The sequence below is a fragment of the Sus scrofa genome, chromosome 5 (genome assembly GCF_000003025.6).
Source record: "Sus scrofa isolate TJ Tabasco breed Duroc chromosome 5, Sscrofa11.1, whole genome shotgun sequence".
NCBI classification, from domain to species: Eukaryota; Metazoa; Chordata; class Mammalia; order Artiodactyla; family Suidae; genus Sus; species Sus scrofa.
The window spans coordinates 32,550,706-32,622,794 of NC_010447.5; the positions used below are offsets into that span (position 1 = coordinate 32,550,706).

At 41.3% G+C, this 72,089-nt stretch overlaps 2 protein-coding genes and 1 non-coding gene across 4 annotated transcripts; 1 reads left to right on the top strand and 2 right to left on the bottom strand.

Annotated features, from left to right (window-relative positions):
• TRNAK-UUU lies at positions 10,178-10,250 on the top strand. The gene has a single exon. It is a non-coding gene; the product is annotated as a tRNA-Lys (tRNA).
• IL26 (interleukin 26) lies at positions 17,484-32,573 on the bottom strand. The gene is made up of 5 exons (XM_005663966.3): positions 32,337-32,573; positions 32,195-32,251; positions 31,888-32,022; positions 17,802-17,867; positions 17,484-17,711 (listed from the first exon to the last, which is right to left on the bottom strand). Exons 1-5 carry the CDS (start codon positions 32,505-32,507, stop codon positions 17,625-17,627), a joined length of 516 nt encoding a protein of 171 aa, XP_005664023.1. The 5' UTR covers positions 32,508-32,573; the 3' UTR covers positions 17,484-17,624.
• Positions 48,817-53,802, bottom strand: IL22 (interleukin 22). Of its 2 annotated transcripts, XM_021091968.1 has the most exons (6): positions 53,762-53,802; positions 53,419-53,650; positions 52,429-52,494; positions 52,174-52,320; positions 51,208-51,273; positions 48,817-49,385 (listed from the first exon to the last, which is right to left on the bottom strand). In XM_021091968.1, the coding sequence occupies exons 2-6, from the start codon at positions 53,602-53,604 to the stop codon at positions 49,278-49,280; spliced, it is 573 nt and encodes a 190-aa protein (XP_020947627.1). In that variant the 5' UTR covers positions 53,605-53,650; positions 53,762-53,802; the 3' UTR covers positions 48,817-49,277. The 2 variants fall into 2 exon arrangements, with proteins under 2 accessions (XP_020947627.1, XP_020947626.1); XM_021091967.1 differs by lacking the exon at positions 48,817-49,385 and having other exon boundaries at positions 50,716-51,273.

Here is a 72,089-nt window from a genome sequence, read left to right on the forward strand (position 1 = left end):
GCCTAAAATGATTAACTATACCACCTGACAAAAACATAGGGCAAGTTTAGGGGCATAGCTTAATTTAAAAATGAGATTCACTTCGTTGTAATTCTCTAAATGTGGGCTTTCTTATGCTGGTTTCATTCTTAGACTAAATTTCTTCCTGGTAATGAGATGCCCATAACAGTAACTGGTGTTACAATCTTTCTCATTTGCATCAGGAAGAGACCGTACTTTATTTATTTATTTTCTCTTTAGGGCCGTACATGTGGCATATGGAATTTCCCAGGCTAGGGGTTGAATCGGAGCTGCAGCTGCTGGCCTACACCACAGCCACGGCAACACCAGACCTGAGCCATCTCTGCAACCTACACTGTAGCTTGCAGCAACACTGATCCTTAACCCACTGAGTGAAGCCAGGGATTGAACCTGAATCCTCATGGACACTATGTTGGGTTCTTAATTTACCGAGCCACAGTGGGAACTCCCTACTTTTTTAAATTGTTGATCAAATTTTATAAATCTCAAAATGATTGGGCTCTGTCTGAATAAACCCCCATGGTCAGGTCCATTCCACCGATCCTCTGTTGACTAAATCATTCATTGTAGCAAAAGCACTGACCAACGTCTATCCTCACCTTTCCCCACTCTATCCTGTTCTCCTTGTTTTCTTTTTACTTCATAGTTCTGATCCTTCGACTTGTTATATACTTGTGTTTGTTTATGTGTTGCCTATTTCCCATTAAAAGAATGTTAAGTCCCATGGGGGTTGAGATCGTGTTTGGTTCCCCATGCCTGGAACTGCACCTGACATAGATAACTATTTGTTAGATATATGGATAATGGGTGGATGGATGGATGAATGGATGGATGACTTGTGGTGTGAGTGGTGAATGGTTATTGAGGAAGCAGAGGACAGGCCTAGACATCTGTTGCAGGGAACTTAGCTATAATTGGAAGGAGAACAATAAGGTTGTAGCTAGACACTGAAGGTGAGCTTGAGGCAATTTTTCTTTTTGTAAGAAAAGTGATTTCTATATATCTATATATCTGAGGAAAGAGAGGCAGAGAGAAGAGAGCTTGAAATATGAATTGCACATTCCTAATGTCATGTTACCCGAGGAACAAATTGGCTTCCGTCTCTTACTGTGAGAAGCAAGGCAAAGCAGTTTTAATCCTTATCTTACTTTCTTTGAGTGACACCTAGAGTTAGATCAGAAGTACTAAATCTTTTCTAGCTCTGCTTCATCTAAAGATTATCATTTGTGTTGCTCAGTGTTTCCAAAACTATTTTCTGTGAAAAAAGATATAAGATGTTACTAAGTGAAAAAGCTAACATGTTCTTGGATCAAACAACTTCTGGAAATGGATTAAACCAAGTTAAGGAATTATTTTAATGCAGAACTTCTCCATACCTTTAATAGTCCAATGTGTAGCATAGTTCCCCACATAGAAAATACAGATTGCACTATTTTCCCAAACTTTTTAAATAAGAAAATGCTTTTGTAAGTTAAAAAAAAAACTACTAATATGTGGAGGAAATACTAATATTTTGTGGAATAGAGTGAGAAATGCTGGTTTTAGTCACATATTTGCTTTTTTCTCAGGAACAAGGTACAACCTGGATGGATGGATGGATGACTTGTAGTAGTGTGAGTGGTGAATGGCTATTTGTGTTTAATGCTTGTGGTCAGGTCCAAAGGATCTGCATTATTATGGTGGCCGCATATTGTTGAATTGATGTCAACTTCAATTACTTGATCCATTGTCCTTCTAAGCACTTCAGAAACTTCAGGATTTGTTTTCCAATTTTTGAGTCACAAAGTACATCCACTATATATATATGTATGTACATAGGTATTTAAAGAGCTTGATCAGTCAAAAGAACATAGTTTTCTATAGTTAAGAAATTGTGTTTGCTATTTATAAAGTCATCAGATAACTGAGATAAGAGAAAGTAAGGCAACTCAGAGAAGCGTGATGTTTTGTAGATTAAGGTTCAGTATGTTTCATAATAACTGTGTGATACTATTGAAAACACTTAACCTCCCCAAGCCCCAGTTTCTGTAGCCACAAAAACACAAAATCAATGATGCCTTTGCTACCAATCAGTCATTGTGAGGGTCTGTGCAAAAATGCTACCTGATCAGGGAGCCTTTTCCTGCCACACCCTTTAAAGGGTGACCCATCTCCTGCCCTGCACCCCCATCCCTGACCCTACTCCCAGCTTGATTGTTCTTTTTAATACTTGTCATCATCTGATAGACTTTATATTTATTTTTTGTGATGAGAGTCTTTAACATGAGATCTACCCTCAGCAAATTTTCAGTGCACAGTAGAGTGTTGTTAACTCTAGGCACATGGTTGTACAATAGCTCTCTAGAATTCACTCATCTTGTGTAACTGAAACTTTATACCCATGGAATAGCAACTCCCTATACCTCTCCCCACTCAGACCCTGGAGAAACCATTCCACTTTCTAAGAGTCTGACTATTTTAGACATCTCAGATAAGTGGAATCATGCAGTATTTGCCCTTCTGTGACTGGCTTGTTTCATTAGCCTAAGAGCCTCCAGATCATCTTTGTCAATGCAAATGGCAGGATTTCCTTCTTTCTGTGGATGAATAATGTTCCGTTGCATGTATATACCACATTTCCTTTATCCATTTATCTATTGATGGACACATTATTTCCATATCTTGGCTATCTATGATGAATAATGCTGCAATGAAGAGAGAAGTGCTGCCTCTTGAAGATCCTGATTTAAGTTCTTTTGGATATATACCCAGAAATGGGATTATTGCATTTTTTAAGGAACTTCCATACTGTTTTCCACAGTGGCTATACCATCTTACACTCCCACTGGCAGGGTATAAACTTTCCAGTCTCTCCATATCCTCACCAGCACTTGTTATCTCCTGGGTTTTTGTTTGTTTTGGATACTGGCCCACCTAACAGGAATGAGGTGGTAGCTCATTGTGAATTTAATTTGCATTTCCTGATGATTGGTAATGTCAGACATCTTTTCATGCACCTATTGCCCATTTGTATATCTTCTCTGGAGAAACATCTGTTCAAGCTCTTTGTCCATTTTTTAATCGAATTATATATATTTTTGTTACTGAGTATGTGAGTTCTTTTTTATTTTGGAAACCAACCTCTTATCGGATACGTGCCTTGCAAAGATTTTCTCCCATTCCATAAGTTGCCATTATATTTACTTCTTTGTTTACTTTTGTATCCCCCTAACTAGAATGATATTTTCACCTCTTTAACCTTTAAAACAGAGCCTGGAACATAACAAATCAATATCTATTGGCTAAATAAAAATTTTTATGTGATCTAATTTATGGAAACACTTGGAAAGTGATATTAGACTAAATTAGCAGAATTGGAAATACAGTTGACTGTTGAACAACATTTCAAACTCTTGTTTTGAGTTGTATGAGTCTACTTACATGCAGATTTTTTTCTTCAATAGTAAATTAACTGCAGTACTACATTGATCAATGGCTGGTTGAATCTGCAGATGTGAAACTGTTTATATGAGGAACTGTGGTTACGGAAAAACTGCAAATATGGAGGGCCCACTATAATGTAATGGCAGATTTTCCACTGTGTGGGAGGCTCAATGCCCCAGCCTGGCATTGTTCAATGATCAACAGCAAATATCAATGAAATCAGGTACCTATAAAAATTCAATATATATGTATAACAAATCACTGATAATACTGGGAAATAAACTGAAAGGCAACAGTCACTGTGGGCCACTGTAGCCACCGAAGAATCTGTAGACCCAAGGGGATGATGAAGAAAATAGAGAACTGAGCAGGAAATGGAAGAATGAAGAAGACATCACAGTTGGACAAAATAGCATATACAAGGTCATGAAAACAGAACAAGCTTGTCTTGTGGGGGCACTTTTTTAAAAAATGGACCAGCCTCAAAGGAAAATACATGTCAAAGGACTAGCGATGGATCTGTAAACTCATTCAATCACTATTCAATAGATGTTGTTGAATAAGCTACTGCAGGCTGGACTTTGAGACATGACTGGGGATGGTAGAGGGTCTGATGATGGGCTCTTTGAACATCCGGCTCACAATATGGAAGATGCTTGCACTATCCCATGGGGCTATTGCTATTTTCAGGACTAACAAAACAGTGTGTGCAGAGTGCTCTGTAAGCCATTATAGTCTATGAGGATATACATCTCTCTCATTACCCAGCTGAAGATTGACTGGTGAAAACCTCGTGTTAGACCATGCATTTAACCAGGTGACCATAGACGGTATATTTCTGAAGGTCACGAGGTATGTCAGAATTTAGGAAGAGTGGTTGTGGGAAAAGTAGAAAAGCCATAAAACAGATTAAGCGCCATCAAGAAAGAGATCTGTTTCAGGCTTTAAGAATAGAAACTGCTAGAACTAAGTAAGAAACTCAATTTTTCCCAGATTGGACCCAGGCTCTTAAAAAAAAAAAAATCATTCTGAACTAATAAATCATTCTGTTACCTCATTTAAAAGTTGCTGGGTGGAAAATTACAAGTGACTCAAGGAAACCAATTAGCTCCAACATTTATCAGAAAAATATAGAAAAAGCAAACCTACATCATGGGCCTTGATGCATTCGTCTGCCACAAATTAACCAGTTTAATAGCAAGAATCATTTTTTTCTCAAAACATCTCTTGTTACTTTTATCCTCAAAGGCCTGATCATGTCTCTTTTCATTCTGACAGACTTGTCAAAACTTTTACTACATGTAATGGAAAATGCCTCATTAATTCCTTTGCTATGATTTTTGAGCCCCTACTATGTTCTGGGTGCTCATTAAACGTCGGCAGCACAAAGATCAATGAGGCATAACCCCTTCTGTTAATGAATCTTGATTTGGAGAGAGATTTAGACAAGGGAGTCAAAGGTTGCAGTATGCTGTGAAAAGTAACATATCCTAAGTATTTTGCAGGTATTGTGGCAGCAAGAAGAATCTAAGGAAGGAATCTAATTAGATTCGAGGATGGGAGTAAGAATACGAGATAGATAAGTAGGGTCCTAAACTATTTAAACAAGACCTCTGTTCTCCTGAAAGTGATCAGCATGTCATCTGGAAGGAAAGGACACTTGAGATGAGACCTGAATGACAGGAGAGCATTCCAGGGACAGGAAGTAGGTAGGAAGCACAAAGGCTTCAGACAGTGAACTTGAATGTTTCAGAAAAAGTCAGCCAAAAGATGAGATCAGTCAGTTCTCAGAGGATCTTCTAGGCCAGACAATAAAGTTTATTCTTGGTGCAAGGGAAGCCACTAAAAAGATCCAACAGGAAGGGGTATGCTTTGGCTTACACTTTTTAAATTCTCTGTGGAAGCCGTGTTGAGACTGGATTCAGGGGCAGGAGGAGAGTGGAGACGATGAGACCTTAAGATGTGAGGCTTTTTCAGAGATGCCAGTGTATACTAAAGTGGGAAGGAGAAGCAGAAGGATTTGGGACATAAGGGGACAGAACTGAAAAGACATGCTGGTGAATTTGGTTTGGACAGCGGGGAAGAGAAGAAATCAAAGATAGACCTAGATTGTTGGCTTTAGCAGTTGAATATGTGGTAATTTATCATGCTATAATAATAATTCATTATTTATTGGGTTTTTTAATTTTTGTTTTTTTCTTTTGTTTTTGCTTTTTAGGGCCACACCTGTGGCATATGGAAGTTTCCAGGCTAGGGGCTGAATTGGAGCTGTAGCTGCCAACCTGCACCAGAGTTCACAGCAATGCCAGATCCTTCACCCACTAAGCGAGCCAGGGATCGAACCCACATCCTCATGGATACTAGCTGGGTTTGTAATCTGCGGAGCCACAATAGGAACTCCCATGCTTTCTTGTTTTTCTTAAGTGCCAGTCACAGCTCTAACAGCTTTACATATATTACCTCATTTAATCCTCACAAACAACATTACAAAATAGGTACCATTACCATCCTCCTTATTGTACAGATAAAGGAAGGGAGGAATAGAGAAATTAAACTCACCCAGCTTTCAAATCACAGCCCAAATTTGAACCAGGCTCTGCTCACTCTGGAGTTTGTGTGCTTAACAATGACTTTATTGTAGCTTGTGTTTCCAAGTTGCTGAAGACTAAGGATTAACTGATTTGAGAAGGAGAAATAAAATTTCTGCTTTTGACATAATATGTTTGAGTTGCCTTACATGGAAATGTCAAGTACACAATTGGACAAGTGAGTACAGATGTCAGGAGACAGGTCAGCCTGGAAACATCAATGGAGTCACTGCATTGTACTGATAGTACTTAAAGCCATGGGGTTGAATTGGATGTGTCTAATAGAAACCTCTAATAGAGCTTAGAAGATGCCCCATACCAAGCCTGGGGTCCTTTAGTTTGCGTTTTTCAGAAAGAAACTCATTTGAGAGAACGAGAAGCAGAATTCAAGTGAGGTAGAAAGAATTCCAGAGGAACTACGCATTTAAAGTATAGGCTTAATCCAACCACTTGTGATAGAACATGACAGAAGATAATATGAGAAAAAGAATGTGTGTATATATATATGCATGTATAACTGGGTCGCTCTGCTGTACAGAAGAAACTGACAGAACATTCTAAATCAACTATAACAACAACAAAAAATTTTTTAAGTATTGGCTTATTCTCAGCCAAGTTTTGTCCTCATGGTGGCAACGCGGATGCAGGGGCTCAGCCTATATCCTTTCAAGTTTAAGGTTCATAGAAAAGACTCTTTCCAGGGAGCAAATCCTGGATTCTCTCTGACTGGACCTTCTTAAATCATGGACCCATTTCTGAATTCTGCACCCATCACTGCAACTAGGGAGCTCTAAGGTAGGTATATGTTATATGTATGAAAAGCTAGAACTCCATCATCTACTGCAGTGTGTATGAAACTATCACCAGAATTTTGAAACTTACCATGGATGAAAAGTTTTAGAGGGACCTGATATCTCTAGAATTTTGAAACTTACCATGGGTGAAAAGTATTAGAGGGACCTGATATTTATGAAACTATCACCAGAATTTTGAAACTTACCATGGATGGAAAGTATTAGAGGGACATGATATCACCAGAATTTTGAAACTTACCATGGATGAAAAGTATTAGAGGACCTGATATCTATGAAGAGAATTCTCTCTCAGCAATTCCAAAGAATCTCGAAAAATTGTGTTACCCTGTGAAAGCTGTCTGACACTCTATGGCTGCCCACATCTAACCCCCAAATGTGACTTCTCAGTCTAAGCCACTCTAAGCTTGATCTCAAATGGGCAGGACTCAACCATGAATAATATGGGTAAATGGAAAATAGCAAATCACCAGAGCTTCATTTTGTATCACCTGCTGTACAAATAGTTCTATTTAAAGGAAACCTAACCACAAGATTGGGAAGCCATTTCACCCACTCTCTTGCAAGAGTTTCTATCATAGAAGGGTTTCTGTCATAGAAAGTGAGGTTAGGAACCAGCCATGGTTAGGATTTTCAACATCTGTGGTAGCAAGGGTTTTCTGGTTCCATTGAACCTGCCATGCACTCAGTCACTTATTCATGCAATAGCAGCTTACTGAGCACCCACTTGGATAAGGCAACACTGGAGAGACAATAGTAAATGAATTGTAAAGAAATCCTCCTGGTCATGAAACTTAAATGCTATTAGAAGGAGATAGGTGACACTAAGTAAAAATAATATGTAAGTAATTTACATAGTCATATACTATGGAGGGGGGGGAAGGGGTGCGGAGGGCCATGGTAGGAGGTGTGGAATTTTAAAGAGACTGGCCACTTCTCTTGGACTTTTTCCTCTGCCAACTACATTTATTTACCGGAATTTTTTTCCTAATTAGTTAAAAACATAAAAGCAGGGATACATGAAGACATTTCATGGAGGAGGCGCCCCAGGACCCCAGAGGACACCAGGTTAGCAACCCTGGTTTTCAAAAGGCTTCTGGGAGTGCAGCGATCAGGGTTCATTCTTAGGAAAGTGAAGTATGCATAACTCGTCCCAAGTTAGCTGGGGTGGAGTTCCTGTCATGGAGCAGTGGAAACAAATCCGACTAGGAACCATGAGGTTGAGGGTTCGATCCCTGGCCTCGCTCAGTGGGTTAAGGATCCAGCTTTACTGTGAGTTGTGGTGCAGGTTGCAGACGCACCTCGGATCTGGCTGTTGCTGTGGCTGTCATGTAGGCCAGCAGCTGTAGCTCTGATTCGACCCCTAGCCTGGGAATCTCCATATGCCTGCTGTGGGTCCAGCCCTAAAAAACAAAAACAAACAAACAAACAAAAATTACCTGGGATGATGGGCTGTCTTGTTTGGAGGGAGAATAGGGAGCAGCAGCAGGAGTCTGAAGATGTTTTGGACAGGAGCTGAAAGACAAGTTGGGGAGTCCCTTACCCCTGGAGGATTCTGAGCCCCCAGCTCTACCTCTCACAGCAGATGCAAACACCTACACTAATGGCTGGGCTTCTTGTGCTCAGGTGAACACCCAGAGCTGCAGAGTGATGGGTGGTGCACTCCCCAGGCTCAGCTGGGGACACAGGGAGAAGCCATCCACATTGCAGTCTCCTGCTGAGCAATGCAGACTTTGTAAGGGTAGAGAGGAAACACAGTATATAATGGAGGAAATGCTTCTCTCCATTAAATTATTTGAAATGTTAAAAGCAAGTCAAATGTATTGTTTTTTGGTTGGGTTTGCGTAAGATTTCAAACTTATAATTAATAAATGACCTGACATTTGGGAGTATATAGCTCAGAAAAGAAAAGGTAAATAGGAGTTTCTGCTGTGGCTCAATGGTTTAAGAATCCGACTAGTATCCATGGGGATGTGGGTTTGATCCCTGGCCTCACTCAGTGGGTTAGGGATCTGGTGTTGCTGTGAGCTATAGTGTAGGTCACAGACACAGCTCGGATCCTGCATTGCTGTGTCTGTGGTGTAGGCTGGCAGCTGCAGCTCCAATTCTACCCCTAGCCTGGGAACTTCCATATGTTTCGGGGCCTCGGGTGTGGCCCTAAAAAGAAAAAAAGAAAGAAAGGAAATGTATCAGAGAGTATATATAGGAAAAGATGATTAATGTAACAACTTGTCAGGGACATGCAGACTAAAATAATGAGAAGCAATTTTCAACCATAAGGCTGGCAAGAATGGAAAAATATTGATGATATCCATTGCTAGCAAGAATGTGGGGGAAAGTAACAATGTAAGAGTTGTAGGGGAAAAAATTTGGAAGTATTTAGCATATCCTCTGACCCAGCAATCTTGCTTCTAGAAAGTATTCCTATAAAAATAAAAGCACAGGCCAGGTTACACATACAAGGATGCTTATTACAGCTAATTTTGTACGAACTAAAAAATGAAACAACAAATTGGAATGGTTGAATCGATGATGCTGTATTCTATTCCATAGAGTATTTTGCAGATATTAAAATGAATTTTATATAGGAGTTCCCTGGTGACCTAGTGAATTAAGGACCCAGTGTTGTCACTGCTGTGGCTTGGGTCTATCCCTGGCCTGGGAAGTCTGCATGCCATGGATATAGCCAAAAAACATGAACTGTATATATATACACAACTGGAAAGATGTCCCTGATGCATTAAGTGGAAAGAGCTAGCAGGAAAGTAGAATAAATGGTGTGATACCATTTTATTTCTAAACAGGAGAAAGATATGTATTTATATTGTAGTTGTAGTTGATGAAAATAGAAAAATTATGGAAGGAGCCTTAGCAAAACACTACCATTGGCTCACTTGGGAAGATGGAGGTAGAGAGACAGAGAGATATGATTGTTTCTTCTTTGTATGCTTTGAAATTATTTAAATTTTACAAGACCTTTTTTTCTTTTTTTGTCTTTTCTAGGGCCGCACCCACGGGCATATGGAGATTTCCAGGCTAGGAGTCAAATCCTAACTGTAGCATTGGCCTACATCACAGCCACAGCAATGCCAGATCCAAGTAGTGTCTGTGACCTACATGGCAGTGCTGGATCCTTAACCCACTGAGTGAGGACAGGGATTGAACCTGCGTCCTCATGGCCACTAGTCAGATTCGTTTCCGCTGAGCCACGACAGGAATTCCAATTTTTATAATTTTTTAAACCTTAGTAAAGTATACAAGAGATAAGCAAGAGAATGACCATGGGAAAACATGGCCCCAGGAAGCTAACGCCGAGTCATTAAGAGCAGTTGGGCCTGGATAGCTCAGTCGGTAGAGCATGAGACTTTTAATCTGAGGGTCCAGGGTTCAAGTCCCTGTTTGGGAGTCTCTACCTGGAGTTTCTGTCGTGGCTCAGTGGTTAATGAATCCAACTAGGAACCATGAGGTTGCGGGTTCAATCCCTGGCTTCGCTCAGTGGGTTAAAGATCTGGTGTTGCCGTGAGCTGTGCTGTAGGCTGCAGACGCAGCTCGGATCCTGCGTTGCTGTGGCTCTGGCGTAGGCTGGCGGCTACAGCTCTGATTAGACCCCTAGCCTGGGAACCTCCATATGCTGCAGGTGCGGCCCTGGAAAAACACACACACACACAAAAAGCAGTTGGGAATTCCTTTGGAAGAGAATAAGCTTTAGCTACTGAAAGCAAGCAAAGCTGTGCCATTTGAGAACAGGTGGGAAAGCTGGAAGCTGCTTAGCCTGGAGAAGAGATTTGGTGGGAGGAGATGAAGCTGAGATGGAAAGAAGAGGAAATAAGTGCTGTCAGCAAATATTTAATGTTTGGCTGCATCACTCAATAGCCATTCTCCCATCCTTACTGTGCGAAATCCTAAATTTTTAGCTGGATGCATATATATAACTTCCGGCCTGAAGCTTTCAAAGGAAGGGAGAGATCCTCCTTCCCTTCAGCTTACCTCCTCATTAATCCACCTGTCCTGTGGAAGATGGGTTACAATTACTCTAAACCCCAAGTTTTGGAACTAGAAAAAATATGTGATAAGTTTCAAAGGAAGAGATTTCAGATAAGTAGAAATAATTGCCTAACAGGCAAGATTATTTAAAGACATTTCAGATAAGTAGAAATAATTGCCTAACAGGCAAGATTATTTAAAGACAGAGAGGGCTCTTCCAAGAGGTGGTCAGTCTTTCTTTCTTTCTTTCTTTCTTTCTTTCTTTCTTTCTTTTTCTTTCTTTCTTTCTTTCTTTCTTTCTTTCTTTCTTTCTTTCTTTCTTTCTTTCTTTCTTTCTTTCTTTCTTTCTTTCTTTCTTTTTGTCTTTTCTAGGGCTGCACCCGTGGGACATGGAGGTTCCCAGGCTAAGGGTCTAATCAGAGCTATAGCTGCCGGCCTACACCTCAGCCTCAGCAATGCTGGATCCGAGCCGCATCTGCGACCTAGCATTGCCACGGCTCATGGCAATGCTAGATCCTTAACCCACTGAGTGAAGCCAGGGATCGAAACCACAACCTCATGTTTCCTAGTCGGATTCGTTAACCACTGAGCCATGACGAGAACTCCAAGAGGTGGTCTTTCTTAATTGTTAGTGTCAAGCACATGCTGGATGGGACCAGTGTTATAAAGAAGGGTCTGATATGAGATGCAAAGTTGGATAATGTTCCGTCATCGTTTCTTTCAAATTATGAGATTCTATGTTCCAATGAAGTCCAAATTTCAAAGCATTTCATTGCTGGCCAAAAGGAGATGCTAGGATCTCACTATAATTCACTTCCTGAGTCCTTGTTTACTACAAATCAGTAGATAATATAAAACCCTAGGGTCATCCTAGGCTGCTTCCTCAGCACTGATCCCCCCTCCACCAGAGTTCTATCAATTTTACCTCCTAAGTAGCCCCCATATCCATTTCCTCTTCTTCAGCCTCACTGCCATGGTTTTAGGCATCATTCCACTCCAAAAGCCTTTCCTGGATGCCTGCTATTTGCCAGCACCATGCTAAGCACCAAGGACATGACACTGACCAAGGACAGTCTGTGTCTTCAAGAAAGAGATAAGCGAGCAAACAGAAGATCACAATGCTATATGGTAAATGCCATGTGGTGCAAGAGACATTGAACCCAGACTGGGACTCGGGACTGGAAGGAGAGATCAAGGAAGGCATCCTGGAAGAGATGACACCTGCACTGAGTCTTAAAGGTAAATTACCTCAAACTTCACCTCCCCACTGCCATGTGTCCTGACCTCCACCCTACTGCACCTTCTGCATATCTCCGTGTGTGTTTCACCATGTGATGGTTTATCTTCCTACCTACTTTCCTGGGTCCTAAATTGCTGAAAAGAAATGATGAGTTTATTGATGATTATGACCTCAGCCATGACCACGTGACTAGCAGAGCGTAAGGCTTCAAAAAATGTTTGCGGAACTGGTTGGTTTTCATTTTCGTTCCTCTCAGCCCGAGTGAAGGATTTGACTCTCCTAACTTCTTAGGATGTGTGGTCATTCACAGAACGGTTCTGCATCCGCTTTTGAGATGTTCTCCTGCTCCATCTGCACAGCCCGGCTGAGCTTTCACTTTTTGTTCCTTTCACTGTGTGTATACCTGACCTCTCCTAAAGCCTCCCTAATAGTGACTCCCATAGCCCCCCTCCCTGGATGCGGCATGGACCACGGCTACCTGGCACAGAGACCGCTCTCCCCGACTGCTGACTGACGGGGGTAGGACCAGGGCCGTCCTGCCATCCCAGCATCCTCTAGGGGGAGCCGCAGTCATCGGCCCTATGGAATGACTGACGAGGTGCGAGTGTGCTTTCGCACCTCCGTCTCTGGAAACAATGACGGGAGCTCTGAAACCAGTTTGAAACCTGAACATCGCGGCTTGACTTTTTCTAAACTGGTCTCTGTGGGTAGGTTAAAATGACCGAATTCGAATTTCCAACTATTTCTCGAAGCTGAACCAAAATGAGGCAGTGGAAATTCGTTATAAGGCTGTTCCCCAAGGTCTGAGACACCCTCCACCTGGGGTTTGCAAGACAGTTTTACATGGGACACAAGGGAACGTGTTTCCATTAAGAACGTATTGAAGTTGATTGCCTCATTTTATTACCCTATTTGAAAAGTCATACATTTCTTTACAGTTACATCTTATTGGGGTCAAGAAAAGAAGTATGCTGAATTAAATTCATTGTAATGTAAATACTCATAAGGGCTCTGAGAGGATATTAGTCTTCAAAATTCACGCTAATCGGTGAAGATTATGGCAACAGATATGTCAGAGCTGAAAGAAACCTTGGAGCTTCCCCAATCCAATTCCCTACTTTATCTACTCACTCATTCAATAAATAGTTATTGAGCACTTACTATGTATAAGGATCTGGGTGGAACTACAGTGAATCAGAGAGGAAGTGTCTAGTGGGAGAAACATTTGTTAAATATACAGACGAATTATGACAGGTCGTGTGAAGAAGTAAAGAGTGTATGAAACTATTAACAGAAAGAATAAAATCTTAAAGGATCAGGAGAAATGATCCAGGTAGAGCAGGGCTTAAGGGTGGTGTTGGGGACCGGTGGTGGGAGGGCAGAGAGTGGGAGAGGTCCTTTGGGAGTATGTGGTTGGAATAAGGGAAGACCTTAGCCCATCACTGTCCAGATATCTGTACAGATGACCCCTGGGAGCTAATTTCAATCAGGATCAATTCAGAGACAGAGGCCCAAGAAGTCAAGTGATCACCATCTTTCAAGAGTTCACCCACTCCCCATGTGCTAATATAGTGTCATGTGCTAACCGGGCCCTGTGTTCCAGCCCTGTTTTGGGTGCTGGGAACCCTACAGGGAACAGAACAGTCAAAAGTTCTGCTCTGCAGAGCCTATGTTCTGACATGGTGGAGACAATCAATAAACAAACGAGTCCATAGGAGTTCCTGTTGTGGCTCAGTGGTAACGAACCCAACTAGTATCCATGAAGATGCCAGTATGATCCCTAGCCTGGCTCAGTGGGCTAAGGACCTGCTGTGGCCATGAGCTGTGGTGTAGGTCACAGATGCAGCTTGGATCTGGTGTGGCCATGAGCTGTGATGTAGGCCAGCAGCTGCAGCTCCGATTAGACCTCTAGCCTGGGAACCTCCATATGCCCTCGGGTGCAGCACTAAAAAATTACAAACAAATAAAGTCAATGGAAGCAGACCCATGAAGGAGTTCCCACTGTGGCTCAGTAGTAACGAATCTATTATCCATGAGGATGAGGGTTAGATTCCTGGCCCTGCTCAGTGGGTTAAGGATCTGGTGTTGCCAAGAGCTGTGGTGTAGATTGCAGACAAGGCTCAGATCTAGTGTTGCTGTTGCTGTGGCTGTGGCTGTGACTGTGGCCAGCAGCTGCAGTTCTGTTTCAACCTCTAGCCTGGGAACTTCCATATGCCATGGGTGCAGCACTAAAAAAAAAAAAGAAGAAGACGAAGAAGCAGACCAGTGAGAGAGAAGTGGTTTAGAGACAAGTGACGAGGGAGAAGGTTGATGTTTTCTATGGACAACCCTCAGACTATGTAAGCAGAGACCTGAAGGGAGTTGGGACTAGTCAGTTCTCTTGACTACACTGCGAGCTCTTTTTTTTTTTTTTTGTCTTTTGCCATTTGTTGGGCCGCTCCCGCGGCATATGGAGGTAATGGAGGTTCCCAGGCTAGGGGTCCAATCGGAGCTGTTGATGCCAGCCTACGCCAAAGCCACAGCAATGCGGGATCCGAGCTGTGTCTGCAACCTACACCACAGCTCACGGCAATGCCAGATCCTTAACCCACTGAGCAAGGCCAGGGACCGAACCCGCAACCTCATGGTTCCTAGTCAGATTCGTTAACCACTGCACCATGACGGGAACTCCTACCTGCGAACTCTTTTCACCACTCTAGGCTGCTCGCTGGTCCTCAGGCTCCTTCTGCTCTACCCTGTGCTGACAGCAGATTCAATACCCCAAGCTCTAATTATATGCTGACAGACAAAACATTTCAATAGGAAATGTAGTCTCTAGGAGGGATCTGCCAGAAGGCATCTCTCTCCCCCCCCCCCGCCCCCGCCACTGCTAAATGGCTTGGGGGGGTTACAAAGCATCTTGTAGATATTTGGGGGTATGCAGCCATTTCCCAAAATGTAACCATCTCTGGTTCTGGTAAAGTCGAGAGTGGGCCCTATAACCAGAGAGAAGCTTTCACCCTGAGCCCACAGCGACCCCATCAAACATGCTTTCCTCTCTGCGTGCAAGGACATCAGCTTCTCTCTTCTTAACTGTCTTTTCAAAAGACCAGTCTTTATTCAAGCCAGGATTTTTTTCTGCATTTTGAAAAAAGTTTGGGAATGACAGACTAACAGGGACCTGCTGTATAGCACAGGGAACTCTACCCAATTAATCTGTAATAATCTATGTGGGAAAAGGATCTGAAAAAGAATGGATCTCTGTATATGCATAACAGAATCACTTTGTGGTACGGCAGAAATTACCACAACATTGTAAACCAACTATACATCAATAAAACTTTAAAAAGTGAAAAAAAAATAAATAAAATTAACTCTCAAAAAAAGGAAAATGAAAGAAAAATTGTTTGTGAATAGTCACCTGCAGGTAGATGTTGGATTTTTGCTCAGTGATGATGTTTAAATTACTGTGGTTCTTCTGACTGAGTTTAGCAGCTTTTTGGTTGTTCTGGGCAAACAAAAGAATTTGGGAAGCAATCAAACAAATAACAACATTGAGTTCGGAGTTCCCTGGTGGCACCATGGGTTAAGGATCCAGAATTGTCATTGCTGTGGCTCCGGTCACTGCTGTGGCGTGGGTTTGATCCCTGGCCCAGGAACTTCCACATGCCACAGGTGTGGCCAAAAAAAATTGTATTTGATCACCCCAAAGTATTGGAGAACACAAGTGAAATTTTATCCCTAAGGACCTCAAGTTGGCTGATGGGCAAATGAATATTTCACAGTTCCTCTGATGCCTGGGGTCCCTAAGTGATGGGACAGCCTAAGAATGGTTTGTAACCAAGACTGGAGACCCCAGGCTCTGTGCAGGGGAGCACAAACTTGACTGTAAGGGTCTCTGTTCCTGGAAAACACTGAGGGCCCTAAAAGTGGGGCAATGAAAGGCTGTGGGAGCATCACTGCCTCTTAGGTCAAGGGAGAGCCAGCAGTAGATTCCAGGACTGATGGCTCAGGGGCCTATACTGAGAAGCCCGAAATCAACAGCATGAAATGAAGAGAGTCTTCCAGTCTCCCCATCGCCAATCCCCTCCACTCCCTATGTCTTTCTCTTTCTGTGCATTCGTCTAATAACAGGGTCCCCAGGAGAGATGAGACGTGGGCCCCAGGATGTTGATGGGGAAGATTGAAGAAGGGCAGGGAACAAAGAGGCCGTTTTGGAATACGAAATAAACCAAAAGGGAGTAGTCCCAAGTGAGTAGACTAATGACCGTGAGATTGGAAAGAACTGACTGGTGGGAAAGCAAGGAAGAGAAGAGGTGCCAAGGAGAAAATTCACAAAGACCTTCGGGAACCCCCTCCCCCCATTCCTAACACAAAACACCAAGGCCTGGTGTTGTCTGTGTGAGCTGGATGCTCTGTGGAATCTAACTGGCCGGCACACAAATTGCTGCCTGAAACTGCCCACGCCTACTATGCGGAAGCAAGGTTTGTTTAATGCAAAATAATGATCAGGCCATATTCGTCATTCAGCTGAAGGGCTGGCTGAGCAGTAAGGTTTTTTTAGATAGTGTGGAAAGTTTCCTGTGGTGGAATCTGAGCTGCCTTCAGACGTTTATGAGAGGGAGGCCTCTACCAACTTTCTTAATTGCATGGCACCTAGAAGGAGCATAATCAATTTTCAGCATCATTTCAACTTGGTTACTTGGTAACTAGTCTTTGAGCTTGGGTTATCTGTCAACAGCTTTCCTAGTAAACCATTCCAAGCAGTTAGTTTAACTGTGTGTCCTGCTTGATCTGACCTGGTCGTTACCCCTTGTACTCAATGAAATTCTACTAGCATGCTGTCCAGGAAAGGATATCCAGAGGAAAGAAACACAGTTTATTTCATTAAAAGCAAAATCTGTTAGGGGCTATGATTACAATAGGCATAATTAATAATAATCAAGCCCTTAAATAGCCGATAATCATGTACATGGCATCTATGTGAGTCTCAATAACATCATACTGTATCCCAGAAGTCTGTTGTTTTCTATCTACAAACATTACATGATTTAATTCTGGTTATACACCTTTAGATTAAATTTATGCAAGGCACTTGGGAATGACAAAATATATTCAGGAAGAAAGCAAATAGAGAAAAATTTGCCTAAATCCAAAGTTTTATTATGTTAAATTTCTCCAGTCTCTTTGGACTCCTCTAACTTGCTGTTAATAACTACGAAAAAAAAATTTTTTAAAGAAATACACTACTATACTGGAGTTCCCATTGTGGCTCAATGGTTAACAAATCCGACCAGGAACGATGAGGTTGCAAGGTTCGATCCCTGACCTTGCTCAGTGGGTTAAGGATCCGGCGTTGCCGTGAGCTGTGGTGTAGGTTGCAGAAGCGGCTTGGATCCCGTGTTGCTGTGGCTACAGCCCCAATTAGACCCCTAACCTGGGAACCTCCATATGTCGCAGGTGCAGCCCTAGAAAAAGACAAAAAAAAAAAAAGAAATACACTACTATAAATTGATTTCTGGTAGTTCTCATTGTATTTCAAAATAATAATCACATCAATCCACTTGGTTTCTTGCATTACTTAAAGCTTTCCAGGAATTGCTTAATCCAGGAAAGAAGAATATCTAGTTCACTGATGGCTTTGTAGATTCCTTTGTTTCCAATCTGCAGATAGAGTAGAAATATTAAAAGCAGAAATCTTCCATACTTAAAAAAAAAAAAGAGTATTCAAAAAGAAGAATTTGGAATACTTACCCCATAAAAGATTCTTTTCATCCTGGTAATGGATTTCATCTCTCTGGGCGATGAAGCACAGGAAATCTAAGAAATCAGCAGTAAATATGGATAATACTGTTGAAGAAGTACCAATAATACTCTATCATCCCCTCCGCCAACATGCTTTGAGCAGGTGTAGCATGCTGAGTGTGATATGCCCTGGCCAATAAACAGCACCTTGTCTCTGTCCTCACAGAGCTGACAATTTCATGGGGAAGATGATAAGAAAGTAAATATAAAATTGAAATTACAATGAAAAGTACAATTAAAGCTGTGTTTATGATGCCCAAGACTCCATGATAGGGCCTCACAAGAATGACCTCCTTTAAGTTGTGTGGGCAAAGAGCGTTCTTTTGAGGAAACACATTTAAATCAGGATCTGAAAAAGGATAATATAAGTGGGAGTTCCCATTGTGGCTTATCAGTTAACAAACCTGACTTGTATCCGTGAGGATTCGGGTTCAATCCCTGGCCTTGCTCAGTGGGTTAAGCATCTGGCATTGCCATGAGCTGTGGTGTAGGTTGCAGATATGGCTGGGATCCTCCGTGGCTGTGGTGTAGGCCGGCGACTGCAGCTCCAACTGGACCCCTAGCCTGGGAACCTCTATACGCCATGGGTGCAGCCCCACAAAGACAAAAAACAAAACAAAAATTGAAAAAGGAGAAGGAGCCAGCAATATGGCGACATGAAGGGAGAAAAGAAGGGTTTGGGTAGGATGCACAGGAGGGAATAACTCAGGTAAAGCGAGAGGTATGAAGTGGTCCTGAGTTTCCAGAAAGTGAAGAAAGCATGACTGGAGCAAATGAACAAGAGAGATGTGGAAGCATGGGAGACGTGGCAACGGCAGGAAGACGCTCACGTTTTGAAAAACCGCCCTGGCTCTTACATACATTCATTGCATGGTGCAATATTCAGAGGTTCATTGCCAGAAGGAAGCACCAGGAGATTAAGTTTCTAAATTAGGAGGAGGAGCAAACTAATATCATGAGATGATAGTTCGTAGCCGGGCTGGGGGAAAATGTCAGTCTCTTTGGAGGAGTGAGTTTTCAAACTCTGTCTGAGCACAGGACTCAGCTAGGAGTCAAGTAGGAGGAAATTCCTCATGCTCCTTTGTTCTCCCACAAATTCCCAGAGCGTTAATTAGAGAAAAGGGAAGGGAAGAAAAAGGTGAAAATGTCTAATTTGTCTGTTTAGCTTTTACTCATAAAACCTTAGCATGGAATAGACCAAGGAAATGGTATGGTTCAATTCTTCTCCATTTATGTAAAAGGAAACCGAGGACCAAGATGTCCCAGGATGTCCCGTCCTCTTGATGAAATAGTGTCGGCATGTCAACAAAGATAACATGTCATTAAAACTCAAGGAATGGAGTTCCCGTCGTGGCTCAGTGGTTAACAAATCCGACTAGGAACCATGAGGTTGCGGGTTCGATCCCTGGCCTTGCTCAGTGGGTTAAGGATCCAGCGTTGCTGTGAGCTGAGGTGTAGGTCACAGACGCAGCTCAGATCCTGCATTGCTGTGGCTCTGGCGTAGGCCGGTGGCTACAGCTCCGATTAGACCCTTAGCCTGGGAACCTCCATGTGCCACCGGTGCGGCCCTAGAAAAGGCAAAAAAACAAACCAAAAAAAAAAAAACTTGAGGAATGGAAGCAGCTAAATGACAACACCTATTAAAACAAGGAGAATACAGCCACCATCAACTGACAGGTCCCTTTAGACCAGGACACCATGGGCAGAGGGAACATTCAGGCTATTCTCTTATCAAGAGCAAATAACTGAAATGATCTGACAGCTATCTCCTGAATGCTGTTGCAGGGGTCTAAACGTGGTGACATTGTCATGACTCGGTCCAAATGGGGACTCCACCTTCAGGTCAGACCCTGTGCTGAAAGAAAGGGATTCTCCTTGTGAAAGGGGCTTTCATGAGGTGCAGAAAAGCGACAGACACAAAATGCTCCCTAAGAAGAGCAAGGAGAGTAGAAAAGGAGAAAAACAAGATTTGGCAAAAAGCAAAACAACACAAATCACTTCATAGTGTCACTGTTGTCACTAGAGTCATGTAAGTTTATGGGATGCTTTCTGGCACCTTGAGTGCCATTTACTATAAATGACCCCCAGCAAAGATCTGATGCACAAGGTTTGCATTGTCTTCACTGAGTAAATATGCCTACAGACCTAGTAGGACAGTCTGATTTTACTGCCATGGTTCAGATTGCTTTCCCCAGAAAGAGGAATCTGTAAAAGAATGATTTCCTTTATCTTTTATTTCAGCAGATAGTTGCATTTGCTGAAAATAGAATGTACACCGAAGGGTCAGCAGTTTTATTCTAAGAATAGCTGAATGATTTGACACACTCAGCTGAAGCAGATACAATCTCGACTAGAGGCAATTTATTAGTAGGGCTGGAATAACCAGAGACTGGCTCCCAACCTCCAGCCCTCGGCATCCTCTTGTTTGCTCCCTTCACGACACCTCTCACAATCTGAGAGCTCCTGAACTGTCTGAGAGCACTCTCAAGGAATTCTGTACAGAAAGAGGTACTATCCGTCAATTTTTAGTTGAATCCTCAGCATCTGGAATAGTGTTCAGCAATATGAAATACTCAATGAGTGTTTGTTAAATGAATGAATCAATGAATGAAATGCAAGCATCAGCTTGTGGCTTTGAGGTTCACAAAGCCCACTGGTTTATAATAGTTTAGGAGTTCCCTTTGTGGCTCAGAGATTAATGAACCGGATTAGGATCCATGAGGATGTGGGTTCAATTCCTGGCCTCCCTCGGTGGGTTAAGGATCCAGTGTTGCTGTGAGCTGTGGTGTAGGTCACAGATGCGGCTTGGATCTGGCATTGCTGTGGTTCTGGCGTAAGCAGGTGGCTACAGCTCCGACTGGACCCCTAGCCTGGGAACCTCCATATGCCATGGGAACAGCCCTAGAAAAGGCAAAAAGACAAAAAAAAAAAAAAAAAGGAACTATTATATTCTAGACCCTTTGATATATTTCATTTTCCCAACAAACACAGATGAGATTATTGGTATTGTTTAAAATAGGTTTAGGACTTTTAATAAAATGAAAGAATAAAACAGGGTTGTTCTCACTTCCTACTTCTGTTTTTAATCAGTTTAACCAATTGCAATTTTTAAAATATTCAAAAATACAAAGATGAATAATTGGCAGTGCTTTCCAACTTGATAATCTAGTTGCAACTGAGATAATACAAATTACTTATCAAACACACTACAAGAAATGGAGACACAAATATTCTATTTGCCAAGGCTTATCAGACTTTAAAATTAATTACATAAAATCATATAAAGAAATGGAGCATGCTAATTGCCAATTACTATTCTGGTTTTCAAAATGTTAATTAAAATAAATGAAATCTTGAAAAATAGTGTAATTTTTTTTCAGTTTCAACTTTGATCACCAGCAATTTGGCAAATTGTTTTTTGAATTCAATTAAGCAACTGTCAAGTCAGAGTATTTGAGTTCTGTAAGAATCTCTAAAATGCCTTCTCACATATACTGATGTTCCAAATACCAATTAAGCAAATACCATGACTAACTAGGATTAAAAATAAAGACATTTATATTACCCATAACTTCTTTTCTTTTCTTTTTTTTTTTTTTTTTTGTCTTTTTGCCTTCTAGGGCCCCTCCCATGGCATATGGAGGTTCTCAGGCTAGGGGTCCAATCAGAGCTGTAGCCACTGGCCTACACCACAGCCACAGCAACACCAGATCCAAGCTGTGTCTGCATGCTACACCACAGCTCACAGCAACGCCAGATCCTTAACCCACCGAGCAAGGCCAGGGATCGAACCCGCAACCTCATGTTTCCTGGTCAGATCCATTAACCACTGAGCCACTGATGGGAACTCCCAATAACTTATTCTCTTTAAATGATTATACCACCTGAATCAGACTAATTAAAATATATACCATTTTATTAGGTGCTGCAAAATTCCTAGAAACAATGAGATGACATTCAAATACTGTGTTACTGGGATTCCAGACCTTGAGGTCATGAAAATTATTGTAATGCTGTATCTTAAGGGTGACTCAAGATGCCAGTCTTAGTGGACTTATAAAGAAACCCAAAGGCAGGTAGGTTAGAAAAATCAGAAAGACCCCTCAAAAAGGAAAAATAATTTAAGTCCATGATTTAATAATGAAACTAAGAGAAAATAACAACTCATTGATTACCTTTGAATAATGTTAGAAAGTCAATTCTTTATATTGAAAACTGGTAAATAAAAAAAAGAAGAATTACATATTTATTCTGCCTTTCTTATACAATAAGTTCCCTCAGGACAGCCAGATAGTTCAGATAGTTAGTAAGGGGCAGGTTCTCTTTACAGAATTACCCCCTCTTATAAATAAAGATACACTATAATTTTAAAAGCACTATTTTGCAATGTTTTATGAATTAATAGATCTAAACAATAATAACCAATGACTGCTAACATAGAAATAGAGGCCATATATTACATTCTAAAAGCTAAAGGAGGCATTCCCATTGTGGCGCAGTGGTTAACGAATCCAACTAGGAACCATGAGGTTTTGTGTTCAATCCCTGGCCTTGCTCAGTGGGTTAAGGATTCCGGCATTGCTGTGAGCTGTGGTGTAGGTTGCAGACTCGGCTTGGATCCTGCGTTGCTGTGGCCCCGGCCGGCAGCTACAGCTCTGATTAGACCCCTAGCCTGGGAACCTCCATATGCCACAGGAGTGGCCCAAGAAATGGCAAAAAGACAAAAAAAAAAAATAGAGCTAAAGGGAAAACTGATCATGTTAAGTAAGAAAAGGGAAAATATAAAAAAAAGACCAAGTTTAGACTTCTAGAGATAAAAAGCTACAATGTCAAAGTTGAAAAAATATACTGAATGGGACTAAAGTAGATTAGACAATGCAGAATAAAATACCTAAACTTGAAGATGTAGCAGTAGAAACTATACACAATGAAACAATGGAGAATAAAAACAACACAGAATCAGTGAGCTGTGGAACAATTGCCTATGGCCTAATGTATATGAAATTAGAAGTTCAAGATAGGGAGCTCCCTAATGGCCTAGCATTTAAGGGTCCTGCATAGTTACTACTGAGGCTCAGGTCACTGTTATGGCACAGGTTCGCTCCCTGGCCAGGCAACTTCCTCACGCCATGGACATGGACAAAAAAAAGACACAGAAAAATTAATTAATTAAATTTTTTAAAGAATAGGATAGAAGGAGGTACAGAAATTTTTTTCTGAAAAAAAAATGGATAAAAAATTTCCAAATTTAATGAAAACTATAAACTCACAAATGTAAGAATTTCAATTAATTCCAAGTACAAGAAACATGATGAAAACGACACCAATTCACATTATAAATAAATTGCTTAAAACAAGTAATAAAGAGGAAATCTTTAAAAAGAAAAAGCTGAAAAAAAAAGACATGACATAAGAACAAAGAATGAGAGCAGATTTCTTGTCAGAAACAAGTCTGAAAGACAGTAGAGTGACACCATTAAGTACTGAAGATAAAGAACTATCAACCCCAAATTCTGTATTCAGAAAAAATTGTATTTCAAAAATAAAAAGGAAATAAAGATTTCTTTCTGACATTAAAAAAACGGAATGTATCCATCCCCAGTAGAACTGCACTACAAAATACGTTAAAGACAAATGCAGGAGAGGGTGTGGAGGAAATGGAGCCCTCCTACACTGTTGGTGGGAATATAAATTGCTGGGGCCACTATGGAGAACAGGATGGAGGTTCCTCAGAAAACTAAAAATGGAGTTTCCATATGATCCAGAAAGCTCATTCCTGGGCATATATCCAGACAAAACTCTAATTTTAAAAGATACGTGCACCCCTATGTTAATAGCAACACTATTTGTAATAGATGAGGCATGAAAAAAAATCCATTTTTAAAAAAATGGGCGAAACGATTGAACAGACACTTCACCAAAGACAATGTATAGATTATAAATAGGTCAATCAAGAGTTATGCAATGTCATTAATGATTGTGGAAATGCAAGTTGAAAACAAAATGTGATACCATTACACTGCAACTAGACAAGCTAACATTTTTAAACATTGACAATACCATGTGATAGCAAGAATACTGAGCAATTTAAAGTCCCACACACTAATGGTAGAACTATAAAATGATCCAATCATTTTGGAAAACAGTTTGGCTGTTCCTTAGTTCAATGTACACTGAAACTATGATCCAGTCATTCTAGTCTTAGGACTCTACCCAAGAGAAATGAAAATATCTACCCAAACAAAGACTCGTATATGAATATTAATAGTGGTTTATTTGTGATAGCGAAAGTTGAAAGAAAAGAAGACAAATAAACTTCAATAGATGAATAGATAAGTTGTGGTATATCATTATAATGGAATACTCCCTGGCAATGAAAAAGGGATGAAGTAATTGATACACTCAATAACACTAAGTACAAGCTCTAGAGAGCAAGGATCAAATCGTGCCAGCCTTTCTTACCCTAGTGCATAGCACAGAACCAGGAAAATGTAGAATTAAGCCAGACTGCTATAAACCAACTTGCAAAAAGTCATTTCACAAAATCAACTTGTTTCTTTTAGCCAGTTTCAACTGACTGAGTTTTCATTTTGTCTCCAGAACATCACTTTTTGTCTATTTCAGTTCCCTTCTTACTCATTGAGAAAAATACACTAATAAGAAAAAAAAATTATTGACTAAAGTGATGAACCATCCTACACCACTGTGCCCAGTTTAAGAATGTTCCATTCACTGGAACATGCTCATGCAAGGTTAGCTCATTTTTCTACTTTGCACAAGGGCACCCTATAAGCTAAGCAGGTCCATGGTCATAAATAGTATAAATAGTATATTGAAAAATTCTTGAATAATTATGGCGGAGACTGCTAATTATTGGCTAAAATTTCTTTCCTCTTCTTTCTAATCATAAGCTAGACTACATTTCCCAGGATTCCTTGCAGTTGTTGTGGCTATGTGATTAGATCTTGCCCTTAGAATGTGAACAGAATGATATGTGAATTGGAGGAGCATGGCTTGTAAGAAGCTGATATGGCTGCTTCCCCCTCTCACCCCCCTCCACCTGACTAAATGCAAAAGGCCTAGAGAATGGCAAAGCTACAACATGGAAAATGCCTGGATCTCTGATTCATGATTTGGAGAAAAGTAATCTCATCCAGAAAAATTCCAACTAGAATTTTAGGTAAGAAATAAAGTTCGGGGAATTTTCTGGTGGCCTAGCAGTTAAGCATTGTCACTGCTGTGGCTCAGGTTCAATCCCTGGCCCTGGAATTTCTGCATGCCACAGAAGTGGCCAAAAAACATAAAAAGAAATAAAGTTCTAAAATTTGAAAACATTAAAATTCGTGGAAGTATTTGTTACAGCAATTAACCTCTCTCTGATACTAAAATTGGTGCATACACAAAAACGTGTTCTTGACTTTGGAAAATTCTTAAAAATGCATTTTCTTCCAATATGAAAGAATATATTCATGTTAATGTATGCATAAGAATTATGCAAGTTGAAAAAGATTCAGTTTTGATGACCCTTCTTTATTTCCCCAGCCTCCTTCTCTCTGCTACTCAGTTTCCAATTCCAAAGTCAGGAATCTGGAACTGAAACAAATTAGAATATTTCTTAAAACGAAGGAATTCTTCCATAAGAAGACAAAAGCCAGTCACCTAAAGCCAAGTAAATAAAAGAAACGATGGATTCAAAAAGTTGGTCATTTGGTAAGTTGGCTATTTAACAAATGGACTTGGGGCAGGCACATGAAATATTCTGAAAATAAGTTTGGGGAAAGAAGAGGTGAGGGAGGGAGGCAGGAAGAAGAAAGGAATGAAAGAAGGAAGGGAGGAAAACGCTTGGTCTCAGACACTCAATGGCTACCCATCAACTATAGATCCACAAACCCTCAAAGTGCAGACAATTATTTATTTCTTTGCCTTCATCATATAGTAATACATGGTACAATGTTACCTAGAAAAAAAAATTAATTGGGTGAGAGAACAGGACTGTTTACCTGCCATGGACATTTTAACTTTGCATTTAAATTTTGAACTAAGAAATCTAAAGCATAGACATGCACTATGGTTGATTGGTGACAATAATGTCAAAAGAGTGGTACCATTTTTTTTTTTTTTTTGTCTTTTTGCTATTTCTTGGGCTGCTCCCTCGGCATATGGAGGTTCCCAGGCTAGGGGTTGAATTGGAGCTGCAGCCACCGGCCTACGCCAGAGCCACAGCAACGCGGGATCCGAGCCGCTTCTGCAACCTACACCACAGCTCACGGCAACACTGGATCGTTAACCCACTGAGCAAGGGCAGGGACCGAACCCACAACCTCATGGTTCCCAGTCGGATTCGTTAACCACTGCGCCACGACGGGAACTCCTGGTACCATTCTTTATAGCCAGTAATCTTAGAGTTCCATGGGAACTACAAAATGGGAAAAAATACTGATCAACTCTAGCTGTTGACATGTGATCCATTATCTAGTTCCTGATTGTACTAAACTTAGTTTTTAAGTTTTTCCTCTAGTGACACAAAACCACCTCCACCAAGAATAATGCAGATATAACCCAGGTTATACTTACAAAGTAATGAGATTTGGTAATAAATTACATCAGTATTCCATCACTGAAATTATAAAAGTTCCATAACCATAATGTTCCTGATGCCAAAGAAGTCCACTGTTAAAGAGAGAATTTAATACTTTGCTTTTGATAAGTGAACAATCCACCTATTTCAACATATAATCAACAAATTTACCCAAAGCCAAATACTATTTATAAAATAGGGATGATGATATGAAAAATTTTATTATCACAAATTAAATATCTCTGTATCATTAGCAGGGTGATTTTTTAATTCTGAGTGTGCATTAAAAAGTGTCACCAGAAACAAAACATCCACATAGAATCAGAATATTTAAAAATATGAAATATTATACAAAGTAATAATTTATAAGAGGCTGTAGGAATCCTTACTATCTTCTCCAATTATCGATATAAAAAATAAATAATTATTGGCATTCCTGTCATGGTTCAGTGGGTTAAGAACCCGACTAGTATCCATGAGGATGCAGGTTTGATCCCAGGCCTCACTCAGTAGGTTAAGGATCTGGCATTGTGAGCTGTGTGTAGGTCACAGATGCAGCTCAGATCCTGTTGCTGTGCCTGTGGTGTAGGCTGGCAGCTTAGATTCGACCCCTAGCCCAGAAACTTCCATATGTTGCAGGTACAGCCCTAAAAAGAAATAAAATATAATAATTATTGGATTATCTAAGTTTTAGAAAGCAATCAATATCATATGTTTTGCTGTTGTTGCTAGTTACAAGTTCTGAGGGGGATTTTTTTCAGAAAAGCACACACCATTGCTTATGATGGACATAAATTCAGTACCAATTAAGTGGACACATTAAGCAAATGGACTATATGCCCAAATTCTGTATGTAAGTTAACTGGAATTGTTGTTGTTGTTGTTGTTTTTTCCATCACCCCCTTAGAATCCTATTTAGCCTATAGGATCACAGGAACCAAAGCATTTTTCTAGAGTTCTGGGTCCTGGAAACAGAGGCTAGGCCATTTCCTCCTCTTTCCCAATCCTGGAAGGAGCCTTGGACCAATTTTGAAATATATCAATGTTCTGCAGAAATGGATCCTGTAGAGCTCAGGGCCCCTTGAAAAGTCCCTCCTTCCTGGAACCTCTCCTGCTCCATCCACACTCAAGTATTTCTGCTCTGAAACCCTAGAGCTATGCTGGTCCTGTTGTTATGATGCTTTTCCTTTTTTTTTTTTTTTTTGCTTTTTAGGACTGCACCCACAGCAAATGGAGGTTCCCAGGCTAGAGATTGAATAGGAGCTATGGCCAGATCCAAGCCGTGTCTGCGACCTACACCACAGCTCGCTGGCAACACCAGATCCTTAACCCACTGAGCAAGGCCAGGGATGGAACCCGCAACCTCATGATTCCTAGTCGGATTCGTTTCCACTGTGCCATGGAGGGAACTCTCAATACTTTTCCTTTTTTCCTCTTGTTATAATTGTTTGTGAAGTTACCTTGCCTTCCCTTTCCTTCCTCCTAAAAGCCTCCACCAAGATGCAGGTGCATGCGCGCACACACACACACACACACACACAACAAAACTCCTAGGGGCAAAGTCTGTGTTACTCAGTTTTCCCACAATAGACCCAAATAGCAAGGACCACAGGGGAAATACAAAAAGTGTAAATTATTTTCTATGTACTGGCTGTTTATATATTGACTATATTTAGTGTCCCTTTTCGATTAAGAAAATACTTCATCTCAGAGTAGTCCAACCAGAGAAGCAGAGAGGAAAGATGAGCAACATTCTCATGAATATTTTCATCATTAATCTTTTCTGATTAAATTATTTTCCTCTTTAGTATTTTCTTATTAAAATGTTCTTTTTCGAAGACTCTTCATGGACACATCCTTTAAATTACTTTCTAAGTAATTTTTTTCCTGAAGTATTCTTTATGGGAACATTCTTCATGAATATGAATACCTTCAATGACTATATTCATTAATTCTTTAAAAGAATAATTAATTAGATACAGAGTTGTTAACTAGTAACTAAAAGAGAAAGAACATAGATGTAGTAACTACAGGAAGCATTTCCATCTGCAGGAACAGGGGGACAAAGGGAAGAGGTTGAAAGAAAAACTAGAAATGACAGCCCTGTAGAGAGTGACCCATTTGACTTTTGCAGTGGAGGGTCATTCTTTCATTTTTTTTTTTTTTAGGGCCGCACCCACTACATATGGAGGTTTCCAGGCTAGGGGTCCAATCGGAGCTGCAGCTGCCTGCCCACACCACAGCCACAGCAAAGCGGATCCCAACCGCTTTTTGGAACCCACACTGCAGCTCACAGCAACGCTGGATCCTTAACCCACTGAGCGTAACCCACTGAGCAAGGTCAAGGATCAAACCAAATCCTCATGGATATTAGTCAGATTCATAACCCACTGAGCCACCACGGGAACTCCTGGAGGGTCATTCTTGACTCAGAATCACCTCACTGAGGGATGTCTGCATCCAATTACAAAACAAAAACAAAAAAGCCCTAGATGACCTTGATTGGGCGGTAGATGGTATTTCTGGTTTTATTTTTATTTTTTAACTCCAAATTCTCTAGACTGAAACATGGATTTAGTTTCAGAATAAATTCCTGGAGAGTCTGCCCAGGTTTCAGGAGGTTAGAAACACAGTATGAAAGAGGAAAGCTTTAAAACAACCAGTAGAGCCTTTAGAAGGGTGAGAAATGTTTTCTGTAATTTGCAAAGTTTTGATTTATTGCCATATTCAAGAATTAATTATAGCCTGAGGTCCCTAGAATGAAGGGGGGAAAAGAGAAGCAATATGATAATTACACATCTGGTGAAGGCCCAGCTGCTTCTGCTTAGGAAGGTTGCCCCCAGCTCTCTCTCCCTGAATTAAAGCTAATGGTCAAAAAAAAGAAGAAAAGATTGCTTGTAAATTAATGTCGCCTGCTTCACATTTTATAACTTCTCCCTGCTAAACTCTGCCCTAACCGCTAATGTAGAATTCCACATAGAGCAAATGCTCAGTAAATTTATATTAAATAGATACCAGCTACTGTGGCCCAAATTATAAAATTGACAGAAAGTTTAAATGCAAGGCCTATTATTAAAATTAAACCTATTTCCCTAAAGCAAAGTCTGAGACTTTCTAAAGCTCAGGCTAATCCTATGACTTTCTTTTTCACGGTTTCAGAGAAGTGGCTGGTTTACTCCAGCATATAAACTCAGTTTGGGAGACAAATTAACTGAAGTTTAAGGTCAATTTGAGGTGAGAGAATGTAAGAAGGTAGGAAAGCCCAGAGGAAGGGGGCGCTCGCGGGTAGTTACTGGGTGTTGTGTTCATATTTGGCCATCAGGGGGAGCCAGCCGCTTTGGAAAGCCAGTAACAAGCTCGCGAGGTATCAAGCTGCTCCCATCCTTCTGTGACCCGCCCCCATGAAGGAAGCATCTCTTGACAGATCAAGGTTCCTTTGGGAAATAACTTCTATCAAAACAAATCAAGAAAAGCTAGAGTTCTTAGACAACTCTATTTTTTGTAAGTTTTTCTTCTAGAACACAGCTTGGTTTGTGTTCTCTCTAGGTATTTGAGCTAAAGAAACCAAATCAAAGGTAAAAACAGATGTGGCTTTTGGGAGTTCCAGGTGTCCAAATATACTGTGCTGTACCGTATTAGGCAAGGATTTCTAGTGCCTCACCATCATTCACAGACTTCATTTAGAATAACATTACATTAAATCGGATGCCTAGAGCAAAAAAAAAAAAAAAAAAAAAAATAGCACCTACATCGAGGAACCAAGGATGCTAGCCAAAAGAGAAACGGAAGAGACTTCTTAAAAAGTGGGAGGTGGCGCAGTGGTTAACGAATCCGACTAGGAACCATGAGATTGCGAGTTCGATCCCTGGCCTTGCTCAGTGGGTTAATGATCCGGCATTGCCGTGGGCTGTGGTGTTGGTTGTAGACGCAGCTGGGATCCCGCGTTGCTGTGGCTCTGGCATAGGCCGGTGGCTACAGCTCCAATTAGACCCCTAGCCTGGGAACCTCCATATGCTGCAGGTGCAGCCCTAAAAAAAAAAAAAAAAGAAAAGAAAAAACTATATAATTGTTCAACTTAAATTTGAGACTATAATATTCACTGTCTTAATAATATAACCTTATAAGTTAAATATAGAATTAAGCAAAGATGAGTGATGATCTTTCCACTAATTATTTTGGGCAAGAGAACTGGCCCAGACATTCTCTCTATGTTCTGCTGAGAGGTACCAGTGTGTAATTGTTATCTTTGTTGTTATTTCAGTGGTCTATGAGAGTTCATGGAAAGCTATGCAACCCAAGTCCCAAACAAGAACGTGATTTAAACATAAACTAACCAAAGAGAACATAAATTTGTTGAATTGTTTTACCTCACTGACCAGCTCCCCCTCATAAAAATGCCTCTGCACTATAGGCTTGGACTTGTGTTACTGAGCAGTTTCTTGGACCACAAGAAAAAGATGTCCTGACTCTTAAAGTATAAAAATCCACTTTCATCTGCCCAGCGTTTAAGTCTCCGTGAACCTGATGCCCAAGGGCAGAAATCTCGCTTTCTTCTGCCAGCCCAAGGACTGGAATTGTCATCACTACCCTCCCTTTGTACCAGCTGCAAGTACATCCGTAGGAGGCTGGAGAGAGCACCCTTGGAGCCCAAACAATGTCACAGGAAAGATTCAACACCTCCCACAGAGGTAAGCCAACTTATACTGTGCAGATCCTGGCTTGGTTTTATTTTGCTTTGTTTTGTTTTTCTGCACTGGTCTTTCATACTGTGAATATTTTTATAGAACTGTGATCATTTTTACTTGCTCAATTAGTTCCACGCTGCTTAGAAAGTAATAATTAGTACGGTGACAGTGACCGGACTGCAGCATCAAATAATTTAGGTACCAAAGGCACACTGTTTAAAAAAGTTTTGACCAAGACTTGGCTTTATAAAGGTACAACTCTAAAAACTTGCCAAAGTAAGAAAAAGTCCATCTAAAAGCTTTTATCAATATGGGACAGAAAGAGAGGGAGTGGGGAGAGAAAGAGAGCGCGAGAGGAAGGAAGGAAAGAAAGAAGGAAAACAACATCCTGGAATAACGGTGCTTGGCAAATAGTTGGTGCTTAAGAAATATGTGTTGAATGATGAATTACTTGGGAATCATACAAAGAAAGAATCCTTTGAAAAATTAAATATATACTGGAGGAGCATTCCACATTATTTTAGCTCTCACCAATGTGCTTTATACATCATTCCTTAAGAAACAATACATTGTGGCGTCAGGAGTGATGCAGGGTTATTTGAGACTGTTTCCCTGGTGATAGACTCTCCATTTGGATTACAGGCCAGCAATTACTCACCCTTTGGGGTGCAAATCCATTTACTCATCCTTTGGGGTGAAAACCACTTCCTTCATGCTGTTTTCTAGATAGAGTGTTAGGATCAAACTCACCGTATTTGCTGTGCATACTTACACAGCGGCTCAATTTCTGCCTGAGGCTGTGAAAGTCTTCCACAAAGTCTGTTTCCTTGCACGCTTGTAATTGGAGTCGACCAAAAACATCTTCCATGAAGAAAGACAGAAGCTGTTCTTGGAATCTGCAGTTTTTCTATAAATAAGATATAATCAATTGCAGGAGGTAAACCATGAGTAGACTTTGTAAAATGACCCTGAAATATGCCCTTGATCAATACTTTATGGTCATCTGGAAAAATTAAAATGCAAAGAAAAAAGCATCCAACAGGTAGATACGTGAGAAAGCAGGAGAACCTCTGGCTTACCATAAATAGCTTTTTTGTTTTCTTTTTTAATAATTGTATATTTTTAATGCGATCTTCCTGCAATAAAGCAAAGAGAAATACATTTTATCCAGAATTTCAAATGACCCTTACGTCCTCGTTCTAAGCAGAGGCTAATACTTACTGGGATGGTTGCCTTGAGCCTTGCTGCCTTGACATAGAGTGTATCAACAGCTTGGGACAGTGTTCCTCTTGGGTAACAACTTTCGGCGAAGGAAGATTGCTTGCGCCTGGCAATGGCAAGAGACAGAGTGACAAACAGCAACCCAGACCTCAAAATGCAATTCACCTGCATTTCCCGCTACACTGCTCTGGGCTCCTATCACTCACAGCAGCCAGACAGTTACTCATGTCGGTTAGATGAGAGGATAACCTACTTACTTGAGCCCTCAAGGTCACATCTCCAATGAGATGCTGTGAAAGATAACTTACAGTTTATAGAGAGGAAGATCACTTTGGTTGGTCTCTATTTTTAGAGCTTGCTTCATAATCAAAAAAGGTTGACCACACCATCTGTGACATTAAGCAAAAGCTCAAATTTACCGGTAAAGTTGGGGCCCTGTTTCCAAAAAGAATTCAGAACTTCAGCTGCATATTACAACAGACTTCATTATTTTAACAGTCATGCCATGCCAATAAAATAGCCTGACCTCCAGGAGACCATGTGATTTTTTTTTTTTAATTCCCAATATGGAAAAAAAAAAAAAAACTCCTTTTCGAACCAGTATCGCAGAAAAATTTAACCAAAGGGTACAATGAGAAGCCCCAGGTCACCTGCTCATGACCTCATATAGGTTTGACATTTATCCTGTGCCAGATCCTTCACCGGGCTCCCCCCTTCTTCCCTCAGAAGCCATCGTTCTGTAGCCCAGCATTAGGACCCAAGAGAAAAGTTTTCCAGTTGTTCTCAAGAATTTTTCCAGCTCAGAAATTGTACCTCCCCCAATATATTTAACATGTTTTGAACCTGGATCCAGGATTAATACCTACAATTTAATAGTTTCCTATCATCTCTCATCTTTTCCTCTAACTCTAGACTTCCAGGAGAGTGCAAACTCCGTACCTTCTCATCTTTGAATCCTCAGCACCTACCATGGTGTCTCATGTAAAGAAGAAGTATGTTCAATATTAGTTGAATAGTATTTCCCTTTCCACATCATAAGATGCTGCTATAACTGCTTTGTTTTTTAATGCATTACTTTAACAAATTTTTATCAAGGATCTGCCTATACAAAGAACAGTGCTTGGTACAAGGGGGCTATGCATGAAAGCAGATGCTCCGTGGACTCCTCTTCTCAACTCTGTCCCAGTTCTTCCATGGCAATAGTATAGTTTCTTTGGCGTAGCAGCCCCAGGATAAGAAGTGGACAAGCTCAGAGCCATAGACCGAGAAGCAGAGCTAGGTCACTTTGGCGACCAGGATGGATGGAGCCATGGTCAACCCAGGCAAGTTAATCCTAGGAATCTGGTTGCAAGAGATCCACCAAAACTAGTCAGATTCGAGAGTTCCCCTTATGGCTCAGCGGGAAAGAATCCAACTGATATCCATGAGGACTCGGGTTTGGTCCTTGGCCTCACTCAGTGGGTTAAGGATCCACCGTTGCCATGAGCTATGGTGTAGGCCTGCAGGTGCAGCTCCAGTTTGACCCCCAGCCTGGGAACTTCCATATGCTGCAGGTGTGGCCCTAGGAAGACAAAACAAACAAACAAACAAACCTAGGCAGAGTCAATAAACTAGCATCACAACCCAAGATTGATTTCTAAATCAAGGCAAATGGTGCAGGCAAAGGAGCAAAGAAAAAGTATAAGTAAAAGGTCCAAACACATGGGAATATTTTCTGTTTCCCAAAATAAGTAGATCTCTTTGAAGAACCCCAGCTTCTTTCCATAGGAGCACCTCTGCTGACAGGACACTTCCTCTGAGTGAGAGGAGAATGCTTCCCAAAGAGCTAAAGCAGAAGACAGCTGTTCAGGAGTGAAGTTCCCTGAAGTTTTATAAAAATTCAGGAAAAGGAATTTTTCATAGCTGGGAGTAGTTTACAAGGTGTTGGAACTGGGACCTGAAATAGCCTAAGTTGTTGTTGTTGTTGAGCAGAGTAATCCCTACTGTTCAAATTCCTTTAGACAAAAGAGTGTGACAACTAGGAATCAAAAGCCCACCTGCCTTGAGAGGTCAGGGGTTTAACATAAACACCCTGAGTGAGTGAATATAGGACAAGTGGGAATAAATCGCTTATACGACCATCAAGTCGAAATTCTGCCCAGTTCTGTAGCCCATTAACACACGGTGTGGGTGCAATAAAAACTCCACACAGAATACTACTGGGGGCCATATACTGCCTTGAGCAACTCATTTGGGGGCCCCCAACCACACCTAAGTGCAAATCCAATGGCTAATATTGATCAACTCTGTGTGAGTGTTGTTTTTTAACCTCTGATAGTTGCCTTTCCACAAATGTCTTAAGTCCCTCAAATCCTCATGAGCCAAGGAAGATCACACATATCCCAAAAATGTATGGCCCTAGGAGACAAAATAAAGAAACAAGCAAACAAACCTAGGCAGAGTCAATAAACTAGCATCACAACCCAAGACTGTGAGTTTACAACCGACTCAAGAAAACTGTGGTTGTTTCTTTTTTATAACTGAAAACTCTCTCTCCCCTATTGATCACCGTCATCCTATACCTTAATCAGCAGACCTGCCTTGTTAGGGTCCTTTTAACAGTCCAGTCTAACCTCAGAGAATGAAGAGTGGTCCTTTTGAAGAGGATACTCAGGGCACAGGTCCTGAAGACAATTCCAAAAGGGGTTCCAAGAGTGTCCCAAATAACAGAAGAAACAGTAGAATAAATACGTAATGTCCTTAGAGCACCAAGTTGGAAGATAAGTTTCTGTTCAGTTGGCTCTATTTTCATTATCTCACTTTCATAAGTTTCTTTTACAAAACAGTGTAAAAAGTACTGTTCATTACAAGAATATTTCATTTTGAAACTCAGATCCACTGCTCATGAGTTGTATGGCCTTGGGAAAGTTACTAATCCTCTCTAAGCTTCATTTTTTTGACATTATTAAAATAAGAAAATAATTATACCTACTTCAGAAGGTTGTCATGAGCAAAAAATACAGTCATATAAATAGAATACTTAGCACAGTGGCAGCTAACAACACTCTGGAAGCGGTTGCTCTTGCATGATTCGTTTTCAAATAATAAATGTGTCTTAGTCTGTTGATGTACCATAACAAAATACCAGCCTGGGTAGCTTTCAAATAACAGAAATGTATTTCTCACAGTTCCAGAGGCTGGGAAGACCAAGTCCAGTCTGGTCATATTCTAGTAAGAGTTCTCTTCTGGGTTTGCAGACTACCAGCCTTTCAGGGTGTCCTTACATGGCAGAAGGAGTGACGGAACTCTCTGGACCCCCTTTTATAAAGGCACTAATCCCATTCATGAGAACTCAACCTCATGACCTAATCACCTTCCCAAAACACCACTTCCTCGAGCCATCACCTTGGGGTCTAAGTTTCAACATATGAACTGGGGTGGGGGCGGCGGGGGAACACAAATGTTCAGACTACAGCAAAATGCATGTGTAATTCTCTGAATCATGCTAAATTTTTTTTTTACAAGCCTTGGGAAGCTTTGAGAAATGTTTAAAGAAAGTGAGAAAAGGGAAGGATGAACAATGATCTGACATTTTAAGAGTGTGTGGGCATGAGGAATTCAGTTTATCCCACACGCACACATCCAGAGGGCAGACTAGGACTAATTAAGTGGATATTTTAGGGTTGCCTCTCCTAAGAAATATACAAGAGAATGTTCCAACACTTTATCTGCCCAAAAGCACAATGCCAGCATGCCGGCAATTTCCCTTGGAATTTAAGTCTCCTCCCACCCAGAAGAATGCTGGCAGCCCTCTCTGATGGCCAAGCACATCCAATGAGCAAAGTGAGCTCACCAGCTCTTGCAGAGAATTGCAGCTCACTTTGTCCTTGGTGGTGTTACTTTGCATCTGCTCCTCTGCAGGTGTGGGGAGGGGCTTTAGGGGAGTTCTCTTGTGGTTCAGTGGGTTAGGAACCTGACTAGTATCCCTAAGGATGCCGGTTTGATCCCAGGCCTCGATCAGTGGGTTAAGGATCCGGCGTTGCTGTGAGCTGAGGCGTAGTTCACAAATGTGGCTCGGATCCCACGTTGCTGTGGCTGTGGCATAGGCTGGCAGCCACAGCTCCAATTTGACCCCTAGCCTGGGAACTTCCATATGCCATGGATGTGGCCCTAAAAGGAGGGGGAATTTTTGATTTTCTATACCATTTTGTTGATGCTAAGATGCTTTTTTTCACATTAGTGTCTCTGAAATCACAACCTACTTTGTAATCCATGGAGTCTTACAATTGCATCACTGAGTCAGAGTCCAGACACTGCCGTTGTCTCTTCCAGTGTGGTCCCTAATGACGCCACTTCAGTTGAACTGTGTGCATGGTTGTTACTTTGGGTGTTGCATGTAAATGCTGTTCAAATGGTTCTGGAAAGATTGCCCTGTGATTTGGCATTGAAGCTAACAGCGATGTGTTCCCAGAAAGGCACAGAACAGCAGTGGACTGCAAATCTGATATTAGAGAAGCAAATTTTTGGAGTTCCCATCGTGGCACAGTGGTTAACGAATCCGACTAGGAACCATGAGGTTGCGGGTTTGATCCCTGCCCTTGCTCAGTGGGTTAATGATCCGGCGTTGCCGTGAGCTGTGATGTAGGTTGCAGACGCAGCTCAGATCCCGCGTTGCTGTGGCTCTGGCGTAGGCTGGAGTCTACAGCTCCGATTGGACCCCTAGCCTGGGAACCTCCATATGCCTCGGGAGCAGCCCAAGAAATGGCAAAAAGACCAAAAAATTAAAAAAAATAAAGAAGCAAATTTTTATCTTCGGAGGAATGACCCAAAACAAGTATTTTTTTGTTGCAAAGTAACAGCCAAGTGCTAAGTATGAAGAAAACACTGCATTGTAGTTTATTCAGCAACACTTTTTTTCCCTTTCTTAGTGGTCAAGTAATGGTGCAGCGTCCGATACAGAGTATCTTAAATTTGTTGAAATAGCATGTTAATGACTTTAGTGGTTGGCATGGTTCCTTAGGATCATAAATCCTAAAATCAACACGGATGCAAGTAGATAGATCTATTTAAAGCAGTCACCCAATTAAATAAACAAATAAAACCACTGAAATCCAACATTTTTCCCAGGATAGAGTCAGAATATATAGATAAGAAATAGATGGATAAAGATGTTCAATACAACGATAGCTTGCTTTTGATCCCTTCAGAAATGGTAGGTCTTACTCTATGGAACAATTAATTCCACCTAAGAGAACTATTTATCTCGTGTTTACATCATCAGAGGGAGGGATAAGAACAGGTAAGAGAGGGGATGAAGGGTATTATAAAAAGGTCTGCAGGGAAAAGGAGTGGGTGGAGAGGTTGGATGCATGTAGAATGACAAGGAAACGTGCATGGATTCACTGAGGGTCTCAGCCTATGTTTCTGGCCCAGGGTCAGGTGACTTGACTTTATGCTTCCACCCTTCATCATTCAGCCATTCACCAAAGACTTATTGAGTGCTTACCATCTCCCAGGCTTACTGGAGCTTGTTGGGAGGAGAACGTTTTTATATCTTTTTAAGTGTGAGGCATAACTAAATGCCTCTCATTCTACTTGAGAGTGCAGTCAATCTGAGGGTATCTGGTATTGCTCCATTTTTCCAAGAAAGAAGCTGAGGTCCGGGGAAATTGAATCACTTGCCCAGGGACACTCAGCTCAAAGAGGTAGAGGATTCCAGCCATGTTGGTGAGACTCCAAACCTGTGTGTTTCCCACCCCCTAAGCAGCCTCCTTTTATGCTGAGAGCAAGATACAGGTGTGTCTGAGGCTGTGGTGGACCCCATAGAAAACAGGAGACCAGACAGTGACCTAAAGAAGAGGAACAAAAGTAAAAAAAAGAAAAGAAAAAAAAAGAGGAAAAAAACTAAAAAAAAGTAAAACAAAAACAAATTTTTGTGTGCATATTTACTACGAAAATATCTAATTTGGAGTTCCCATCATGGCTGAGTGGATTAAGAACCTGACTAATACCCATGAGGATGTGGATTCGATCCCTGGCTCCACTCACTGGGTTAAGGACCTGGTGTTGCCATGAGCTATGGGGTAGGTTGCAGAAACGGCTTGGATCCCACATTGCTGTGGCTGTGGCACAGGCTGACAGCTAAAGCTCTGATTCGACCCCTAGCCTGGGAACCTTCATGTGACGTGGGTGCAGCCCTAAAAAGGAAAAAAAAAAACAAACTAATTTTATGTGATTCTTCATAAAGATTTTCCTTTACTTGGTCTTTCCAGCACTTGTATAAGAGGTAAAGGAGGGCTTGTTTTCTCCAGTTTCCAAGTAGGAGAGCTGAGACTGAAAGAGAGGTCAATGACTTGCCTGAAGGCACAAAGACAGGAAGGAGCTAACCTGGATTTTGACCCACATCTGCACACAGCAAAGCCAATGGTATTTCCACTGTACCATTTTGACTATGGGTTAATAAATAAACAAGATGGGGAGTTCCCGTCGTGGCGCAGTGGTTAACGAATCCGACTAGGAACCATGAGGTTGCAGGTTCGATCCCTGCCCTTGCTCAGTGGGTTAAGGATCCGGCGTTGCCGTGAGCTGTGGTGTAGGTCGCAGACGCGGCTCGGATCTCGCATTGCTATGGCTCTGGTGTAGGCTGGCAGCTACGGCTCTGATTCGACCCCTAGCCTTGGAACCTCCATATGCTGCGAGAGCAGCCCAAGAAATGCCAAAAAGACCAAAAATAAATAAATAAATAATAAATAAATAAATAAACAAGGTGTATGTATGAGTCCAAGATCTTCTGAGGGGTAGTGCGAGAATAAACCAACCACCAAAAGTTATCATCCATTCCAATAGTGATTATGCAGCATCAGTCTTCATAGATCTATAGGTTTTTGGTTATCTTAGCATTTTCATTTTCAACATGTTGGTAGCACGCATATTGGCCATTCACTCTGTGGCAATGAAAGGCACATCATCCATAAAACTTGCAAAGAATATGATACGGTAAATAATGATTTCAAAATAAAAAATAAGGAGTCAGATGCAAATTTCGTATAATAACCAACCACAAAGGGTGACAGAAAGAGACCTCTGCTTTTGTCTCCTCACCCTTAGCCCAGCACAAGAAAAGGGAGAAGAAAGATACACAATGACACAGTAATCTTTGTATCTTCCAAAGTTTTATCAAAGCACATGACTTAAAAATAGACTTTCTATCTCATTTCCTGAGTGCATCAAAAAGAAGGTTCACAGTAATAACTGCAAGAATTGAGACAGAGTTTAGAAATAACAGTAGTAAGAGTCCCAGAAATAGATGTATACTTTCCATCAAAATGCATTAATTGTTGGTCCATCTCTTCAGCCCTGTGGCTCTGGAACAGTCAGCATAAATGCCTGATAGACTGCTCAGACTACTCAGTGCGCTTGAACCTGAACTTGCAGGCTACTCCCTGAAGGACTTCCCCCCAGAGTAAAAGTCAAGTCCTTTCAATGCCCTAAGGGTCTACCTGACTTTGCTCTTCTCCCTACCTTTTGGCTTCTTCTCCTCCTGCTTTCCCCCGGTGTGTCTGCTCTGGCCACAATACCTCCTTGTTGCTCTGCATACTCACCAACATGCCTGTATCTCAGAGCCTTTGCACTGGCTGTTCCCTCCACCTGAAATGCTTTTCCCCCAGATATCTGCATGGCCAGCTCTTTCAAGTCTTTGCTTAAATACCACCTTCCCAGCTCGACTTTCCTAGGATCGCTCTTAAGGGCTGAATGCCGTCCCTGCAAAATTTACACATTGAAGCCCAAACCTCCAGCACCCCAGAATGTGGCTGTATTTGGAGGTTGGGTCTTTAAAGAGGTAATCAAGTTAATTACCCGACTGGGCAGGCCCTAAGTCAACATGACTGGTTCCTCATAAGAAGAGATTAGGACATAGACATACACAGAGGAGAGTCCATGTGAAGACACAGAGAGAAGGTGGCTGTCTCCACACCAAAGAGTGAGTCCTCAGAAGAAAGTGACCCTGCTGACATACTGAGGTCAGACTTCTAGCCTCCAGAACTATGGACAAATAAGTGCCTGTTGTTTAAGTCCTTTGTTACGGCAGCCCTTGTAAATCATATAATATATTCGTTAACTTTCTAGGCAGATACTCTGTCTCTTTTTCCTGTTTTATTTTGTCCTAACCTCTTCTCATTATCTAACATATATTTCATCTATATATTTTGTTAACTGTTTCCCTATGCTAAAATCTAAGCTCTATCGGGGCAGGGATTTCTTCTTCTTAATCATTGCTGCTACCCCGATTCTAAACAGCAACTAGCACATAGTATGTGCTCAATAAATACTGTTGGATTACTGCTTGCACACCCATCATCCCCCAGAACACCTCGTGAGGTGAGAGAGGACCAAAGGGCAGTCAGGGTTCTAAGGAGGAAGGAGAAAGAAATTTGGGTGCTGACATAAAAATCATAAACTCTGCTTTGGGAGGCCCTCTTTAGATGTTCCTTTCTTCTCGACCCACTTCTGAGCTATGTTGGACAGCCACAAGCAGGTCTTCTAGTTTTGCCTATGAGATCTACAGAGCCCACAACGGGCATCCCCTCCCCTGCCTCCAATATTTTTTCCTGCCTCCCCTCTGCATTTCAAATCAAACCAGACATGTAGGAGGATCCGATCGGCTGAGCTTCTGGGCTTGATGGGAACCTCACATGCAGCTCAGCACTGGGGGATGCTGGCTACTGCTTTTGGTTCTGTATCTTTCTCTCACAACGTCCTACACACCAGCTGGTCACTTTACTGCAGTTAAAAGCATCTGTGTTTTTGTATTTGTAGGCCTGGCTGTTCTCTGATGGCAGGAACCAGCTAATAAGAAATCTTTTATCCTTCCCATAAATTTGTTTTGGTGCTAATGTCTTCTAGGGCTTCTGCCCCAAATCAATGTATTTATTAATTTCTTCAAAATTATATATATGCACACACACTATTCTACTGCTCATAGCAGATCTGATCAATAAAATAGGAGCAATATATACATGTATGCAGATCTTATGGATATTGAGCCCCTCCTGTGTTCTAGGAAATATTCCAAGAGGTGAGAAAACAAACAAAACACTTACCTTCATGAAGCTTAAGTTCTGGTCAGGAATTGGCTTGGCCCAGGTGCCTCAGAAAATAAAACCTAATGCAAAGCTTGAGTGCTGATGCTTTCCTGGAGAACAGAGAGAATGAGGGAAAAGAGAAAGGAAGCCACAGGAGTGTCAGAAGGATCCAGAAACGATCACTACAGTGAAGATGGAAACAAGAGAGTCAAAACGAACTTGAGACGGCCCACAGATGTGATACAGAGATTTACTTTTTATTGTAATAAAAAATAAAAAGCTCACTGTCATCAAAAAACAACTAACAGCAATGCAGATTTACCAGCAGTAACAAGTGTACCACTCTGGTGGGGGATGTTGGTGGTGCAGGAGCCTATGCTTATGTGAAGGTAGAGAGCATATAGGAAATCTCTCTACCTTCCTCTCAATCTTGCTGTAAACCTAAACGTCTAAGAAGATGAAGTCTATTTTTTTAAATGGCTATCAAGATGAAACAGTACCATGGTCATGGTTACAAGCCATGGTTCTGGTGTAACAACTTGTGGTTGATGGGGAAATTTTAATGCAAAAATAAACAAACGGGACCTAATTAAAAAAGCTTTTGCACGTCAAAGAAGACCGTCAACAAAACAAAAGGCACACTACTGAATGGAAGAAGATATTTCAAATACGTTAGATAAGGGATTAATATCATAAATATATTTAAAAAAACTCATACAATTCAATAAAAAAACAAGCAGCCCAATTAAAAATGAGCAGAGGACGTGAATAAGCATTTTTCCAAGGAAGACATACAGATGGCCAACAGACACATGGAAAGATATTCAACATCGCTAATCATCAGGGAAATGCAAACCAAAACCACAATGAGATCATCTGTCAGAATGACTGTCATCAAAAAGACAAGATATAGCAAGTGTTGGTGAGAATGTCAAGAAAAGGGAACTTTTGTATGCTCTTGGTAGGAATGTAAACTGGTGTAGCCAGTGTGGAAAACAGTATAGAATTTCCCTAAAAAACTAAAAATAGAACCACCGTATGATACAGCAATTCCACTCCTGGGTATATATCTGAAGAAAATGAAAACACTAATTTGAAAAGATACATGCACCCGAATAGTGATAACATTATTATTTGCAATTGCCAAGAAATGGAAGCCATCTAATCTATTATCAATCGATGAATGGATAAAGAATATGTAGTACACATATACAATGGAATATTTCTCAGCCATAAAAAAGAATGAAATGTTTGTGACAACATGAATGGACATGGAGGGTATAATGCTTAGTGAAGTAAATCAGAGAGGGACAAATACTGTATGATATCACTTACATGTGGAATCTAAAAAAATGAAACAAGTGAAGAATTATAATAAAACAGAAACAGACTCACAGATACAGAAAACAAAAGGTGGTTACCAGAGTGGAGAGGGGTGGAAGGAAGGTCAAAATAGGTAAAGGAGATTAAGAGATACAAACTACTAGGTACAAAAGAGATAAGTTACAGTATAAGGAATATAGGAAATATTATATAATAGCTTTGTATGGAGTATAATCTATAAAAATATCAAATCACCATATTGCATACCTAAAACTAATATAATACTGTAGGCCAACTATACTTTAACAAAAAAGAAGAAAAAATTTAAAGTGCAGAGTATTGATGCAATTAATGTGTCTTATCACCTCAATTTGGGTTAAGGGTCAAGGCATAAGTGCCCAAATCCTATTGTTCATTGCATTCCCATCCACAGCTGAGTTTCCAGAAACTGGAAACTGGATGTCATATAGAAATAATGTTACCAACTCTGGGTCATCTGCTCTGCTTCTGCCTATGTGACCTGTGCTCCAGCCACTCTGGACCTCTGACCTTCCCCTGACCACTCTGTCCCCTTTCATGTCTCCATTTGTGGACTTTTTAATGATGGCCATTCTGACTGATGTGAGATGATACCTCTTTGCTGTTTTGATTTGCATTTCTCTAATAATTAGCGATATTGAGCATATTTTCATGTGCCTGTTGACCATTTGTATGTCTTCTTTGGAGAAATGGCTATTGAGGTTTCTGCCCATTTTTTTGATTGAGTTGTTTGTTTTTTTTGCTCTTGAGTTGCATGAGCTGTTTGGGTATTTTGGAAATCAATCCCTTGTTGGTAGTATCATTTGCCAATATTTTCTCCCATCCCATAGGTTGTCTTTTCGTTTTGTTTATGGTTTCCTTTGCTGTGCAAAAACTTTTTTTTTTTTTTTGGTCCACAAATGTGGCATAAGGAAGTTCCCAGGCTAGGAGTCAAATGGGAGCTATAGCTGCTGGCCTGTGCCGTAGCCACAGCCACGCCAGATCCGAGCTGCATCTGTGACCTACTCCATAGCTCACAGAAACACCAGATCCTTAACCCACTGAGTGAGGCCAGGGATCGAACCCACATCCTCATGGATACCTGTCAGATTCATTACTACTGAGCCACAATGGGAACTCCCTACAAAAGTTTTTAAGTTTAATTAGATCCCATTTGTTTACTTTCATTTTTATTTCCATTACTCCAGGAGACAGATTTAACAAGATACTGCTGTGATTTATGTCAAAGAGTGTTTTCCTATACTTTCCTCTTGGACTTTTACTATAAAAGTCCTGGTCTTTTATTTAGGACTTTAATCCACTTGAGGTTTTTTCTTTCTTTTGCTTTTTAGGGCCACACCCACGGCATATGGAGGCTCCCAGTCTAGGGGTCTAATCAGAGCTGCAGCTGCCAGCCTAAAGCCACACCCACAGCAACATGGTATCTGAGCTGCATCTTTGACCTACACCACAGCTCACGGCAACACTGGATCCTTAACCCACTGGGCAAGGCCAGGGATTGAACACACAACCTCATGTTTCCTAGTCAGATTCGTTTCCGATGCATCATGATGGGAACTCCACTTATTTTTGTATATGGTGTTAGAGAATGTTCTAAGAGATGACATTTGAACCTGCTGAAATGCTTCTTATCCTTCAAAAGATCAGCTCAGTTGCAATTTTGATGGCTCAGCAATGCTGATCATCATCTTGTCCTCTGTCGGTTCCTCTGCCCTAGCACATTTCGATCCACTTGTTCCCCATGCAGTCGTGTGCTTATCTTCCTCAAATGAGACTGCAGGCTCTTTGAGGACAGCATCCAGATCATATCTAACCTTATATTGTCCCAGCCCCTAGCACAACATCGTGCAGACCTTATGAGCTGAATAGGTGCTTCCTGAACTAAATTGAATTGAAATGTCTAAGGGTATCTGTGAGTCAAGCAGCCATGTAAGATTCATAAAGTTCCGGGGTGGCCACTGTGCCTAAAAATAGCACCTGCGGTGATGGCAAGATGAAAATGTCACAAATGAAACAACTCAAAAAAGCACTTGACAGCATGAGGGTTTCAAAAAGAGATAGTGCCTACAAGTAAGGACACCCCTAGTCAGTTGCTAGGTGGTGCTGAGGTTAACATGCAGGCACATTGAGAAAGGAAGATATGAAAGGCAGAGAATGAGCCAGACAGCTAAACCCCATAGAAATAAGGGAGGGACGTGATTCAAAGAGGCACATAGGGTCATCCCGCACATCCTTAGCAGCTACAACAAGGAAAGAGTGGGAAGAAGGGCCACACAAAAGAGAAGCACCCAAAACACAAGGCCAGGAGTCAGAATTATTCAAGTGTAATTACTCTCTCATCCTCTAGTTGGTGGAGTTGCCTGACTTGATTCACTTGTCCACCCAGGGTGGCAGCAGCAGGAAGGAGAGCGCCTCACACAGGAAGGACCAAGAGCACTCCTGGACCAAAAGGCAGAAGAGAGCTCTTTAAGTCCTTCAGGTAATCCCGCCTGATGACCTAAACATCTCCATTTCCTGTGGAGAAATCTATTGGAAAAAACGGAAATTTTTTTGGAGTTCCCGCTGTGGCACAGCAAGTTAAGTATTCTGTGGGGCTCTGTGGTGGTGCAGGTTTGATCCCCAGCCCAGAGAAGTGGGCTAAGTATCTGGCATTGCTGCAGCTACAGCATAGGTCGCAGCTGTGGTTTGGATTCGACCCCTGGCCCAGGAACCTCCTTATGCTGGCAGGGTGACGTCATAAAAACAAAAACAAAAACAGCAAAACACAATTCATGCCCCCCCGTGGAGCCAACATTTGAGGCTTCATTACAGATGTGAATCAGGGGCAGAGACACCTTGCATATTCAGAGAGCCAATGGCTCCTCCATCTCCAGAGGAATCTTGGGAGTTCTTGATGATCCTGTCCCTTTGGGGTTGATGCAGTTCTTCATTGACCAGACTGTTGAGCAACTTGACAAGACAATCCAGCAACTCCCCTTGGTCCAGTTACAGCCTGCCTAGCCCTCATGGTGTAGCAATAACACAATTTCTTCTTGGTGATTAGGATCAGCCATTCCAGCTTTCTTCCTGTGTTTTCAATGGTAAACATTTCCTTGAAAGTAGATTTTAAAGATAAATTTACTGCAGAGGTGGTTGCCTCGGAGACAATAATAGCACCTCAGCTTCCAACTCTTGGTATCACTGCATTCTCCTCATCTGATTTAAGTGTCTTCATTCTAGTCTTAAAATCTTAACCTCTTTTCAGGACATAATCACCTGCCTGTCTTTACCTGTCTTTACTTTCTTTCCTTTTTTTTTTTTTTTTTTTTTTTCCTTTTTAGGGCTGCACTCTTGGCATATGGAAGTTCCCAGGCTAGAGGTTGAATAGCAGCTATGGCTGCCAGCCTGCGCCACAGTCATAGCCACATCCACGCCAGATCCAAGCTGCATCTGAGACCTACACCACAGCTCTTGGCAATGCCTTATCCTTAACCCACTGATCGAGGGCAGGAATCGAACCTGCAACCTCATGGTTCCTAGTCTGATTTGTTTCCGCTGTGCCATGAAGGGAACTCCTACTTTCATTCCTATGTGAAGCCCTGCATGCTAGTGAATAATACAGGAAGAAGGACCAGAAGAAAAGCTAAGGGATCACTTTTCCTGTCAGTGAATATGATCCATATGTAGCTCTTGTTTCCCAGGCACCAAGGCGAGTGTCACAGTAAGAGTCATACACCAGTTTTCTCTGGCTCTACGCCCATCAACTTCAGTACAATCGCCACTTTCTCCTCAGATGGTTGCATTGGCCTTGCCTCTATTCGCACATTCCCCCACCCCCACCGCCCCAACCTACTCTCCACCCAGCCACCAGTGTGATCTTTATGGAACATGAGTCATACCAAGTCTTTCCCACTCTCAAAACCTTCTAGGGCCTTCTCGTCAGTCCTAAAGGCTGGCTAGTATCTTAGGGGGCTTGTGTCCCATGCAAGCTCACAGATTAGCCTCCTTAAATAACTGTGTTGCCATCTGCTGCTGAAGGAGACATGTACGTTTTCTGCCAATGCCAAGAACAAGAGCAGTGCTGGCCATGCCAGCCAGTAATGCAAAAAAAAAAAAAAAAAAAAAAAAGAAAGTTTGAGAGAAAGAAAGAAAAGAATTGTTATAGCACCTGCCAATGATCCTGTCAAAACTCCCTGTAAAGAATTTGGACTCTCTCATACAGCTGCCAAATTTACCAGCACTCTCTCCAGACTTGAAGAGGACCTTATGCTTTATGTCCCTGAGCATTCAGAACCTTTAAATCTCTTTATTTCAGACTCCTTGTCCTAGGACAGCAGCACGTGCGGATCCAATTTTAAAGCTTTTCTTCCATTTATGGCTCAGTTTCTGGAAGACGTGTCTAAAACAAGTACAATACCACATTTTTCTCAAGTCATGACACTGAGATCCCTTTGGAGGAAGAGAGCCCTAAATCTCAGCTTACCCCAGAAATAACTCTCATGCCATCATCCCTCAAGCTTAGCTTTGGTACCTTTCAGGTTTTGGAGCCCATTCCAAAATTATTAACTCCTCTTTATCGCACGAGTGAACGTGTAGTTTACGTGTGCTCACAATCACCTCCAGTCTTTTATTTTTTAATGAAACTATAGTTGCTGTACAATATTATATATTACAGGTGTACAATATAGTGATTCACAATTTTTAAAGGTTATACTCAGTTTATAGTTATTATAAAATATTCACTATGTTCTCCGTCTTGTACTATATATCCTTGTAGCTTATTTTACACTTAATAGTTTGTACCTCTAACTCCTCTACTGTTAGATTGTCCCTCTCCCTACTGGTAACCACTAGTTTGTTCTCTAGTTTTTTTTTTTTTTTTTTTTTTTTGGCTTTCTAGGGCTGCACCCACGGCTTATGGAAGTTCCCAGCCCAGGGGTTGAATCGGAGCTGTATCCACTGGCCCACACCACAGCCACAGCAACACCAGATCCGAGCCGCATCTGTGACCTCTACCACAGCTCATGGCAATACCGGATCCATAACCCACTGAGCAAAGCCAGGGATTGAACCCATGTTCCCATGGATGCTAGTCGGCTACATTAACTGCTGAGCCACGACGGGAACTCCTGTTCTCTAGATCTTAATCATCACCAGTCTTGACCTAATCTTGCAGGAACTTGGCAAACAATTGGTGAGTAGTCCTGTAGAAGTGACCCAAGGTTCCTGATTTTTTGAAGAAGGAAACACTTTAGACGGCTGACCTCTGACGTCCCCTGACCTCTGTCACCCACCTTCTATGGAAAGACCTGCACATGCTTCAGTGCTGGTGTCATTTGTCCATTCTTCTAGATAGAACGACAACTTTTATCTCTACCTCTTCTTTCTCTTCTCTGCACCACTGTACACGTTTGGAAGATGGCCAGCTTTCCCCCTCTTGGCACGCTTCATAACATCTTGCTTATCTTCCACCCACAAGACCTCTCCATCAGGGCTCAACTCCACTGACTGATAAGGTCCCAAGCACAGTCAGCTTCACCTTTATTTCCTAACTTACAGGAAAACTAGAGGACGCCCTTTCCAACAGGCTCAAACTAGAATGAAAAGCAGTTCATCTACAATAATAGAAGCTACTTGTATTTCTCCCCCAGCAGCATCATTCCTTTCTTTTATCCGCAAACGTCTATTGATACAGATGGAGTCTTTCCAATGTCTTACCTGTTTTTCTTTCAGAATCGCATGGTGAATCAACCCAATAAATCTATACAGGCAATCCAGCAGGTCACCCAGAAATCAGACCCAGTTCAAGAAGGGTCAACTACTTCTAGTGACATAATGTTTTTTAACATGGTTCTGGTTCAGTTTTCTCATCTGTAGAATGGAGAGAGTACTAATAGCCACCTTATTTGCTTCAAGTCAGGAATAAAACCATTTAAACAAGTTCTGGGTCCATTTAGAAAACAGGAATGATTATATCATGATGATGATGGTAATATTAAAGGGAAAAAAATCACAAAGCCACAAGATTTAGGATATTGAAATGTTTATTGAATTCAAATAAACATATTATAGTTCCAAAATTATTGTCATAAAGATTAATATTATCCATATATTTAAGTCACAATGTCATATAATTTTCCATAAATACATCTGTATTAGTAAAATGACATAAATAAAATATGTACTTATAACAATAAATTAATTAATAAATATATTGATTATGGACATGAAGTTATTTAGGGTTTTTTTCCCCTAAGGAGATGGGAAATAATCATTTTTGTGGGAGAATAGACTATTGCTTAAAAGATAAATTTCTGTGTATAAAATAACACCACCAACAAAATGTTATTAATAGACCTAGTTATGCTTGGAAGGTCTGCCTTCTGGTCTTCTGGACACAAGTAATACCATTCTTTTTTAAGCTAAGCAGGGCTTTGTTTAGAATCCAACCTTGACTGTGAAGTTTGGCTTCCCATTTTCCTTTTGGTAAAAGAAAACCTCAGGGGATCTTATTGTTATTTCTAACAGGCAGGAAAGGTTAGTTATCCATTTTCCAGCTGTGCCCTGGAAGAGTGCATTCATTCTTCAGGGCCATAAACAGCAAATACAGTTCTCCAATTACTTTGATCTCTCCACTCTCTCCAAGCTGTGAAAATAAGAACACACAAGTATATTAGCATTTATAGCATGCTTTCTAAAGAGGAACACATTAGAGGGAGATGAGCTGGTTAGGCTGCTGGGACAGCAACCAAGTTTGTAAAACTTTTGCAAAAGAGTAGTAGAAAGAAAAAAAAAAAGGAAGAAAGAAAGAGAGGGTAATAATAATAAATACCCTTTTAGCAAGAAGATAATGTGACTTGCCAAAGACCTCTTGCCCTACGGTCTATCATTTATTCTGCTTCAGCCTGGCTCTCTGCTTTTACTTCCAGTGACATGGAATTCCTACGCTGCAAGACTGCCCTCCCAAGTCCAATAGCACTGAAGTTTTTCCTCATGCTGAGCTTTCTCTGAATAACATTCCTTTCTTGATATGGTTTCTGGAGCTACAGGGTGAACTACTCCCACCCCCCCCAAGAAAATGTAACCACTCTTCCATGTGGCAACCTAATGTGGAAGTGAATTATCTCAAAATGGATTAAAAACTTTAAAAGCTCTGTTTTCCCACACAGATCACCATCAGATTTTTCTCTCCCATCCTTCTCTCTTCTAAAGATGACTAAGTGGGCTGGTATCAGGGATTTTTCAACCCAGAAGTGCAAAATATTTCTTGGCTCTGGCAGGCTAATATTCAGCCCTCCACATCTAGCTAAGAGTTCTGTGACAAGAGAATTGATTTCACAGCGAAAAATGATAAATCTTTCAGTTACCAAAGAAGAAAAAGACATGTTCATTGAATCATGTTTGGGAAGAAATGCTTTTTATAAAAAAAAAAAATCAAGACGGGGAAAGGTGGGGGGGAGAATTGAGGCTACGCTTGTTACTGAAAATTCCATCAGCGGGGGCCTTCGTGTGTTTCTGAGGTTTAATTGCACCTGCTCGCCAAATCATCACTTTCGCTGCTGCTCATCATAACTCTGGTTTTTGGATGAGTCACAATTGCTAGTCTGAGGCTTCCACTGTTCTTTTCCAAAAATAGGCCGCACAGCAGTGTCATCACTGTAGACATACACACTAACCTATACCAGATAGATGCTCCCTAGCGTTGTTGAGGGAGGGAGAGGCTAGAAAGGCAGGAAATGGAGAGAGGGAGAAAGGAGGGTTTCCAGCTGGGACTCTCCTTTGCCTATCATGAATTCATTACTCATATTTTCATTCTATTGGAAACTTTGTAAAAGAAATGAGGAGTCGTACACTCTTGCATTTAAATTAAAATCAATAGCTGTTGGGTATTATATTTTAATAATTAAATATAAGTAGCAGCCATTCATCCTAGAGGCAAGTCCCACGCTTGTTTTGTTCCAGGCCTATTTCTCCATGTTTTAAATCACCAAATGAATGGCTTCAAAAATCACTTCACATAAATTTGCCCCCAGGCCCTTTTCTGGTTTTGAACAAATGCTTCCTCAGATTAAATAAATCAGTAGAAACCCTGCATATTCCTAAGAATTAATGAGACTAAAAGTCATGTCCATTGCTTCTGGCTTGGGTGGGATTCCAAAGAGAAGACCTATGTTCTGTTCTGCCTCAGAACCCCCGGCATGGGGGAAGTGGGGGTGGAGGTAAGGAGATTAGAAGACCAAAGTCCCTGGCCAGTTCTAGAATTCTCTGATTGGCAAATTTTAGAAATTTTGATTTATAAATAAATAGACCTATCGACACACATAAACACCTAAATAATCAACTCAATGGCAGGGGAATTGAGTAAAAAATCGTGATGTGGGGAGATAAAAAGAAAGGAAAGGAAAGAAAAGAAAACACTTGTCCCTTCTAAGATCAGGTGAGTTAGCATTAAGAGTAATCAGCAGTACCTTTTTCACTGTGTCTTTAAAGTTGTTCACATTTCTCTGGATATGCTGGTCATCACCCTTAATACGCTACAAAAGGAAAAGCAGAGTGACGTTTTAACATTGTTAGATTGGAGCCTTATGAACCTCAGCCTCCCTAATTGAGGTATGTTCCAATTCACCTGGAATTAATGTTCTTAGCAATTTCGCCCACAATGACCTAGATTTCACCAGTGACCTAGATTTTCTGAGCTCTTGAATTCCCTTGGACACCAAAATCCAGTCATTTCACTTACATGGGACCCCAGTTCACAGGTTCACCTTTGGGAAATGCTACAGAGGCTGAAGGGTGTGGAAAGTGGTTTATGCAAATCCTGTCAAGAATAAAACCATAACTGCACCTCATCAAAAAAATGTGTGCTCAGAACAAGAAAGATACACAAAACATCTTATGTGAACAGCAGGCCTTCTGCAATAAATACTAGGCCCCCTCTGCTCTGCTCACTCCACTCAAACCTTTTCTCATGGTCTTAAATGTTCAGAGGCATCAAGCTCACATGCCTCTGATTTCGGCACTTCCCATATCAAAAGAGCAGCGTCTTTGCCCATCCGTCACCAAGAATTAAATCTTCCCTTTCCTCTTCCTCTCATTCTCATCCCCTCCCTCCATCAACTTATACCTGGTGGGTCCACTCACACCAAAAGGCATTTTTCCCTTACAGTGCTCAATGCGTTTCTCATCCCACATAACCTGAGTTGCTTTTCCCCCCAGGGACAAATATCCATCATCATAAACTCCAAAATGTGGCTCAACTAAAGCAAAAGCAAACTGTGATTCTGAATGCTCGCTGGAATGGTGTTGCTGAGGCACTTATTGCTGCCTGCACAAGGAGGGGCAATGAGGGCTGGAGAGTAAAAGGCTCTACACAGAGGAAGGAAGGGAGGGCAGGCCCTCGGGGTGGGTGGACTCAAGCTGGGAGAAGAACTTACGCATTGGCTTAGCTTTTTGCTGAGGCTGTCCAGGAAGGACGCCACCTCCTGCATGTAGGGGTGGAATCTATCAGAGTTGGGGAACAGCACTTCTTCAAGGGTGAAGTTCAGGACCTGCTTCACCAGGTAGCAGCGCTCTCTCATCTGCTGATGGAAGGGAAACAGCGGGGGTCACATGAGGCAGCATGCAGAAGCCCCAGCCCATCACCACCACGACTCCAAATAAGCACAAATAGCATCACGGTGATGGCTTACATTGACTCCCTGGAACAGATTATTCCCAATGAGACGAACGTCTGTGTTGTTATCTGCCAAACTAGCCTGGAAGGGAAGAAAAGACCTAAGTTCCTGGGCATCAACGCATTAGAAGAAATGTCTGTAAGTAAAGTTGTACTCTATCTCCTCTCCTCAGAGCAGCACCAAAAAGACTAAAGAAAGAATTCAGACGTGTGCATCAGTTGGAAAAAATGCTCAGGGGTCGGGGGAGGGATAAATTAGGAGTTTGAGATTAACAGATACACAATACTATATATAAAATAGATAATGAACAAGGACCTACTACACAGCACAGGGGATTCTACTCAATATTTTGTTATTATCTATAAAGGAAAAGAATCTGAAAAAGAATCTATGTATATACATATGTGTATACATATAAGCACACACACACATATATATATATATAACTGAATTGCTGTACTGTACACCTGAAACTAATGAGACATTGTAAATCAACTATATTTATATTAAAGAGATAAATAAGATACAAGGGTATAATGTATAGCATAGGTAATATAACCAGTATTTTATAACCACTCTAACTGGAATATAATCTTTAAAAATTGTGGGTCCTTACATTGTACACCTGAAACAAATAGTGTAAATCAACTAAACTTCGTTTAAAGAAAAAAAAAGGATAAATGTCAATTTTCTCTTCAAAAAATAAAAGAAAATGAAATAATTCTCCGAAGAGTAAAGGGAAAAATGAATAATCAGATGGGCTGCTAAATGACTCCTTTTCGAGTAAAACTCAATATACATATTCTAAAGGCCAAAATAGAAGGTCTTCTGGTAAAGCTCCACCTCCAAAGAGTCTCAGAAGAGCCATAGAACATGATGGCTGGTCTAGCAGTAGAGATAAATGTTGGTTTCTTAAAGATCTTAGACGTGCCCTGAAGAAATGGTAAGAACTCTTTGGGTTCCAGGTAGCTACGATGTGAAGGAAAGAGAGACTGAGCTGAGTACCTCCTGAGCAAGCGTGAAGGTGCGGTTGGTGATGTAGGGCTGCTGGAAGTTGGACTGGTCAAGCTTGCAGTGATGAGTGATGGGCACAGCCACTCCTCCCTGTGCCCACAGGGCGAGGAGAAGGAGGCAGCTGGCGGCCAGAGTCTCCAGAAGGAAAGGGCTCCCAGATGTCCGCAGGGCAGCCATGGCAGACGACACGAACTTGAGCAACTGGCGACGAGGGAAGGAGAACCTGGTATCAAGGGGACAAGACACAGAAACAACACAAAGGGAAAGAAAATTAAGTATCGAGAAAGTACCACACCAAACAAACAGGTCATGCCTAGTTTGCTGGAGCACTTACCTGTTTCGGTGATTCTGCTTGTGATGAGAAGGTAGAAGCTGCTGCTTTTATAGCCCCCAGGACACCAAATTGTGTGTGTGAAAAAACATGACATCAGCATCATCTAATTTCCAGTGCTGTCTTCTGAGAATTACCTAACCACCATAGGAGCCCACAAAGCACCACCTCCCGTCCTTCCCACCTTGTTACGCTAGTGTTTCCCTAAAACGTCACTATTAGGGTGCGGAAGGTGCTTTTACAGACAAATCCCAGAAATTGTCTAAACCCTACATATTTTCAAAGAAAACAATCGTTTTGTCTTTGTAGATTCCAGATTTAGTATAATAGTGTTTGATCTCCTATAGTAAGTGAGTAAGCATTTTGGTCACGGTCTCGTTTTCCTACCAGCTTCATAGATTCTTATCTCATTAGAGGAGATAAAAAATAAGGGCCCTATATCCTCTGCTTTAAAATAAACAGTAAGGACAGCTTGGAGATAATTCCATTTTTAAAAATAAGTTTGCCTCCTGTTTTTAATATGAATCCTGAAGAAGATGTACCTTTAAAAAAAATAGCAGGGTTGGCTAATCTCGGCACCATTTTCCTCCTGTTCTGTGACTTTAAGTGACCACAATAACTATACTATACCTTCATTTTTTCATTACATGATAATCAATATCAATTTAAGTTTGGAAGAATTAAGGCTGACCATCTGATCGCTATTTTTCTTAACGTGCAAGTGTGTTAGAATATAGTAGATATAGTAGTTCCCTTAGAAATTTCACCTTCATTCTTTGTAAACAACACAGGTCTCAAAATGATATTTCTAAACATCTTATAATATTTTTTATTTTATATATATGGAGGTCTAAAGAAGAGAATCTGGCAATTGAGTGGTTACATGTGAACTTCAAATTATTAAAAAGACATTGAGTTCTAAATAACATCTCAAAACTAGACAGAAACCCTCCTACGGGGTGGAAGCAGGGGACAAGGGCATTGATCTATTGCTAAGGGAAGGAATGGGAATTTTGCAAATTCCTTTGATCACATTTGTCTTCTCACAATGAGTTCAAATCGGAGCATTGAAGAAGGGATGTGAATAATTGTAGAAACTTGAGCATTTTGTGAGATAACACAGGCCTAGGCGAGGAGACACAATGAAGGGTTAGAACAGCATGAAGACATGAGGCGTTTGGGAAAGTGGTCTTAGAAGAAAGATGCAAAAGGGAAGGTTAGGGAGAATAAATAAAAACAAGACCTGTTACAAACATGTGCTTGCGGTTGTTCGTGAGCCCAGGATGAGAACACTCTTATTTTCCAATTTTCTATTATATAATATAGGACCATTTTTGCCCAGAACTTTATATAGTTACATTAACATTAGAGTTCATCTATACAGTGGATTAAATGGGTTTTGATAGGTTTGCCTGGGAAATCTTATAAACATAATTTTTTTCACATGAGATAATAAGTTCTGACATCATTGAATTATATGCTTTTGAGGAAAGAATCTCTCTCTTTGTATCTCCAACACTCAGAACAGTGCTGCACACATGGAAAGGACTCAGTAAGAGCATGTTGACTGAACAGATAAATAGATCTAAGTTAAATCATTTCCTAAGTATCTTTGGGAACATGCATGGAGATAATTTGGTAATATTTGGTAATATTTGGTATTGAGATAATACCTTTACGGTATTTCTCATGTTGGGGTTAGACCCAGTATTACCTGCCAGCTTCATTGTTGTTCCTGCAGAAGGAGTGAATAGCTGTGAAACAAAAAACAGAATGCCAGAAAATTGCAAACCAGTCTTTAGTAGCAGTGATATATCTGTTATTCAGATGTGGCCCTGATGGACAACTATTAATAAGACAGTGTTAATGGAACCAAGATCTTAGGTTTTAGTGAGCTTGAGCAGTCCCACAAAGGTGAAAATCTGCTCTAGGGCTGTATGTGGATTTCTAAACAGTCATACAAGGAGTCTCAAATGTATTTGTTTTTAGGAGAGATTGTCTATATAGCATAAATCTGTGTCTGTGAAATCTAGAGACGTATGTGTGCTAAATAATTTCAGATCATAACGGGCCTTCTCTTCAGTTATTTCTTTGTGAATTTTCATGTTTCTCCCAGAAGCCACCCCAGATAAAGGTCAACCCTAGTGTCATGCTCCCTGGCCCCAGACAGACTGTACCCCCTGTCAATCTCAACTATATGCAACAATTTACCTGGTCTAATTGAGTTCCCAGGAGGGCTAACCAGAGTTCCCAGCCAGAGGTAGGCTTTTCTGTCTCAGTCACTACACTATCCCTGGCACCCAGAACTGTGCCCCACGCACAGCAGGAGATGAGTAACTATCACTGACTGCGTGATTACATGTCTTTCCAACTCATTGGCCAGTATTTGGAAATCCCTAACACATTCCTTTAAAGGACTCATCTCTCTAGAAGTCGGACCTTAGGTATCTTAGGTGAAAAGTTTTGTGTTCATCCTACTCCTCAGTACAGCTCGCGTGATCACTGTTCCATACAAGCTTCCTTGTGTGTGTGTGTGTGTGTGTGTGTGTGTGTGTGTGTGTGTGTGTGTGTGATCCCACCCTCATTATTCTCCTTTCTTCTGCAATGAACACTCACCACCTACATCTGTCATAGACCACTGCTCTAATGTATTTGACATACTGTCCCAAATATATATGCATCCTGGTAAAACAGCAAGTATTGTTTCGCATGGGGGTGGGTATTTTTATTTCACAGGAATTGTTCTCCTTCTTAGTCTTTCACCGAGCATGTGCTCTTGCTCAGTGCCTGTGTGGCTCCTATTCCTAACATGACCTTACAGACTGTGTCTCCATGTTTTACTTGGATTTTCCCCCTTTGAGGGGTACCTAAACCACCTCCCACTGCCTGCTCTGTAGACATCACAGCACTAAGCAACCTCATCCAAGTCATTTTCATGGTATTTTTGGAAAATACCTTTGAAACATTTGCCCAGGAGTAGGTCCATTGGGTCATAGAGATAAATGAATTACCTTTTACTGTCCACTGCCAGATTGCTCACCAGAAAGGCAGCATTGATTTATTCTCTCCTATCGTGAAGAATTGTTTCTGTTTTTTTTCATCCCCACCTACACTCAGGATCATCCAGCTTTATTGTCACCAGTTTGGGGAAATTTAAAATGCTATCTCTTTATTGTTTTATATTTATTTATTTATTTTTGTCTTTTGTCTTTTTAGGGCCACACCAGCGGCATATGGAAGTTCCCAGGCTAGGGGTTGAATCGGATCTATAGCTGCCAGCCTACACCACAGCCACATCAATGCCAGATCTGAGCCGTGTCTGCAACCCACACCACAGCTCACGGCAACGCTGGATCCTCAACCCACTGATCGAGGCCAGGGATCCAACCTGCAACCTCGTGGTTGGATTTGTTTATGCTGCGCCACAATGGGAACTCCTCGTTATTGTTTTAATTTGCATTTTCTTTATGCATTTGTAGCCTCTTGGGTTTCCTTTTATGAACTTACTGTTTATATCAGTTGCCCGTTGTTCTAATGGGCTTTGGTCTTTCATTGTTGTTGTTGATGACAATTTGTAAGAGTATCTGATATATTTTATATGTTCCTCTCTTTTTGGTTATAGACATAACAACACTTCACTCAATTTGTGTTCTATTAACTTTGTCTACTTTGTTGAATAGAAAACAATTTGGATGTCATTGAAGACATTATGTTTCATCATACGGTTTTTAGTTTTCAAGGCTTTGTGTAAAATATTTTGCCATCCCTATGTCACAAAGATATTCTATCTTTTCTTTAATTTACCCTGTAATTTTGCCTTTCACCATCAGGTTTTTAATGCTTTTTTGTAGACGATGAAAAGTAGGGAATCAGCTTTATTTTTCTCCACATTGTGAGCCAGTTTTCCCAACACAGTTTACTAAACAGTGAGTCCTTTAACTTTGGTGAATTTCCCATTTTTAAACAGGTATCTTTGAACTCTTTATTTTGTTCTTTTGGTTTATTTTTCCCTTTTTGTTCTTGAGCCAGTTCCTTATTTTTATTACTGAGGAGTGTCTTTATCTCTAGGCAGGAAAGTCTACCCTATTTTCTCTACCTTTTTAAGCCTGACTTAGCTATGCATACACTTTTTGTATATATTTTATACTAATTTTAGAATAGATTGTCAAGTTTCTGGAAAAAAGCAGTAGGACCTTTGAGATATCATTTAATTTGAAAAATAATTTGGGGAGGATTAGCATCTTCATAGTTTGAATTTGTTTCATCCAAGAGCATTTACCATCTCTCTACTATGTAAGATCTTCTTTCATAGTGTTTCAAAATTGTCTCCCTGAGGTCTGGTATATTTTTTAAATTCCTAGCTATATAAGTAAGATAGTCAGCTGTTATTAATCACTTTCACCTAGGTGTGAATGAGTACCAACTTGGCTTGGGGAAAGAGACTATTTATTGGCTTTTCACCTCCTGAGAACACAAAGAGCATGCGCTTTTTTTTTTTTTCTTCACCTTCAGTAGAGAGGAGATGTATAGGTACCTAACAAGGAACAAAGCTAGAGACTGGGGTTTCCAAAAATGAACTTTATTTACTTTTTAGTTCTGCTTGCAGATAACCTGTCAGTAGCCAGGACAACTTCCTATCATGCCGAACCACCTGCCCCCCTCCACTGTTAACACCTTGCCCACAAAGACACTTGTCAACCATAGTGACCTTTCTCTTCTTCCTGAGGACTAAATCTTGTGAATCTGTACTTGACCTCATCTTAAAGGGGACACTGTACGCACGGGAACGTGTCATAATATAAATAAGTCTATTTTCCCCTCTAGTAACACGAAGTACTGAAATCTGTTTAAGTGACAGAAGAAAGCAACATTTATGCAAGCCCTCATACTCTACAGCATAAAAATAGAATTTGACATTGGCTGCTTACTGTCTGCCATCTGCCATCACAGATTTTTTTTTTTAGATCTATAGGTCCATCACAGTCTCTCTTTCATTGATTATTTTTTTATTACTCAATGAATTTATTACCTTTATAGTTGTACAATGATCATCCCAATCCAACAGTATAGGATTTCCATCCCACAATCCCAGCGCATCCCCCCACCCCCCGAACCGTCTCCTTTGGAAACCCTAAGTTTTTCAAAGTCTGTGAATCAGTATCTGTTCTGCAAAGTTCATTGTGTCCTTTTCTCAGATTCCACATGTCAGTGAAAGCATTTGATGTTGGTGTCTCATTGTATGGCTGACTTCACTTAGCATGATAATTTCTAAAGGAACGAAATACTGGCATTTTTAGCAACATGGATGGACCTAGAAATTATCATTGATTGTTTGGACTAGCATATAAGTATTTAAAAAAATCATTATACCACCATTCCAGATATTATGTTATCTAATTTCCACCAGATATTCAAAGTCATAGGTCGTTACCTGTATTCAGTAAATTTTTATCCCAACTCTTTAATTAATTTTAGGATTTTTAATGTTTCTCATAATCATTTCTCAGGTTAAGTATAATTATAAGACATAACTTTAAAAAGTTCATATTAAAAACTCTATGTATCTTGGTCCAGTTTGACCAGACCCTCTTAGTCTCTGATGGAAAAACCGTGGGCCAAATAAACTAGGCACTTCCTACATTCTCGTGACCCTGTTGAACTTGTCAAAATACAATTGATCAAACACAGTTCCAATTCTGAGGTGATTTGGTTTTAAAATATCACAAATGTCAATCCTCAGAAAAGTCCCCTTTGCTCTTTTCTTTGTTATTGTCCTCATGCAAAAGCTGAGTGTGCTACAAATAGGGTGAGCCATCACTAATTTAGGTTAGTTGGACAAGATGTCACTCTGAATTAGTTGCAGGTCTGAAATGCCGTGTTTTAAAAGAAATGCCATTTTGCTATTATCTCCAAATTCTTGCAATGAAATAAACTAAGCTAATACTCTATCATTCTATTTAACAAATATCTGTCTTGTTTCCACTGGAATATTTTACCAAGTAAGGATTCTTGAACCCATATTTAATACTACAGAAAAACACAGCAGTATTATCATAGTGATTGTGTTGTAGTAGGCTTAGAATTAATCTGAAGTGGCCTTACCTTTGAGAGAAAACATTGGAGTGCCTAAATACTGATTAGAGGACTGGAATTAAAACTGTATTCATATTAGTTTATTAACACACATTTAGAAAAATTTTAAGTACCTCCAGGCCCTTCAGTGTGTAGGGAGGGAGTTAAATACAAGAACTAGATGGAAATAGGGCTTGTAATACCTAACGGGCTAGAACAGGGAAGAGTTAGATATAAATAATAAAGTCATAGATGAGTGGGATCAGCTATCAGCATGTCCATTTGAATGAATCTAAGAGGAAGTATCTAAGTGAGGTTTACCAGGAAGGGGAGCAGAGGCAAAGAGCGATGCATAGGGTGCTGAATGAGAGAAAAGTGGTACTTTGCTTTATTCATCCATTTACTCATTTTTTTATTTTATGATTTTTATTTTTCCCATTATAGTTGATTTATAGTGTTCTGCCAATTTCTATTGTACAGCAAAGTGACCCAGTCATATATATGTGTATATATTTTTTCTCATGTTATCCTCTGTCATGTTCTATCCCAAGTGACTGGATATAGTTCCCTGTGCTATACAGCAGGATCTCATTGCATTTACTTATTTATTTGCTTGCTTTTTTAGGGCCACACCCATGGAATATGAAGATTCCCAGGCTAGGGGTTGAATCGGAGCTGCAGCTGCCATCCTACACCTCAGCTCATAGCAATGCCGAATCCTTAACCCACTAAGCGAGGCCAGGGATGGAACCCGAATCCTCATGGATCCTAGTCGGGTTCGTTAACCACTGAGCCACGAAGGGAACTCCATACTCACTCATTTATTCATTGTCACATCAGCTCCATAAGAGTGCAGCCTCTGCCTGGCACAGTCCTTAGAACATCACTCTCTATATGTCTGTGACAGTTCAGTAAAAATTCCTCAGAATCAGTCACACCTTTCCGGCTGTGACCCAGTACATATTTTTCTCTAATTTGGGCAGTAATTTCCAGGGCTGCTTCTGCTCAGTTCTGTACTCCGCAAGAAGTGGTCAGTGTTGCCCTTCACCATCTGTCCAGGATTCTCTTCTTAGGTCATGGACAAAACCAGGGTCACACCTGCAGATTTCTGGAACTAATCCTACATATTCCAGATTTAATCTCTTTTCAGCCCTTCTCTCACAAGCACAATAATTCCTACTTCTTTATCCTGAGAACTCAAAATCATAGTGACTGTTGAATATCTGTCATGTGCCTTCCGCTATCTTGGACTCTGGGGAATGTAAAATGACAAAGACACAGTCCTGGCCTCTACAAGTTTATTAATGCAATTGATTCAATGACATTTTAAATTCAACTGCATGTCCCAGGCACTGGGCTGGATGCTAGGGCTGCATGAACAAATAAGGTCTGTTTCCTGATTTTGGAGCACTCGGTGTAATAGTGATTACTCAAAGAGAAAAAGAATTATTCTATGTATCATTGTCCTACAAATACAAATTAACACTAAATGAATAACACACGTTACAATGTACTTATATCCCTTACAGTAGAAGCGAATGGTTAGAAACCGGTAGAGGAGATGTTCCCTTGCGGTGCAGCGAGTTAAGGATCTGTGTTGTCACTGTAGTGGCTCAGGTTTGGTCCCTGATCCGAGGGAAATTCCTCATGCCGCAGGTGTGGCCAAAAATAAGTTGGTAGTGGAAACTCCTTCAAGACTTCAGGTTACCATGTACATTCACCTTCAATGTGGCCACCACACGTTCCCCGAAAAGAGAAGCACATGAGAGCGTGAGCTGTTTACTGAACCTCAAAGAAGGACTTTATTCAAAACGCTAAGGATGTGGCCAGAGATGTTCCTGCTTGCAAAAGATCTTAGGTATGACCTTTTTCACTCTTTTTCATACCAACACCCAGTCACAGCTCACAATTTGTCTCTTCTCCCCACTCCCTGTTCTCCAGCCCCACCTAGAACCTCTGTTTTCAAGTTTCCTAAGAATCGAGTTGAAATTCTTGAGCTTGTCATCATCTCTGTCTCTGCCTCTGATTTGTTCTGATAATCATTTAGACATTCTCAGGCTGTGATCAGCCTGCCCTGAAAAGGTACCCCTGGTGGGCTTTCAGGGACTCCGCCAGACCCTTTGAGACTGAGGACAAAAAGGCCATTTCATCACATCAGCAGGGTTTCTGTTGGAAGGAAAGGAGGTGGTTTATGTGTGGACAGCATGACACTGAGTCACACAGGTTCTAGTCTTTCTTTCCTTTTCCTGGCTGACAACGGGGTCAATTGTTTGTCTCTCTCAATAATTATTATCTGCAATGAGAACAGATTTGAAGCAAAACTGTGGAATAAAATAAATGTGCTTTAAGACCTTCATCTCTTCATTTCTACACCATGTCATTCATTTACCATTGTTTCTCTCCTTCTCTCAAGTTTCAGCCTCTACCCCCATCTGCAAAACAGGGTATTAGTATCATTAAACTAATATTACCCATAATTTTCAAGTTGCTCCCCTAGGTGTAATCTCATTTGCTCTTCATAATAGCCTGTCAAAATATGTTACTCCACTTCTACGGATAAGAAATATGAGGCTCATGGAGTTCCCATTATGGCTCAGTGGTAATGAACCGGATTAATATCCATGAGGATGCGGATTTGATCCCTGACCTTGCTCAGTGGGTTAAGGATCCGGAGTTGCTGTGAGCTGTGGTGTATGTCACAGATGCAGCTTGGATCTGGCATTGCTGTGGCTGTGGCATAGGTCAACAGCTGAAGCTCTTATTCAAACCCTAGCCTGGGAATTTCCATAGGCTGCGAGTGTGGCCCTAAAAAAAAAAAAAAAAAGAGAGAGAGAGAGAGAGAGAAAAGAAAGAAATATGAGACTCAGAAAGAAGAAATAACTTTCTCCAAGTCAGACTGCTTCACGGTGACAACTTCAGTACTAACAAAGGGCTTTTGCCATCACTGTGCTGTCTGAGTGACGTCCCAAGCGAAATGCATCTTCAGTGATAAGTCAGGTATTAATGATCCAGGCAAAGGACACACTTGGTCAGCAAAGAAAGTTTCCTGGAATCCATGAAACTACACCACTTCTTCCACTGATTCATGTAGTACCTTGTGTTTATTCCTATCATGGTACCTGTCAATCTGAATTAAAATATCCTGGGTGGCTTCCTATCTCCCCAAATAGATAGGCAGCTCCATCAGAGGAGAGACATGGACAGATCAGTTTTTATTTGCTTCTCCATGTAATTTCATTAAATATCATGGTCTGATGTCTGTCTGTTTCTCTCTCTCTCTCTCACACACACACACACACACACACACACACACATGCACGTACACTTTATTGTTGGTCTAGGGATGGCTGGAGTAAAGTGAAAAGAACAAGAAGTAAGGATACGTCTCCTCTTCATAATATCCAATAAATCACATGATTACTTGACCTGAACACAGAGAACGGTTTCTTTTTCTTTTTTCTTTTTTCCAGCCACACCTGCAGCACATGGAAGTTCCCAGGCCAGGGATTGTAGGCTGTGACTTATGCCACAATTGCTGCAATGATGGATCCTTTAACCCACTGTGCTGGGCTGGGGATTGAATTGCACCTCCACAATGACCCACGCCGCTGCAGTTGGGTTCTTAACTCACCGCACCACAGCGGGAACTCCTAGAAACCTTTTTATAGGGGCAGATTGAGAGAGAAGGTCAAGGGGAATACCGTGTGGCACCAAGGAGAAAGGAGGAGCAAACTGCCCATCTTTGCTTTTGTGGAGGGTAAAGCCTGCACTCACCCAGCCCTTCTGTGATTATTCTTTGAGCTAAGATCATACCTGGAAGATTTACTCAAGGAAGGTCATATCTCAGGAAAGTGATCCAGTTCTTCCTACCAAGCTGACACATGTGCCCCCAGAGTGGCCCAACTATAACAACCACCTAAGTATACGGCTTTTCTGCTCTCTCCACCGTGGCAAGGCCATCCTGAGGGCACTCTAGATGAAAAACTGAGACTGCGGGTAATTACTAGTCAAACCCATTTCATCTGCTTTCACTAACGAATATTGTTTTAAGACTTGCATGTCCTCCAAGGGGCTCATAGCCTAAACAATAAGGTATTTGCCCAAGTGGTTTTCCAGGAACTTGGAGTCAGCTGTGTCTAGTTGGAGCTGAGCTGGTTAAGCCTGGATAGGACCACTGAGCCTCCAACTGGCCATGTGTGTCTGCTTAGTGACCTTTTGACATCACAGGGATGAAAACTCTACCCTCAGATGGTGCTAAGCACCTCTGTGCTTGAAAGTGCCAAGCCTGTAGCTCAGATGCACCTGTGCAGAACCAAGATTAATAATTACTGCGCCTAGGGGGAGGGGGAGGGGGATGGATTGGGAGCTTGGGGTTAATCGATGCAAACTATTGCTTTGGGAATGGATTAGCAATGAGATCCTGCTGTGTAGCACTGAGAACTATGTCTAGTCACTTATGATAAAGCATGATAATGTGAGAAAAAAAGAATGTATACATGTATGTGTAACTGGGCCACCATGCTGTACAGTAGGAAAAAGATTGTAGTGGGGAAATAACAATAAAAAAAATTTTTTTTAAATAATTACTGCACCTTTTTCCAATCAGCTTTCCCCATGCTCCCCATGCCTCAGGTCACCCTGCTGCTTTGTTTCTCATCCCATAAATACCCTAAGCTCCTCGTCTTTAGGGAGGTGGATTGGAGACCTATTTTCCCATCCTCTCATTTGCCTGCCTTGAGAATAAACCCCTCTTTGCTGCTAACCGCCACGTCTCAACATTTTGTCTTGCTGCGTTCAGGCAAGCGAACCTGGTTTGGTAACAGAGCCACGATGGCAAACCACAATCAATTCCTTCACTAGACCTGTTTTCCTCCACTATTCCATCCTTCTGCTGACACCCAGGCTGCTCAGGGTTTCCAGTATTCCCCCAATAGAGCCACAACCTCAGCAGAAACACCCATGCCCTTGGATCTTACCTTCTGCTGCAAAACTTACTGACCTGACCTGTGTTGCTGCTACCCACTGTGGTATCACGTAACTGAGATAATAGTGGCCAACGAATCCCTACCTAGGCATGAATAGCTAAGAAATTCTGAATGCAGATAGGCGTTTTGGGGGATTCTTTTTTAATATGAAAATACTATGCTATTTTATTTTGTGATTTTTAAAAAATTTTTAATTAAAGTATTGTTGATTTACAATTTTGTGCCAATTTCTGCTGTACAGCAAAGGGGAGGGGAGAGGGCATGGGAAGGACTGGGAGTTTGGGTTTAGTAGATGCAAACTATTATATTGCAGGACTCTTTAACATCTTGACTCAAACAACTGAGAGGTGGGAAATTTGCACAAAATGACAAGGTTGTAGAGGGAAGATTTTAGATACGCCTCTCTGGCAACTTCCTGTACCTCGTACACATGTGTTGGCCTCGGCCCTTCCCCTGACCCTCTGACTCTCTTATTAAGATGTCTGTGACCTCTTTGGAAATTATTTGTGGTTGGCTGTGTTCACTGTGATTGAGAAAGAATAGATGGTTTTTTATATTTTCACATAAGACCTCAGGATAAATGATCGTGTTATTGGGCACCAGGTTGATTTGGGGGACTGTATGGCTTGCTTGCTACCAGGTGGCCATGAGTGAACTGCCTCAGGATATCCAGAAAACCTCTTCCAGTGACCCTTCTGAGAATGTATTCTAATACCATATTTGCCTATGGGATTCCCCTGTGTCACCCTTGTGGTTTCGTGTTCTCGACAATGACTTAAACAATGAAGAGGATTGAGGGAAAGAACTGGAAGCCAACATCACTTTACCTCAAGAGCCACAAATGCTTCCTTCTTTCATTTTTTTCACACCCACAGATGGAACCCAGACTCCACCTTGATCTTTTGTGATAATCCACTTTCCTAGATGTCTACATTGACAAAAGCATCATTCCTTGTAATGAACTAAATTAAATTGAAATAAATTAAAAGTTCCGACACTCCGATAGAAGTTCTGTCCTGAAATCCTGATCTATCCACAAAGGACCTTGCTATGAATTTAACCAAAAGCCACCTCTCCCCACAAGTCAATCCCATGAGAGCATTTAGTGAGTGACTGCTGCCCACCTGACTCTGTGCTGGTCCTCACTATGCAGGAGGAAAGACACATAAGGAAAAGTTCATCTCATAATCGAATCCAGGAGACAAACAAAAAAAAAAGAAGCAATTTGGAAGCATTAAAGTAACAGATGGGATTGATATTAAGTATGTGATGCAGAGCAGGGTGAGTGTTGGGTTGCACCCCAAAGACCTGCAAGAAGCCCTGTGCTTGCCCAGCCTTAAGACTGAAGATAGAGCCCAGAGTCAGCCACAGACACATTGATAGTTTAATGGATGGAGAAGCTTACTTGTCTGAAGCAGGGTCCTAGAGCAACACCCCCACTGCAAGGCACTCTTCACCATGGGGGCAAGGGGAGGCTGCCAGTTATAAGGAGAATTGACATCAGGTTGGCTCATCAGTTACCAGGGAAACCAGCAGAGGAGCAGACCTCTCACCACCCCTTTGATAAGTTATCAAAGTGGAGATGCTCTGATCTAAAGATTAGAACAATCACTAGCTGGGAAGAGGGCAAGAATGCAGTCATTTACCAATTGGGCTAAGAGGAAGGCTCAGTCATATAAGTAGGGTGGAGGTGAGAGGAGGACTGGTCAAGCGGGAGACATGCAGAGAGCAAGAGAACGGCCATGTGTCTCAACAGTGAGAAACACGTACATGTGCAAAGTTCTTGCTAAAAATCCCTCTTTGTTTAGCAATCTTACCATCTTTTTTCTATCTCTCAGAGAAGAGAAAGAAACTGGACCTTCAGGTTCCCAAATGAAGCTAAAGAGTTATCCTCCTTGCCTGTTCATAATTTCTCTCAGGTGACACAGTCATACAAGGCATCTGAATGCTGTGCAATAACATGTCTTTGGCATAAGGGTCTTCTAGGCCAGCGGAGACTCAGCCCCGAAACACTGAAAGAACAAGCCAGAATCGTTTGAAAGTAGAGAATCCCATTTTAGCAGAGAGTGGAAGTATTGTGAGGAAGAAGTGTACCCTGCTTCGGGTTGTTATCCACAGAGAATTAAGAGAAAGTTAAAATCTTTTGACTGTGGGTGGTAGTATGACAGCAAACCTTTGTCAAAATTCATAGAACTGCACTTCTAAAAAGGATGGATTTCACTCTGCATAAATTACATCTCAATAAGCCCGATTAAAGAAGACAAAAAAAGGAGGGAGGGCAGGAAGGAAGAGAGGGAGGGAGGGAGGGTGGGATGAAAGAAGAATTTGGCTATTACTAGTCTCTTGTACCCTTAAAATCGAATTGTGATTGAAAAACTTAAATGGGGCTTAGCCAGAGAAGGTATTAATCTCCAATGTCGTCAGTTTTGAGGCAATTGTTTTCTCCTAAATAGAACTGTTCAATAATAGAAGGGACTTTGTCTCGTAAGGGAACAAATTCCTGTTACTAGAATGTGGCCAATGCTTATTTAGAACTTCCTCTGCTGAGTGGCTTATAGACCATTTATGCTCCGACTACAATCCTCCAGGGAGGTATTTTACAGATGAGGAAACAGAGACTCAGAGGATTTATGTGACTGCTGTTTGGTGATGGAGGTGCATCCAAGTAAGAAGAAGAAATCTTCATGCACTCGAGAGAGGTTTATTGAGTTCCTACCAAGTGTCTGTAGCTCCACTGGGTACATGTTTGTCACTGTGATAGATTTGGCCCTGTCCTCACAGAGAGTACAATCTACCTAGTGAACAGCAATTAAAAAAAGGTCGCCATCATATAGTGTATCAAGTGCTATGGCAAGGGTGACACAAAGAAGCACATGAAGGCACACTTCCACTTCCCTACACAAGGCAGATATGAAGAAGTGGCATTTAAGTTAAACCCTGTTGGCTAAATGAGGGGTTAATGAGGAGGTTGGCAGTGGGAATGGGGTAGGTGGGATGGTATGGAGGAGGCAAGGGGCGAGTTATGGGTGAAGAAAATAAAACATGGGAAAGCCTGGAGTAAAGAGGGAAAATAGTGCATCCAAGTAACTGAAGTCAGTTCCGTATGATTTCAGTGCAATTAGAAGAGTAACAGGAAATCTTCCCCAGATGTGTACATGACCTCCTCACCCCCTTCAGAGGTCCTCTCTCTCTCTCTCCCCATCTTTAGGAGCAGTTTTTAGCTCACAGAGACTTCCATGCACCCTCTGACCCCACACTTAGGCTCCCCATTATCAACATCCTGCCCCAGAATGACACATTTGTTACAACTGATGAACCTGCATGGACACATCATTACCATCCAAAGTCCTTCAGGTGTTTGTTACATAGCTCCTTCTCAGGAGTCCTTCCCAACCATCCTGGAAACTTCCAATACCACACAACAGAAATATTCCCTATGTTATTTCTTTATCAGTCATCCATTGCCCCCAAAACTTAGCACCTTAAAACAAAGAATATTTGTCATCTCAGAATTTCTACAAGTCTGGCACAGGGTCACTCATGATTTGCAGTTGAGATGGCCAGGGCTGCAGTTATCTGAAGGCTTGACTGGGGCTGGAGAATCCACTTCTACAAAGCCTTGCTCCTGTGACTGCTGTTGGAGTCCTTGAGGTGAGGAATCTGGCATATCACTGATGTTGCAGAAGATATAGGCATGCATGTTGAACTCCAGTCCTCTGGGGTACTCTCTGATGCAGAATGTGGTCCACATTGCCATGGCATAAGCCCTCATCATGCTTGAAGAATGTAAAAGCAGAAAAACAATGTCAGTACTTTCCACATAGTGCTCAAGTAAAACAAAGACTGAATAAGAATCCATTGGATGTTGTGAACAGAAGGTAATTGCTTGCATTTTTTGGAGCTCTTTCATGGGGGTGATCAAAGCAAGAGCATGATTGCTATGGGCTGAGGAATAATTGGGGGGTGAAGAAATGGGGGGAGCAGAGACAGTTGTTTGAGAGAGCTTGGTTGTGTTCTTCAGAGGGGAAGACACTCAACATTGAAATGTAAGCTCTCTGAAAGCAGGGATTTTTTTTTTTTTTTTTTTAGTGGTCACCCTTGGCTTTTATTTTTTTTTTTGTTTTTTTGTTTTGTTTTGTTTTGTTTTGTTTTGTTTTATTATTTTCCCACTGTACAGCAAGGGGGTCAGGTCATCCTTAGATGTATACATTGCAGTTACAGTTTTTTCCCCCACCCTTTCTTCTGTTGCGACATGAGTATCTAGACATAGTTCTCAATGCTATTCAGCAGGATCTCCTTATAAATCTATTCTAGGTTGTGTCTGATAAGCCCAAGCTCCCGATCCCTCCCACTCCCTCCCCCTCCATCAGGCAACTACAAGTCTCTTCTCCAAGTCCATGATTTTCTTTTCTGAGGAGATGTTCATTTGTGCTGGATATTAGATTCCAGTTATAAGTGATATCATATGGTATTTGTCTTTGTCTTTCTGGCTCATTTCACTCAGTATGAGATTCTCTAGTTCCATCCATGTTGCTGCAAATGGCATTATGTCATCCTTTTTTATGGCTGAGTAGTATTCCATTGTGTATATATACCACCTCTTCCGAATCCAATCATCTGTCGATGGATATTTAGGTTGTTTCCATGTCCTGGCTATTGTGAATAGGGCTGCAATGAACATGCGGGTGCATGTGTCTCTTTTAAGTAGAGCTTTGTCCGGATAGATGCCCAAGAGTGGGATTGCGGGGTCATATGGAAGTTCTATGTATAGATTTCTAAGGTATCTCCAAACTGTTCTCCATAGTGGCTGTACCAGTTTACATTCCCACCAGCAGTGCAGGAGGGTTCCCTTTTCTCCACAGCCCCTCCAGCACTTGTTATTTGTGGATTTATTAATGATGGCCATTCTGACTGGTGTGAGGTGGTATCTCATGGTAGTTTTGATTTGCATTTCTCTTATAATCAGCGATGTTGAGCATTTTTTCATGTGTTTGTTGGCCATCTGTATATCTTCCTTGGAGAAATGTCTATTCAGGTCTTTTGCCCATTTTTCCATTGATTGATTGGCTTTTTTGCTGTTGAGTTGTATAAGTTGCTTGTATATTCTAGAGATTAAGCCCTTGTCAGTTGCATCATTTGAAGCTATTTTCTCCCATTCTGTAAGTTGTCTTTTTGTTTTCTTTTGGGTTTCCTTTGCTGTGCAAAAGCTTTTCAGTTTGATGAGGTCCCATGGGTTTATTTTTGCTCTAATTTCTATTGCTTTGGGAGACTGACCTGAGAAAATATTCATGGTGTTGATGTCAGAGAGTGTTTTGCCTATGTTTTCTTCTAGGAGTTTGATGGTGTCCTGTCTATATTTAAGTCTTTCAGCCATTTTGAGTTTATTTTTGTTGAAAGCAGGGATTTTCTTGTGTTCTTCCTCAGCACCTGGGACAGAGTCTGGGACGTGGATAGATGTTCAGTGCAGCTCTGTTCCCAAGGAGGCTGATCTGATAAATGTTAAGATCATGCACCCAACCCTCTAACTTTAGGGGGTTGAAAGAAGAAAACTGAGGCGAAAGAGGCCAATTTGTCTACAGTCCCCCAGTGAGCTAGAGGCAGAATTAGGACTAGAAACCCAAGGCTCTTGGTTCAAGGCACTTTTTTTTCCAAAGCATGGGGCCAAAAATAAGAGACTGAACATAAGAGGGGACACATTCTTCAATGCCATTCTAACAGGGTTTTCAGCATATGGAGAAGCTGGGTAGCCTTCCTAAGTGATGGAGGTGAACTGCAAAACAGTGTGTACAGCACGACCCCTCGTTGTAAAACAAGAACAATCTAGCCAGTATATCTTTGAAAAAAGGGAGGATCACTTAACTGTTGAAGTGGTTTTCTCTACAGACTGGGATTGCAAGGGACTTTCACTTTTAACAGTGCCTATTCCTACGGTGTTTGGGTTTTATCTAAGGGTACATATTCCTTTTGTTAAGAGAAAACTAAAAGAGACACCTTGAATGCCTATAGAGAAAAGCACATCACTGGTAACAAGTACTAAATACTGCCTAAATAGACTAGTGGATCTTTGGCCAAGACATAGAACACGTTTTGTGAGAATGCCAGCCATAGCCTGGAACACCAATTGAAGTTTTCTTCAAACACCAGTGGGATCTAGAAGGAGAATTGGAAAAGATAGAACTACTACTGTAGGAGTTCCCATCGTGGCTCAGTGATAACAAACCCAACCAGTATCCATGAAGATGTGGGTTCAATCACTGGCCTCGCTCAGTGGGTTAAGGATCCGTCATTGCCATAAGCTGTGGTGTAGGTTGCAGATGCAGCTCAGATTCAACCCCTAGCCTGGGAACTTCCATATGCTACAAGTGTGGCCCTAAAAACAAACAAACAAAACAAAACAAACAAAAAACTACTATAAGGTGGGAGAAAGAGAAGCTTCAGGGGAGAAATGGGGAGGCATTCCCAGTCTGGGGCGGGGGTGGGGGGGTGAAGGGAAGCTAAAAACCAACCACAGATGATCTGGGGATTGATAACATGGGCACCTACTGAGAAAATGACTCAGAGGTTTGTAGTATCAAGAACAGAGGGTTTCCTGCCCACTCCTACTCCCCCTCCTTGTCCAGCTCACCTTCACACAGGCATGCACAAAGAGCTCTGCCATGCTCCTGCTCCTGCAAGTTGTAAGTTACTGCACTCCTCAGCGCTAACCTCATCTGGGCGGTTGGAGGATCCAGTGAAGTGATGTATGCAGAGAGTAAAGCACAGCAGCAGACCCACAAGAAGCTATTATCACAAGTGGCTCCATGACAAGCAGTCTTCTTATTGCATACACCTTGGGGAAATCCACAGGATTAACTTTATGCTACAAGTACATTTTCTTTTAACTACCCCTGTTCTATAGCACTCTCTGGAAGTGGGAAATGTTGGGTGTGCAAGTGTCTTGCATGGAGATGATGCTGGAGAGTCTCCCATACGGTGGTTCTGTTTTTTGACAACATGCTGGACAAGAGATGGTTTAGGGGGCTTGTTAGCGAAAGTTGGGGGGTACTCCCTTTTATTTTTCAGGATCTAAAGTATTAGGATGTTTTTGAAAGTCATTGAACAAAAGAAACAGGCCTCGAGGATAACCCTTTCAACTCAGATACCGTTTGGTAGTAATTAGATATTCTCTGTATTGGTTTCTCATGGATCTTCCAATGAGGTTCCATTCCTGGAATCGTTACAAACATCCAAGTAGAACAGGAGACAACCTCCCCCTCACCTCCAACCCCTCACTC

Excerpts from the sequence above, each read along its gene's own strand:
- IL26 (XM_005663966.3), bottom strand. The coding sequence starts at position 32,507 with ATGCAGGTGAATTGCATTTTGAGGTCTGGGTTGCTGTTTGTCACTCTG. Across the intron at positions 32,252-32,336 it reads GGCTCAAGGCAACCATCCCA|GAAGATCGCATTAAAAATAT; the intron begins GTAAGTATTAGC and ends GCTTTATTGCAG. Across the intron at positions 32,023-32,194 it reads AAACAAAAAAGCTATTTATG|AAAAACTGCAGATTCCAAGA; the intron begins GTAAGCCAGAGG and ends TCTTATTTATAG.
- IL22 (XM_021091967.1), bottom strand. The coding sequence starts at position 53,604 with ATGGCTGCCCTGCGGACATCTGGGAGCCCTTTCCTTCTGGAGACTCTG. Across the intron at positions 52,495-53,418 it reads CCTTCACGCTTGCTCAGGAG|GCTAGTTTGGCAGATAACAA; the intron begins GTACTCAGCTCA and ends CTTCCCTTCCAG. Across the intron at positions 51,274-52,173 it reads GCAAAAAGCTAAGCCAATGC|CGTATTAAGGGTGATGACCA; the intron begins GTAAGTTCTTCT and ends TTCCTTTTGTAG.